General features: G+C 52.5%; 1 protein-coding gene across 1 annotated transcript; it reads right to left on the reverse strand.

The window, feature by feature from the left end:
• Positions 1–1842: 1842 nt before the first annotated feature.
• Positions 1843–23354, reverse strand: FOXO6 (forkhead box O6). The gene is made up of 2 exons (XM_032417305.1): positions 22592–23354; positions 1843–4007 (listed from the first exon to the last, which is right to left on the reverse strand). Exons 1-2 carry the CDS (start codon positions 23003–23005, stop codon positions 2742–2744), a joined length of 1680 nt encoding a protein of 559 aa, XP_032273196.1. The 5' UTR covers positions 23006–23354; the 3' UTR covers positions 1843–2741.
• Positions 23355–70993: the final 47639 nt, after the last annotated feature.

The raw sequence follows: 70993 nt of genomic DNA on the forward strand, positions 1-70993 counted from the left end.
CCTGCTCTTCCCACTCAGCACCATCCCCTGAGCCACTCCTGACACCTCCATGACAACCTCTGTGCTCCTGATTCTTTTTTTTTTTTTTTTTAAAGATTTTATTTATTTATTTGAGAGAGAGAGAATGAGACAGAGAGAGCACATGAGAGGGGGGAGGGTCAGAGGGAGAAGCAGACTCCCTGCCGAGCAGGGAGCCCGATGCGGGACTCGATCCCGGGACTCCAGGATCATGACCTGAGCCGAAGGCAGTCGCTTAACCAACTGAGCCACCCAGGCGCCCTGTGCTCCTGATTCTTTAACTTCCCTCTCCAGGGTGTCTGACTCCATGATCCAGCTGGACATCTCTAGGCCACCATGTTGCCCAGTGCCAGGGACTGCCATTCACACAGTAGACATACTGCTGAACATCCTTCCAAAATCCCAAGGGTTCCGTGGAGCCTAACTGAAAGGAGCCTGTCTGAGGCTGAGTGTACCATCTTCCCCAGGGCTCCCCCCACCTCGATGCTCTCCTCAGGGAATGGCCCTGCCCGTCCAGGTGCCCAACCAGAAACCAGGCATCACTTGATTCTTCCCTGTCCTTCACCCCCTGTGTCCAATCCAAAACCAGTCCCAGTGATTCTATATCCAAAATATATGGGAATTCATCCTTTCCCCTCCTGCCCCACTGCCCTCCCCAACCCCTCCTGTTTTGAGTCACCACTGACACCTCTGGCCTGGCCACTGACGGGAGAGGTCCCCCTTCTGGCCCATTTGCCTCCCCATCATCAGTAATCTCTCCATCTCTTTGCTTTGGCCACACTAAACTGCTTTTGGTTCTGGAACCCACATGATCTCGACTCCGGACCTCTCAATATGCCATTCCCTCCCTGTCTGAATCCCTCCCCTTCCCAGTGCCAACTCACCCTTCAAGGTTCAGCTGAGACAGCACCCCCTCTGGATGCCTTCCCTGACTCCTCGAGCCTGGGATGGGTGCGGCATGTCATTCATTCCCACAGCAGCCTGTCTCCTCCGTTCATTACAGCTCTGATCGATAATCACCTGTTTACTCACCTGTGTCCCCCTTGAGCCTCTAAGTTCCTTGAGGGCGGAGATTGTGCCTCTGATGCTCTCTCTGGCAGCCCCAATGCTTGGTACAAGACCTTGGCACTTAAAGGTGCTCACTAAATCTTCCATGGATGAATTAATGAATGAGTGCAGGGCTGAGCATTTTACACACCTTTTCTCATTTACTCCTCAGCAGAAATCCAGGCAATGGGTGCTACTATCCTACGGTCTAGACCAGGAAAGTAATACGTTGAAAATTTGCCCATGGGCACAGAACTAGCAAAAGGCAAGGAATGAATTCAAAGAGAAGTCTGTGTACCTTCAAAGGCCTCCCTTCCTTTATCCCACCCTGCCTTCCCAAGCCATTTTCCCTTTCTGACCCTGTTTTCTCATCTGCACAATGGGAACAAAAATCATACCTAATGCAGGACCTGACGCTAACAGGTTCTCAGTGAATATCTGTGCCTTCTCTCCCAACCTCTGAGGCTTATGTATTCAGGAGAGAATTCCCCCCAAACCAGAAACTTCCTGCCTGCATATGTTCACAGAAACAGGTGCAGAGTTCCACACCAGGACATCGCCAGCGTCCAGAACTCAGTAGGCGCTTAACCAACGTGTGTTGAGCAGACAGGCATCAGGGAATGCTGACATATACTCAGACACAAAGCCACAAGAGGGGTTCAGGCACAGGGACCCCCCACCATCCCTGCTGATATTCCTCCTTTGCCACCACCACCCCTGCTAGCCCAAGGCGCGGGAAATATTTAAAACAATTTTATTCATGAAAATATGCTGTACAATGCACTCTACACGGCCTCGACACGGCACACACGCACACGCACACGCTGACGGCACGGCCACGGTACACTGCCTACGATATGCGCCGGGGACGCCGCGCCCACAGCCCGCCCCGACCGGACACTTATAAATACGGGAGAGGAGGCAGGACTGGAATGGAGAAAGGGGTGTCGGTTTGGGGGTGGATCCGGAGCTGAGGCCTGCTGGAGAGGCTGAGACCATTACTGGAGAGTGGGGGTGGGAAGGGGGATTGACTCCAACCTGAGAGGAGAGGAGAGAGGAGAAGGTAGGGCCTGCAAGGATAGGAGGGAGGGGCTGAACCATGGGAATGGGGGCTCTAAGCAGGGGGTTAGGGCTGAAGGAAAACAGCTCAGGGTGAACAGCCAACAGGTAGGTGTGAGTGCTTCCGGGAGGGGTTCCTGGCTTGGGGTGGGTGAGGCTAAGACCAGTGGGAAGGTGTCAGTTGGGAATCAGATCCGGAGTTTGGGGTGCGTGATCCGTCGCGGCGAGGGCCCCTGCAAATGAAACTTGAAGATTCGGAGACGCCCCCAGCCCTGTGCCACACCTCCTGGTTGGTATCCCCGACCAGCGCAGCCCACCTGGCTCGTCCCCACTCCCACCCAGCCTGAAATTCCGCTCCGCCCAGGCCTCCTGCCCCGGGGGGAGGGAGGAGGAGCGGGTCGCAGGAGTTTGGGCAGGAATGGCAGGTGCCCCAGCCCCTCCCTACCACTTCCCTCAGCGGTCAGCTTCTGAGGGACGTCTCTAGCAGGCCTGGGGCTGCCTCCCGGATCCTCCCGTGGAGCTGGAATCGGGGATGGGGCCCAGGGTATCAGGACGGGAAGACAGAAGCCCCTTGGGGGCGGGGCGGGGCGGGGCACCCGGGGCGCGGGAGGCGGCCCTCAGCCCGGCACCCAGCTCTGGTTGGGGGGCGGGGCCCCGGCCAGGCCGGGCGGCGGCGGAGGCAGGGCCGAGTCGAAGTTGAAGTCCATTTCGTCGCTGTCCATGAAGTCGTTGAGGATGATGGACTCGACGTCGCACTCGAGGCTCCCGCTGAACATGTCGAGGTCCAGGTCGGCCGGGAAGCGGTCGGGCGCGGTCCCCAGCGGCCCGGCGGCGGCCGCCGCGTACGGCCCCGGCAGCGCGTCCAGCAGGAGGCCACCGGGCGGGGCCCCGAAGGCGGCCGCGTGGCTCGGCGGCGCCAGGCCCGCGGCGCCCGCCTCTCCGGGCAGCGTCATAAGGCTGATGGGGTGGGCTAAGGCACTGCGCGAGGGCACCGGCGGCGCGTACGGGGCCGCGCCCTTGCCGGGGTAGGCGGCGGCCGCGCCCGCCAGCGCCAGCTCCCCGGGCGCGCCCAGCACCGGGCCGGGCCTGGGCGCGGGCGGCGGCGGCAGCAGCGCGGGCAGCGCCCCCGGGCGGAAGGGCGCGGCGGCGGGCGCGAAGCTGGCCTGCTTGTTCTCCTGGATGGTCTGCATGGGCAGGCGGCGCAGCGCGCCCAGCGCCGGCGGCCCGAAGCCCCCGCCCCCGCCCCCGCCGTAGGCGCCGCTCTTGCAGCCGCCAAAGTAGGCGGGCGTCCCGGCCCGGGCCCGCGGCCCGTACGCGTCCTGCGCGCCGTCCAGCAGGGCCTCGGGCAGCCCCGCGCCGCCGCCGTGCAGGCCCAGCGGGCCCCCCAGCTCGGCCAGGCGGGGCAGCTCCCCCGGGCAGCGCGCTCCTAGCGCGGGCGACAGCGCGCTCGCCGGGCTCGGGTACATGAGCGGCGACGACGGTGCCAGGGCCTCCAGGGCCTCGTCGTCCTCCAATTCGGCTGCCTCCCCGAGCAGGGGTCTCCCGCCGCCGCGGAAGTCGGCCCACGCCTCGTAGTCGTCGCTGGCGTGCGAGGCCGGGCTGGTGGCCCACTTGGCTGCGGCAGGCACAGGCCCCGGGGCTGGCGCGCCCGGGGGACTGTCATCGGGGCTTCGCTCAGGTGCCTGCAGCTGCTTCTTCTTGCTCGCCTTGCCCTTGATGCGCAGGAACTTGGCCCCGTTGTCCATGGACACGGCCCGCCGCCGAGGGGTCTTGCCTGTCTTTCCGCCCTCGGGGTTCAGCATCCACCAGGAGCTCTTGCCAGTGCCCTCGTTCTGCACGCGGATGAAACGGGTGTGCAGCGACAGGTTGTGCCGGATGGAGTTCTGTGGCCAGACACAAGGACATGGGTGGGGGAGCGGGAAGCGAGGAGGCCATGAAAAAAGAGGAAGAAGTGATGGAAAGAGGAGGGGGAGAAAACAGAGAAAAAAGTGAGAGAAGAGGAATGAGAAGGGCCAGAAGGGGCAATGGGAGGAAACAGAAATGAAGAAGGGTGAATGGGGTAAAGAGGGGGAGAACAGGTGTAAGTACCAGGTTGGACAGGAATGCCCACCTTATACCCCAGAACCGCACCACTCTTCCCTCTCCCCGGCACCCCCTCCCCCGACAACGCACACCTCCCAGAGGGTGGGGTTAGAGCTTTGGGCCTGGCCTCTCCCCAGGAGGCAAGGCAGAAGCCTGAGGGCTACTCTTAAGGAACTGCAGCAGGGCCCTCTCTCTCCAGCTCAGCCAAGCCCCGCCTGGGGCTAGCCAGGCTGCCAGGGCCCCCCAGCAGATTATGTAAGGGCTCATGCCGCCGCGGCTCATTTGTCTGCCCCCTCCCTCCCCAGCCTGGCATGGCGCCAGGAGCCCGAAAACCCAGGGCTCCAGAAATCAATCTCGCGGTGACTGATTAAGCCCTGTTTAGAACTAATTGCTCTTTCGTGTGTGGGGAGAATAAATTACCTGCTTTAATTTCGTGTCTTTAAAATGCAACTGCAGGTAGAGAAGACTGTTAACCCTTTGCTGGGAGGGCCTGGCCAGGGAAAGCAGAAAAGGCTGGGGGTCCCTAAGGTGGGTAGAGACCTGAAACTCCTCTGAAATTTCCCCCAACTCTTGTGAGCTCCTGTGAACTATAGAAGCCTAGATTCCCAGCAAGGCCCTCAAAGCACATCCATCAGCCATGGGGACCTCAGACCCCACCTCTGCTCAGCGCCCACCTTCAGGCCAGCCCAGCTCTCCAGCCTGCCCTCCCTTCCTGACCACCTAAAGCAGAGGAGCTCTGCCCCCCAAAGCCCCATTCTGGTAGAAGCTTCACAAAGTCCCCACAAATCGGGGGGTGGGGGACTAAATGTAATCCCCATTTACAACAAGAAGACCAAGGCTCAGAGAGGTCAAGTGGCTTGCCCAGGGCTACACAGCCCCTTCTGCTGTCGCTCGGTACCTCCCTGGGCCCCGCCTCTGCCACCCCTGCACACACTCTCTTCGAAATTTCTGCTGTGCCAGTCTCTAGCGCTCCCCATGTCACAGCCCACTTTTGCCAAGAAGGCGGGGGCGGGGGGAGCGCCACGGCTCCAGCAGCCTGGTTCCCCACAGGCACCTGCAGGAGGGAGACTTACGCTGCCCTGCCCCACCTCTGGGGCCCGCCACCTGGTGGCCTTGACCTCCCGCCTCACGCACTGCTGTGGAAAGAGCATGGGCTTGGCTATCAGAAGGGCTAGGCAGGATGGGCAGGATGCCTGGCTCTCTGGCTCTTTTCAGCCACCCAGCTATGTGACTATGGCTCTTGACTCGATCTCCGGTGAGCCTCAGTTGCCTCAGTGAACGACCTGGACCAAAATGGGCACCATTCAGTAACCACCTCAGAAAGCTGTTAGATCACTACCTGAGGTAATGTGTGTGGGTACGTGTTTGGTGAATGCACCGGGTGCTCATAAACACTGGTTAAAGGCCTCACTCTGGCCAGAAGACCACACTTTGAGATCATCCAACAGACCTGCTCTGTCTCTACCTCCTTAATATCCTGTCCTGAGTATAAGTGTGCTAGGCACCAACAAGTCTGGGAAGCTGGCATTGCCCGGTCTCACTGACGAGGGAACAGAGGCCCAGAGGCATGATGTAATTTGCCCAGGGTCCCACAATGCCAGATAGCACTCCAGATCTAACCCAGTTCATGGACCTACTCCTAATCTATTTGTCCGCCCAGCCCCATAACCACTGACCAGTGAGGGCCCTCCCTCCTGCCTCCTTCCCACCGGTCTCCAGGAGGAGGGCTCCTTCCTGCTGCCCCACTCCCACTCCCACTCCCAGCTCCAGGTACTGCCCTGACTCTCCGGGCACCCCGCCCCCTCCCTATCGCTGGCACTTTCTGGTCTTGGGAGGTGACAGCTCCAAGACCCCTCCCAGCGTTGCCCTGCCTGGGCTTCTCCTGGGATCCTGTGAAGAGGGGAGCTAGAGCCCCAGGGAGTGGTGCTCCCTCCAGTAGATACCCCCTTCCCACCCCTGCCCTTGCACCTGGCTCCCTAGCCCCTCCAGCACACCTGTATTCGGAGGTCTCGGGGGCCCCGTTCTCCCCAGGAGACTGTCTGGCTTCACAGAGGCTCCGCCTCCCAGCGTCTCCCCAGCTGGAGGTCGGTCAGGCAACACCTCTTTATCAGTGTCACTATGTGCCAGCCTGAGTCTGAGTGCTGGGGGGAGGGGGGAGGAGGAAGGACATCGTCAAGTGCCAGCACCCACTCAGTACCTGCTTGTTCAGCCCCAGGTGTTATAAGTACTTGATCTCACGTAGTCTATCAAACTCCATACAACTCGGGGATTGTGATCCCTAGCTCCAGATGAGGAGAGTGAGGCTCAGAGAGGTTCAGTAAGCTGCCAGTCCCACAGTGCAGATGGTAGAGCCAGGTATTGATTTCAGGTTACTCACGCCCTGAGTCTAAAGGACATCACATTCCACCACGCCGGAGAGAAACGAGTCAGGGAATTTCCAAAGAATCTCAGGAAGCCAGGACTCTAGTGCTTCTCAAACTTTCCATGTAAACTATCCCTAGAAGCAGGCAGCATGGGAAGACTGGGGGCATGTCACAAGGTCAAAATTTCCTATTAAGTCTCGTGCTTCATTTTTAGCATTCAGGGGGATTTTTGCATTATACTTCATAATGCATCTAAGTTTTCTGAATATAAAAATAATGTTCTCGATTACCAAGAGCACCTGCTCTGGGCCTATGAAGGTTTGCACTCTTCCCCCACTCTGTTCCCTGTCTGGCCAGGTACCCCAGGGAGCCGGAGCTCCAGCCTGAAACCACTGCTGATCCGACCCAGAGAGAAGAAAGGACTTGCCCAAGGGCACCCAGGACCTGGTAGCAGAGCAGGGGTTCGAGCGCAGGCCTCCTGACCCCTGGCTCGGTGCTCTTCTCACCCCACCAAGCCTCACCTGGGGCAGCCTGTCCGTCTCTCTCCGGGCCCGTTTCCCCGCCTGGGTACTGATGAGATGTGCCAACCGTACTCTGTGACCTTTTCAGTTTGACACTGCAAGTTCTTGAACTCATCCAGTCCACAGGTTTTCAAACTTTTTTAAAAAAGATTTTTATTTATTTATTTGAGAGAGAGACAGACAGAGGGAGAGAGCACGAGCAGGGGGGAGGGGCAGAGGGAGAGGGAAGAGCAGGGAGCCGGATGATGCGGGGCTTGATCCCAGCACCCTGGGATCATGACCTGAGCCAAAGGCAGACGCTTCACTGACTGAGCCACCCAGGTGTCCCAAACTTTTTTTTTTTTTTTTTTTAAGTAGTGGAACTCTGTTCGCAAATGGAACCTAACGCAAAATGGAGTGTTACACACTCAAGCCATCAGGTAGCGGGGGCGGGGTGCCTGGAGCTGGGCTGGCTCAGCACCCCTGGTACTCTCGTAGAAAACCTGGCCCCAGTGGAGGGATGGTGCAGGCCAGACGGATGGGCCCGTGGAGGTCCAGAGGGCTGCCATACCTTGCCCAGGGTCACCCGGGGAGGGAGCCCAGAGCTGCCTAAGGACAACCTAGGCCTCTGCCTGTGGAGCCAGGCTGGGCACCAGGCGTGCACCGGGGCTGTGGCCCCTGAGGGAAGTCCAGGCCCTGAAGCCCAGTCTGGCTCCTCGGGGCCCAGCCACCTGGTACCAATCAGAGCTCCCAGCCAAGATCCAGTGGCAAGCGCAGATCACAACTCCCCCACAAGGCCTCCTGGGAGGCCAGAGGCCACAGAGGAGGTGAGGGAGGCCGAGGAGGGAGCCGCCTCTGCCAGGCAGCAGTAACCAGGGTTCCCTCTTAGAGTCACCTAGCAACCCGCCACCACAGCCACGGCCCCGGCATGCCCAGGCTCCCCAGTGCCCAGAGCTGGGCCCGGCTTCGGGGGCCTCACGCCTCCCACACCTCCACACCGGCCTGGGGCAGGTTATCAGGGGGGGTCGGACCGCCCTGATTCGGGAGGCAGGCCATCCCAGCGCAGGGGGAAGGCACAGTGAGCTACATCCACGCCCATCCCCCTCTCCCTTGGAACCCGGGCTAGGGAGGCTGAGCAACCCCGCCCCCCGCCCCTCGGGGCCTCACCCACCTGGGAGAGGAGGCTGGTGCAGTTGAAAGCGCATGGGCTCTGGTGTTGGATCTGGATTCCAGTTTTGGATCCAATACCCCATGAGCAGTGCAGCTCTGGGGCAAGATGCTTTGAACCTCTATTTCCTCAAACAGCTACCTGCTCCCACCCTTGCCTCCCTACAGCCTTCTACCACCCAGCAGTCAGAGTGGCCCTTTAAGTAGCTTGGATCACATCCAGTCCTGCCCAGAACCCTGAGATGCCCCCCATCTAAGAGTAAAAAACAAAGGCCTTGCCATAACCCACGAGCCCCTCCATGACCTCTCAGACTCCTCTCCTAACACAATCCTGCTCGATTCCTCTCTCCTGTTCCTTGAACCTGCTAGGTACGGTCCTGCCCTGGGGCCTCAGTCTCAGGGGAAAACTGTTCACCCAGACACCCCCATCAATCTCTCATCTCTTTCGAGTCCGCATGCAGATAGAATCTTTTGCCAAAATGAGGCCCATCCTGACCATTCTAACCCTTTGCTCCTCCTCCCTGCCATTTCTTGGCCCCCTTACCTGCTCTCAGCTTTTCTAAAGCAAGGATCACTTTCTTAATTAATAGTTTGTATACATACATTAATAAATTAATATGTAAGTTATATATAAATATATAATTCATTTATATTCTGTATTTATTATTTATTGTCTGGTTTCCCTCACATTAGAATATAAGTTTCATGAGGGATTTTTGTCCATTTTTGACTTTACCCCATGTGTTTGATGCATACCAGGCATTTAATAAATGTTCATTGAACGAATGAATGAGAGAGAGAGAGTAAGGGGGGGGTAATACTGTGTTGCAGGGAGAATTAAAGGAAACGGGGCAGAGTAGCTGGCACATGAGAGGGGCTTCCCCAAACTGGGCTGAGAGAAGGAAACATAGGCAGAATGAGAGACAAGCATGGGAACAAGTCGGGAACAGCCTGATCCACAGAGGGAAGCGCAGAGGAGGGTCAGGGTTTCCGTGAGAAGTGGGGGAAGGCCTCAGGGGGTGACCGTGCACCTGCCCACCCCAGGCCCCCTCCCCACTCCCTCCCGCTGCCCAGACTTGAGTCATCCGGGGATCGCTGGGGCCGACCGAGGTCTCCGAGAGCCTGTCCCACCTGGGCCAGAAGACACGCCGGGAGCCCCAGTGGGAAGAGAACCCCCTCATCCCTGCTGCCGGTGCCTCCCGCACAGACAGGGTCTGATCCATTTGGTGGTGGCAGCTCATCTATCCAGCAGGACGCCCTCATTTATTCCCAGGACACCCTTCGCCCACGAGCAGTAATGCATTCATCTGACAGCACAACCCCATTTATCCAGCACCCCAGTCCCATTTATCCAGCAAGTACAACCTCATTTGCTAACAGCGCTCCATTCACCTGACGGGCCCCCTCATCTATCCAGCAGGACACCCTCATTTATCCTCCAAGTCCGAGTCTCTCCTTCTGCCTGTGGTGGGCTGTGTTCTCTGCCGGTACAACCCGACCGGTCCTGCAGGATGTCACCTCTCCTACAAGTACTCTTCAGCCCCTGACAGGACAACCTCATCTATCTCATAATGCAGCCTCACCTTGCCTCCAAGTACCACCTCATTCCCTGACAGTACAACCTCGTTTATCTTCCACTACAACCTCATTTCTCCTTCTCGCACAGCTCCATTCTCTGATAGCTCGCCCTTCTCGGAGCCCGAGCCCGCCAGAGCGCCCCGGGCGGGGGCGGGGGGGGGGGTGGAGAACGTGGAGACAAGAGTGGTCTCACCATTCCCATCCCCTGCCTACAGAGGGCTGCCTGGCGCTATGACTCTGTCCAATCTCCGCCCACACCAAAAGGGCCCAGGGACTCAGAGTTCTAGGTTGCTCGGCCCAGCCAGTGCCCCGCCATTACCGCACTTCCCATTCTGTCCCCTCCAGCATTCAAAAGGGCCCATAGGATTGATTTCCTCCAGCTCCCCAGTAGGGAAAAGATCCCACCTGATTTGATTTGTAGCTTTTGCTGATTTCTGCGGCCAGTTGTAAGCTGCCAGCATGACATCACTGAGTACGGAACTGGGCAGACGTGTGCAGGACTGGCTCTTCTGAGCCAAGGCAAGCCAGCTCCAGCACACCACTGGCACGTGCTTCAAATACCAAGGCAGGAGAAGGGCACCACCAACCACACGCCAGACCCAGGCTCAGTTCTTCAGATGCAATCCTGATAGCCATCCTGCAAACAGGTGCCGCTATTTTCCAAAGAGGGGAAAGTGGGCTCAGTAAGGCCACAAAGCTGCGCAGTCATGGAGCTGCTGGGTTCCAAAGCCAGGGCTCTTCTCACCCCCTCCCCCAATGTGGCAGGGGACACCGTCCCGCCCACCTCAATGCTCATCCCTGCCTTGGTTCTCAAGCCCAAGCTTCCTGGCTTTCATCGGCCAAATCTTGTGTCCCCACCCACCTCAAGTCCTCTGCTACCTCCTGACCTTCCTGACATCTGGGGAATTCCAGGACCCTCCCCGTTCAGTCCTAGGACCTGTGCCCATCCGCCCAAGCCCAAAGCCAGGTACAAACACCCCTCCAGGTTCCATCACTGTCTGAGGATCTCATCCTCTCCCTGACTCAGAGCCCCTGGAGCTGCCCCTTTACCCGACACCCACTCTGGAGCCCCAGGCTGGGGCCTGTCTCAGGGCCACAGTCTCTCTGAGGGTCCCTTGCTCTGCCACCTGGGCTCAAGCTGGGATGCTCAGTCCCGGCAGGCTTCCTGGCAGAAGGGGGTGACCTGGAGAGGCCTGAGGCCATGTGCAAATCCTCGATCCCAGGGTCTGCAGTGGAGGAGGGGTAGAAGGGCAGGTGGGGGCACCACGGCCACAGCTGTCAACAGGGGATCGGGCTTGGGGTCAGCCATGGAACAGAAGTGGGCAGCCAGGGGCCAGGAGGAACCAAACGTCCAAAGCAAGGCACGAGGTCAAAAGACAGGCCCTGGCATCCCCCTACCCCCACCCCAGAGAGAGCAGAGCCCACACACCTAGCCTGGTCCAAGCAAACCAGCAGTAGAAGTCAAAGCTCACCTCTACTCCAGAGCCCATGGCTCCCCATCACCTGTGGGCTTGGGTCCAACTCCAGACCGACATACAAGAACCGTCTCCTAACCGCCATTCCCTTCGGCCCACTGGGGCTCCATCCACCCTGGATGTCGTACACTGCCAGGCCTTTGCACACTCCGCTCCCTCGGCCCCTCCTTCCCTCCTGCTTGACCAGGCCCTGCCGCTCCAGCAAGGCGAGCTCTGTGACATTTTTCTACTTCCCCCTGCAAGTCCCAAAGGTGTTGCTCCCACCTCAGTGTTGTTGCAGAAACAGAACCGCAAACCAGAGGATAACTGTGCGTGAGCTGGCTCCCCACTTGAACTCCGCGGGGCAACCCGCGGCTCACAGTAAAGTCAACACACGCGATGAGCTCTCGGCAGCCGTAAGCCACTCAGGCCCTCCCGTTCTCTGCCGTTTCTGTTCAGCAAAACCTCAGGCCAGAGCTCCAGGCCTTGCCTCCTCCCTCCTGCTCCCCCCACCCCCCACCCCCCCAGTTCCTGCTGTCTCTGCCACCTCCCTGCTTTTCCTCAGCACTTCCAGGCTCCTCCGGAGAATTCAGTCAAGTAAGAAAAGGAACTACCAGGGGCGCCTGGGTGGCTCAGTCGTTGAACGTCTGCCTTCAGCTCAGGTCATAGTCCCAGGGTCCTGGGATCGAGCCCCGCACCGGGCTCCCTGCTCAGCGGGGAGCCTGCTTCTCCCTCTCCCACTCCCTCTGCTTGTGTTCCTGCTCTCGCTATCTCTCTCTCTGTCAAATAAATAAATAAAATCTTTAAAAAAAAAAAAAGAGGGCGCCTGGGTGGCTCAGTTGGTTAAGCGACTGCCTTCGGCTCAGGTCATGATCCTGGAGTCCCTGGATCGAGTCCCACATCGGGCTCCCTGCTCGGCAGGGAGTCTGCTTCTCCCTCTGACCCTCCCCCCTCTCATGTGCTCTCTCTCTCTCATTCTCTCTGTCTCAAATAAATAAATAAAATCTTTAAAAAAAAAAAAAAAAGAAAAAAAGAAAAGGAACTACCGTTTACTGAACATTCATTATGTGCTATGCACTGTGCCGGCACAACGCTTAAAATCTTACTGTCTTCTTAACGATCCTCTGAGCTGGTTTAGTGTGCCTATTTTACTGATGAGAAACTGAGGCTCCAAGAGACAAATGGAGCTGCCCAAGGTCACATGGTGTATGTGGTGGTGCGGGAAGGAATTCACACCCAGGGCCCTTGCTCTGCCTCTCACCCTGAGATGCCTCTAAGGAGGCGCCCAGGCCAGACAGAAGCTCCAGGGTGGGCCTGGGGTAGGAGCTGGGGTGGGGCTGTCCATACTGGCTCATTGAGTCCTCCAAAGACTCTTTCCTCCCTCATCCAAGATTAACGGGGATCCCTAAATGCAAAGCCCTCCAGGCCTCTCCCTATCTCTCCTCAATCTGAGCCCTGTCCTTCCCTCTGCATGCAGCACCTCCCTACACCCCTGCCCCAGGCCCTGGGAGCAGCTGCGGTGACCTCACCCAGCCCTGCCCTGGGCCCAGCTCTGGGGAGGGCCCAGCAGCTGTGCCCCAGCCCTGTAGGCTGGCTCCTGGGGGAAAAAGAGGAAGAGTGGGCACAGCGCCAAGAGAACCATCTGCTCTCCCAGGGGCATGGCCACCCGCACAGATACTGGCCTCACCCCCAGGGACTGCCCTTGGCCCTCTGTCCCTATGCCAAGGGGCTCCAGGAGCCCAAGGCAGCCCACCCAGACCGGGGCACCAGCCCTCATCTGCCATCTGTCTTCTGGATTCTGAGAGGTCCTCGCAGGACATGTTGGAGCATGAATGTCCCCTGAAAAATGAACAAGTGCTCGGGGTAAGCTCTGGGTGTAGAGGCCAGAGGCCAGGGCTGGGTGTGCTGAGCACTGCATGCCCCAGCCCCAGCCCCAGCCTAGCTGCGCTAAGAGCCTAAGATCCCCTGGGGGGAGGGGGGCCTTCATCCCCTCACATCTGCTCAGCTGGCAGGTGCCTCTGGCAGAGGGGCAAGCCCCCTCCCCCACAGCCCCGGCTCAGGTTACAGAGAAGGCAAGGCCAGCAGAGGACAGGGGGAGGGGACAGACGGGGTGGAGGAGGCCAAGCAGCTTCCCAGAGTGTTGGGGGAGGGGAATTCGGGTCTCTAGATGGGACTCAGAGCCAGAGAGGGGAGGGCCATATCCAAGGTCACACAGCCTCCCAGTGGGCAAAGAGAAGCCCACGTCCGGGGGCAGGCAGCCCTGGGTTCAAGGGTGACCTTGAGCAAACCACTGCCTTCATCTGTGAAAATACTGAGCCTAAAACCTGCCTGCTGGCCTCCCAAGGCCACGAGGAAGGCTCTGTAGGCAAGAAAACAGTGGGTCAAGGTCGGGGCAGGTGGAAGCCTGGACATCCTGAAGAGCTGACACCTCAGGGACAGAAAGGGGGGCATTAGAGGAAGGACCACTCTCCCCCAACACACACACACACACACACACACACGCATGCACACTCACGCACTCACACAAGCCAGTGTCTCTCACGGATCAGGGCCCAGATCCCCACCCTACACAGCAGTGGAGAAGGGATTCCTTTCCTTTCCCAGAGCGATGTACAACAGTAAGGGTGTTTGCTAGGATTTCATGGGGACTTTATATGTATCTCTCCTGTAATTCTCACCACACAGCTTGGGCATAAGTCCTATTATCATCCCATTTTGTAGAGGAGAAAACAGGCTCAGTTGCCTAAGGCCACACAGACGGTGAGGGGCAGAGCTAGGTTCTGGTCCTCCCTGCTGCCCCCAAGACTCCTAACCACACCACAGTCTCACCTCTAAGACCCCCCCGGGTACCGAAGGGTGCTGCATGGCACCTCAGGCCTGCTCTTAGACCCTTTGGGCCTCTACCCCGTCAGACTCATCTTCTCCCCTGGACCCCAGTGCCAGGCCCACACTGGGTGCCCAAGCCAGTCTTTCCCCTGTCCACGCCACCCCTGAATGATCATTCTGCCTAGATTATTCCCCAGCTTGGAGTGCCAGGTCCCTGGCCAGATATTCAAGACCATTCCCTTCAGTCCCTGGCTTGCTTCCCCAGCCTCAAGTCCTGCTGTGCTCTGACCAACAGAACCAGACGCCAAGGTCTGACCTCCTTTGTCTGGTTCCCCTCCCCCACCTCCGAATACCCACAGCTCATTATTTGGCCTTCCCTCATGACCCTGAGCAATCTTTACCCCTGAATCAAACGCAGGAGTCCTCATCTTATCTCCCCAACTCAACCTGTCGGTCACTCAAGGTCAGGGGGCCAGGTTGGTTCCTCTCAGCCGCACTAACAGGTGTAAGCCTGGGTTCAAGTGCATGGAGGAAGCTGTCCTCAGCCTTGGGCCTGCAGACGAGGGGACGAAGGGGGGGTAGCGAACACCACAGCACACGCTGGTCTGGCCTTGCCCTCGGGGAGCTCTGTCTGAGAGAGGGAGCCAGGTGCCCCTGGAGCCATCCCCCCCAGACTGGAAGCCTCAGGGCCAAACTCTAAGACAGAGCAGAGAGACAATGATGGGGCTGGGGGGGGGGTGCAAGGCGTGGCAGGGGGGCGAGGGGTGTGTGTGTGTGTGTGTGTGTGTGTGCGCGTCTGTCAGCTTGGATTGGCCTAGCCTGAACAGTGGGCTAGGGAGAGTTAGCCCCGGGAGTTTTATTTCTGTCACTTACAGCAGGATACAGTAAAAGCCACTTTCCTTCTCCAGCCTTAGTTTCCTCCTAAAACGGGGAAAATCACAGCAGCGGCTTCACAGGGCAGACGGTGGGGGACAAGAGTTAGAAGAAAGCATGTATATAATGGCACCTGGCGGCTGAACCCTGGGCTAGCATAGTTCAGTGGCTGATTCGAGGGTCGGAAGAGCAGAGTGATGTGGCTGGAGAGACTGATTGGGACCAGGGGGCCAAGGCCTTGAGCGTCCTGCTAAGTGAGGCCCCTGGCCGGGACCCTGTAGGAACAGCACCGCACTGGACACATAGGGAGTGATCAGAGAAGAGGGGCTGTGGCTTTTAGGTCCTTACTGGGCCAGTTCCAGACGCTTGCTGAGTCTTTACGCCACCACGCACCTTCCTGCAGCCAAAGGCCCTCAGTGGCTGAGGGCATCGGCCCCAGCTGCTGGCTCCATCCTCTCCAGCTGTGTTCTATACAACACGACACCTAAGACAGGAGGGTGAAGGTGTTGGGGCTGGGGCATCTGGTGTTGGAGCTGACTTCCTGGCTTTTAATTCTCTGGGAGGCCCAAAAAGAGTGAGGAGGAGGGGAGGGGGCTCCACCTGGGTAGCCTGCTGAGAGAAGAAGCTGGTCTACACTGGGAGCAGAGGGAGGGACAAACAGGAGTCCAGGACGCCACCATCGAAGACACTGGCTCAGAATCTGGTCCATCAGTAGACAGACCTGTTACAATCAGACCCTCTGAGGGTCTGATATAGAGGATCTGAGATGGGAACGGGAAACCTGTGTCATTTAAAAGCCTCTAGGTGACTCTGATCATCAACCAGGATGGCCAACAAGGAAGGCTTTAAGGCAGGAATTCTGGGTTCCAGAATCACCTGGGAGGTGGGCCTGTATTCAGTCCACCCAAGCACCCAGCCTATTTTCTGAGGGGTGGCCCAAGGGATCAGTCCAAGAGTCAGGAGCCGCCTTGATGAGCATCTGACAATAGCAGGGGTATGAGGTGTAAAGGTGGCAAAGCAAGGGGATCCTGAGAACACAGGCAGCAGGAAAAGCAGGAGGGAGGGCAGGGCCTGGCCAAGGCCAGCTGAGGGCCCAGGAGTCCATACAGAGCAGTTCAAGCTTGGCTGGCTCCGAGGGGGGACTGAGGAGCCCCAGAGGGTTCTGGAGCATGAGGGAGCCTTGGGGCAGGAGGGCTGGGGTGCGTGGGGTTGAGACTGCACAGCGCTGGGAGAAACATGGGAGAGATAGGTCTGTGTCTAAATCCAGGCTCAGCCTCGTCCCAGCTATGCTGCCCTGGCCAAGTGACTTCACCTTTCTTGGCCTCCATTTCCTCAACTGCAAAATGGGGCTGTTAACACATATTTGGCAGGGTCCAGGGAGGATGTAAAAAGACAACGTATGTGAAGTGCCCAAAGGCCTAGCACCCAGACATTAATTTTCTTAATTCTGGTTCCCCTTCCCACAAGAGGCACCCCCCTTAGAGACCAGAAAGGTTTCTCTGCAAAGAGGGAGGCCCCAGGGGGAGGGTGTGGGAGGCCCCTCCCCCACACGCCACCTGGCCCCCCTCCCACCTCCACATATGGGTTGGGGGGTGGGGAGAGGCAGCAAACAGCCAAACCCTCCCAAACAGGAGTTGGTTTCTATGGTAACCAGGGTGCCAGGAGGAAGGGGGGGTGCTCCAGATCCAGCTGTCCCCCTGAGCACCCTACCCAGGCCCCAGAGCCTTAGTTAGTGCCCACCCAACACCCTGCACCCCCCATCTGTCTGCTCTGGGGGCCCACTGAGACTGCCATGAGCACTCCCTTCATTGTGTCCAAAGTACATTTGCCACCTGGGTACTGCCAGGGTCAGAGTAGGCATCCCCAAGCAGGAGTCCCAAGTTCAAGTCCATCCACACCTGTAATCACATGTTTGCACCCCTGAGAAGTCCTATCAGTACATTGTGCCCTGGGTCCCAACTAACCCCTCATGGCTCCTAGAACCACAGTGTTGGTCAGTCACAGGCCTGAAAGAACCAGGGATCCAGTTAAGGCCCTGTGGACACGGATGAGAACGTCAAGGATCAGAATGGGAAAGAGCTTTGCTCCAGCTCACACACACTGGATCAGGTTCCCTTACGGGGGCTCTGTGGGTGCTCTGTCCACCCCTCAACCGCTCTGGACTCCGCAACTCCAGCTGACCCAAACAGCTGAACTAATACACCAGGAGAGGAGCGATGCTCCAGAGGGTTGGACCACTGCCAGGGAGAAGGAAGGAAGTGCTAACAACTTTAAGACCTGTCTAGCAATAGAATGGGCAGCTCCAGAGGCCAGAGCCCTCAGTCACTAGGGGTGTGTGAGAAGGAGACTGAGCCCGGGGAAGGAGGCGTGGAAGGTGATATTGGGTTCCATGACTCCCCACCTCCCCTAGAGACGTGAAGTCTGATTCCGAGGTGGAAGGAGTGGGCCCCAATGCGTGACCTGTTTCCCAGGTACCCACCCCCAAGTTAGGAGGCAGGCTCATAGGCTGCAAATAGGGAGGGGCTGCTGGTGAGCCTCCCACAAGGTAAGGGAGACAGTGAGGGGAGGAGGCAGCTCCCCTGGCTAAAGCCAGTACACCCAGATCCCAGAAGCCTATGGCCACACCCAGTTCATGACCACCACCCCCTCACCCCTCACAAGACCCAGACAGAGGGGCTTCCACAGCCCCCAAGACCCTGTATGGGGGCCACCACCAGCTGCCACTTGAAGACAAGACCCTGGATTGCAAGGAACAAGCCCGCGCCCTTTCAAAACCCAAACACAAGCCCTCTCCTCCAGCCCCAATGGCACAGAAAAAGTTTGAGTTTTGGGGTCAAAAAGGGGTCCAATTTCCCGGCCAGACACTTTCTAAGGATGTGACCCCAGAGCAAGTCACTTCTCCACCCTGGAAACTGGGATGTTAATACACCCCCTGGAAACATGGTGGCCAGGATGCAAACGGATCTGCACTGGGCTAGGGGGAGCCTCTTTCCAGGCCCTCTCAGCCCTCCTGGTCCCTGGCACAGACCCCCACCTCCAGTCAGTCCTGAAGCTGGAGTCCTCTGGGTGTGCAGAGAGGGGGGCCCCAACCCACAGAAAGTGGGGGTTGGGGGGGCGCTGAACTTTCGAACCCGCAAACCCCCCGCGCCGTTCATTACCTTAACACGAGTTAAAAATAACCGTCTCATCTCTTTAAATTAGTCTGTCTGCAATTACCGCCTGGCACGGCGCTGCCCGCCATCGTCCCGCTGGAGCGGCGCCAGGTGGCAGGCGGGGCCCTCACCCTGTCTGTCCGTCTGTCTGTCTGCCTGCCTCCCCATCCCTCCTTCTCCCCGCAGCCACCCCAGGGGCCTCCCAGGAGCACCCAGATTCGGGAGCTCCCCAAGTTGCGCAGGGAGGGGGCCGGGCCTGGGGCTGGCTGGCGGGAGCGAGGGGGCCTGCGTGTGTGGGGGGCGGGGGGGGGCTCCGGAGCAGGGCGGCGGGGGAGGGGCGCCGGGAGGCCCGGGAAGCCGGAAGGGCCCGCAGCGCGCCAGCGCTCGTGGGTGGGTGTGAGCAGGTGGCCGTGGGAGTCTGCCGGGCGTGCCAGCAACTGTGCCAGGAGCGGCTGGCGCGGGCTCGTGCCCAGGAGGCGGGCAGCTGCCAGCCCCCCGCTCGTGCACGGCGGGGGGTGAGGACACCCCCCAACCGGGGCTCACACCGCCTCCTCCCGCACCCCCACCAGCCCTTGGGGCTGGGGATCCCCGGAGGACAAAGGAGGAGGAGGGAGCCCTGCTGGAGCAAGCTGGAGGGGGGAGAGAAGGGGGAGCCCTCTGCACTCACAGCCACTGCTCAGCCTGGCTGTAACAGGACCCTCCTCTTGGCCTCTGGATCAGTCCCTCCTTCCACCCCACCTAAGACCTACTGGCCAGCATGGGCCAGATGGGGGTAGCACCACCCCTCCTGATCCCATCCCCCAACCGCAGGGCTGCTCCAGGCCCTGAGGGAGAAGGGAAGTCCCCATCCACTGTGCTCCTCCCCCATCAAGCCTGGGGACAGGAATGGGAGGTGCCCAGGCCTGGCCTGGGAGCTCCCAGGGGAGCTGGCAGCCAGGAAACACAAAAGCAGGCTGAACAACTCCAGGGGCGCTGAGTGGAAGGAGCACCCAGGACCCAGAGCAGTCTGGAAGGCTTCCTGGAGGAGTCCTGTGCTAGGGAAGGTGGGGCTGGAGCATCTGGGAGGAAGTGGGAGGCTCTACCTGGCTGTCTGACATCCACACTTTTAAGACACTGAAGAGGGAGGGGAACCTCCTGTCCAAGCCCTCATCCAGGGCCTGGAGACCCTCTGTCCTGAGAGAAACACTACCAGCCTCTTTGGTGGAGTTTCCAGCACCAAGGCCAGCCTGTCTGCAGGCTTCAGCCTGTTGGGGGTCCTGCACCTGCTGCTGATCTGGCCTCCTGTTCCCATCCGCAGCACCTTTGACTACCTCCCCACATCACAGGTGGGACCACAGGGCAAAAGCCAAGCACATGGGCCCTTCCTGATCTGGCCCACTCTGCCTTTCCCATGCCACCTCCCTGCCATCCCTAGCAGCCGCTGGTTCCAGCCTGGCCCGCCCAACCCTCTCCTCTCCTACAGTTCTACCTCCTTGCCTTTGCATCTGCAGTCAACATCCCTTGAGAGACTTTCTTCCAAATTCTACCCCCCAATGAAGACAGCCCAGATCAAGTGCCACCTTCTCTGTGTGGGTTTGCCTGGGCTCCCAGGGGATCTAACCTGCCTTCCCTGCACCCCTGCCCCCGACCTCCGGCCCTTCCTGCCTGGGTGTGGAGGCCTGATGCCTTCCCCTTTGGTCCCCCACCCTCCATCTAACACAGGGTTTGGTGTACCCCCGGGATTCAGGTGCAACACTTATGGGGGGGGCACGGGGGGGAGAGGAACAATGGGCCCAGCCCTGGCACCTGAGGTGTCCCACAGCCTCTGCTAACACACAGGCTGGCTGGGAGTTGGGGATGGTCCCTCCACCCGCTCCCTGGAGGGACTGAATGGGAATGGGGGCAGGGGCAGGAATGAGAGGAGGAAAAGGATGGGGGGTGGGGTAGAATGAGGACAGCCACTGACCGAATAAGATGGGAAAGGCCAGAGGCCCCTCTGAACAGCCCTCCTCCAGTGCCTGGGTGGTCTTTGCCAGGGCCTGGGTCAGGAGCCCAAGCCTCAGGCTCCCTCTCCCATGCCCCAGCCCAGGGCCAGCCTGCCAGCGCACCTTCCTCCCTGAGCCAGGTGCAGGGAGAACCAGTGTGTCCCCGGCAGCGTGGTGCCGTGGACACCACTTCCAGTGGGCGGGCAGGAGACCTGGGTCACCGTCCAGCACCTGCCACTCACCAACAACCTGAGGAGTTCCAGCCCCTTCCAGGGCCTCAGGCTCACCGTCCAAGAAATGAAGTCCAGGGACTAAATTATCTCCAAGCACATTCCCAGTCACATTCTAGGATTTAGACCTGCCCCTGTTCAAAAGCTGCCTGTGTCCGCCTCCCACACCCAGTGCCAGCAGGACACTATTCCGGAGGCTAGGGAGGGGGGAGGGGGCCTTGGCGGGAGACACACCTGGATTGGAGTCCAGTTCTCCCATCTACCGACTGCGTGACCTTGGGCAGTTCACGCCTCCACTCTGCGCCTCAGTGCCCAGCTCTGTAAACGGTGACAGTGAAACCTACCTCAGGGACTGCTGAGAGCGTTAAGGAGACACCTGGCACAGATGCCTGAAGGTGGCTGACACCTAGCACCTAGCAGCCCCTGGACGCCTTGGCTTGGCCCTGAGACCCTCAGGAACTGCAGGTCTCCCTCGGCTTCCGGTCTCACGTCTCCCCTTGCCATCTGCCCCCACCATTCCTGATCCCTCAAGCTCAGGTGGGGCTCCACCTCCTGCAGGAAGCCCTCCTGGCTTACTCTGGCCCACAGTACCCTCCCCAGCCTCAGCATCCTCTGCACCAGCCACCCGTTCCTTCACACTCTCACCAGACATGCGCCAGTGGCTCCTCAGTGCCAGGCTCTATGCTGGGCGCCGTGGGCACCGAGATCGCTCTGCCACTGCCGCTGTCTTCTAATGGGTGGGTGGGGAGGGGAAACGAAAGAGGACACAAAAGACTGAGCCCTATGACAGTCAGGGAGAGGGCCAGGGAAGAGGAGCCCTTAGCTAGCTAAAAAGGGTCAGGGAAGGCTTCCTGGAAGAGGCATCTGAACTCTGTGCTCTTGAGGACAAGAAGTATATCTACAGGGAGAAGTGAAAGGTGGGACAGTGCATGGGGCCAGGGAGGGAGGTGGGAGCAAATCCCAAGGGCAGTACCCACTTCGGAGGAGTAAGTGTTCTCGTGGGGGCTGAGCCCAAGGAGACTGGAGACTCATGGGTGCTCCTCCAACCTGTGCCTCCACCACATAGTGGCCAGAGAGAGACAGACATGACGCCAGCATGAAGCCTGAGAGCCAAGGGCCCCAGGTCAGAGCACCGCGGCCCCTACAATGCAGCCACTGGGCAACCAGAGCTGCTCCTGTCCACCAGCCTCCCCTCCTCTCTGGCACACCTCCTTCCTCTGACCCTGTCTGCAGCCACTACCAGGCATGGCTCCCTCCCTCCATCTAGGCATACCTCCCTTGCAGAGACCCCTCACCCATAGGAAGCCTAACAGCTCACAGGCCCTAGGCACAGCCCCCACCCCCCAACCTCCTCCTCCTGCAAAGGCATCGACTATCCCCATTCCCCAACAAGATGGCCAGAGGAGGGTCTGGAGGCCACACTCCAGTCAAGCCCTTGTCCTCTCCCAAGATGGCTCCCCCCTTTCCACTGGATGGCACTGAGGCCTCCCAAGGGTGCCCCTGCCCCTCCCTTCACCCCCAAATGCATCTGGGCTCCGAAAGCCAGGGAAGTGGAAGCCAGACAGCCTGGGGTGGGAAGGGACAGATTCCCCAGCCCTCAATACCCTGCCCTCACACCAGCAGAGGTCATCACCAGCCCACCATGCTGATCCAGGCAAGGGGGGACAGCAGCTGCCCCATGGAGAACTCAGATTCCAGGTCACCTGACCAGTTCCCCACCCCAGGCTGGCTGGTGCCCTAGGGTGAACTCTTGGCACCATAGGAAGAACTGTGAGCTCAGGGTCGCACTCCTTACCCTGGGGCCAGCTCCGGGGAGGGTAGTGGGAAAGATCTGGGGAGAAAGCAGGCATTGGCCCCAGGCCATTATTTCAGCTCTTTAAGGAGGGTGCCCGGTGGAGAAGGTAAAACAAGAGTAACACACAAAGCAAACTCGCGGGGGCTAAGAGGGGGCCCCTTAATATCTGAGGCCTGGGAGTGGGTTCCTCTGCTATGCCGCCATGGACGGGGTGGGGGTGTCCCTCGGGGGTGCCTCAAAGTGGCAGTCCCTTGTCACCTCACCAGACCTCCCACCCTGCATCCAGAGCACGCACACAGCTGCTCCCAGCACGCCCCCGCCTGTCTGCCGGCCGGCCCCACTCCCCGGGCACACACTCCGTGACCCCTAGGGGTGCCCCAGGGCCTCCCTCCCGACGGCTCCCCGGGAACCCGGACGCACCTAGCAGCCCCTGGAAGCCCTAGCCGGCGACCCCAGCTCCCCTCCCCAGCAGGGCGCTCCCACCTTCCAGCCGGCCGAGCTGTTGCTGTCGCCTTTATCCTTGAAGTAGGGCACGTAACGGACCATCCAGTCGTAGATCTGCGAGAGCGTGAGTCGCTTGTCCGGGGCGCTCTCGATGGCTTTGGTGATGAGGTCGGCGTAGGACAGGTTGCCCCACGCGTTCCGCCGGGAGCTCTTCGCTTTCCGCAGCGGTCCGACCTCCGCGCCCAGCGGCGGCGCTGGGGCCATCGCCGGGGCCGTTGCCCGGCGCTCCGGCCCGCAGTCCTCGGCGCCCTCTGCCACCCCTGAACCCAGCGCTCCGTCCTCGTCGCCGGCCAAGTCGGGCTGCGGCAGGGGCCAGGTACACGAGCGCGGCCGGCTCTGCGGCGCGAAGTCCGGGTCCACGTCCACCTGATGCGCTCGCAGCTTCGCAGCCATGGTCCCGCCCGGCTCGGGCGAGGAGGGGAGGGAGACTCCGCGGAGGGTGGGCGGGCGGCTCCGGGATCTGCGCGCCCCGGGGAGGCCCGCGGGAGGGGTCCCTGGCGGCGCCGGCTCAACCGCGGGGCGCCATGGGCCGGGACGCGGAGACAGGGGGCTGAACGCGCTGGGAATCCCGAAGGGAGGGAAAGATGGGGGCAGCGAGGGAGCGGCGGCCCCGGAGCCCAGCGGGCACACACCTCGCCCAGCTCCGCTTCTAGCACCTGCCGCCTGCTTGCGCCTGCAGCCACCACCGCCACCGTCGCTGCCGCCGCTCCCCCGGCGCCGGCCCCGCGCGCGGGCCCCGCTCTCCCGGGAGGAGGCCGGATTGCACCATGCCGGAGCCCGTGCCGGAGCCCGCGCCGCCGCCGCCGCCGCCGCCCCGTGAATGCCGCCGCCGCCGCCGCTCCGGCTCCAGCGCCAGCTCCCGCGCCTGCCGCGCTCAGCGCCGGCTGCACCTCGGGATGGGCGGGGGAAGGGGAGGGGGCGGGCCCGGCGCGGGAGAGGGCGGGGCGTGCCCGCCCGCGGCCACGGAATCCTCCTCCTGCCCGGGTGCCCCGCCCGCGGGCTGGGGGTTGGGGCGCGGAGCTCCTGGCTTGGGGCGACCCCACTGCAGCCCCCGCACGCAACAGCGCCGCCTACGGAGCGGGGGAGGAGAGGCGGGAGCGACCCCGCCCCCTGCTCGGCGCTGGGGGAGGGGGAGCAGGGGCGGGGCCCGAGCTTTCTCATTGGTCCGCAGCCGAGCTGTCCCGCCCACGAGCTCCGCAGGATCCCTCCCAGAAGCGCGTCAGCGGGTTATTGTTACAACCCGGGGTTTCCCGGGGCAACGGGGAAGGGGCGGGGCTCAGGGCACTTGGCCCCGCCTTCTGCTCCCGGGAGGGGGGAGTGCCCCGCCCCCTGATTCTAGACCCCGGGTTTCCAATCTTCCAAACCTGATAGGGCGGATGATGGAGCTCTCTTTTGTGCCCTGGACTGGGCTGGGGAAAGGGAAGGGATCAAGAATATCTGAGTTTGGGGCCACACTTGGCCACTGTTGTAGCTTCTCCATCTGCAAATGGGTTCTTCATGGGCTCTTAGGGGACCTGTGGACATAGTTTTAGAGCCTCGGTTCTCAAAGTTTAACGTGTAATAGAATCAACCTGGAGAGCTTATTCAAACGTTGCTGGGCCCCAGCCCAGTAAGTCTGGGTTGGGGCTCAAGACTTTGCATTTCTAACAAGTTCCCAGGTGATGCATCTGGACCACACTTGGCAAACCACTGTTTTATAGCCTCTGGGAGGCTCTTGCAGGGGCTGTTGAACAAGCTCTTGCCCTAAAGTTCATCCCATTTGGGGAGAAGCTTCTCATTTATTTAACAGATATTTATTGAGCACCTTGAATGCATGAGGCACCGTCCGGGCCACTCCAACAAGAGTGGCAGACGACAGAGACAGATGAGGTCCCTGCTGCACAGGCTAGTAGAGGAGTCAGATGTTGATCCGATCACCATATGGCCTCAGAAAGGAGAGGCTGCCTGAGAAGCTGGGCTGTCCATGACCTCATCCCACAGAGTCCTGGGCTAGGTCTCCAGCCCCCACTCCACCTGCCAACCTTTGCACCTCTGCCTGGAACACCATTTTCCCTCCTCAGGGCCCTCACCAGAGATTCTCCCATTCCTCAAAGCTCAGCGCAATGTCAGTTCGTCCTGACACCTTCTCTAGCCCCAGCTCCCACCACTATCTCTGTTACTTGCTTGCCCCTGGCACTTGCTGTTCTGTCAGCCACACCTTGGGTCTCTTTAGTATATTATTTCTCTTTTGCCAGTCAGGACACAGAAGCCTGGAGTGGGGAGGTAACTGGCCAGGACCAGAACCCCAAGCTCTCCAGCCCGGGTGGTACTGCATCTGGAGAGGTTGGAGACCAGGCTGGAGACTGCAGCTTTCCTCTTTCTCTGGGTAGTCGGGGGCCAGACCCCACCACAGGGGACAGCCAGCTCTCAAAAATTCCTTCCTTCCAGCTTAGGTCCTGAGGAGTAGGTCCAAGGGTGACGGTGGGGGCAGGGCTGGAGGGGCCCCTCCTCACCCGCCCCCCAGGGTGGAAGGAGGCCCAGCTTGCAAATGCCTGGCATGGCATCTGCCTGAGTCACATCCCGAAGGCAGGGGTGGGCATGGGAACCATTGGCTGCCCCCGTTCTGCATACATACACACACCCTCCAGGTGGTTCTGTTTAGAGTCACAAGGGGCCTGAAATCACTGCTGGACCCCCTCCCACACTTCTCATATGCCCTGCCTGCCTGGGGAGCCCACACTGTGGGCAGCCCCCCAGGTACCCTGGAGGCCACGCAGGCTTCTTGCCAGTCTCCAGCCTTGGCCCAGCCTGCTGTGTGAGCCAGGGGCCTGCTGGGGGCCATACCAGAGCTGGGAGGATCCCTTAGCTGGGGGCCCTGGCGCAGGCTGCCACTGCGGGGCTGGGAAGTCAGATTGGCAGAGAAGCCATGGAGGCTGACTCAGGCTCTGCTCGGGCCCCTGCCCCGCCCAGTGTCCACAGCTGCTGCCGGCACTCTCCTCTGGGACCCACGTCTGGCACACTCAGCCTCCCACACACACACACTCAAACTCACACTTACCACAAATACAGACACTCATTCTTTACTCACAACTTGGCCCCTGCTCACACATTCATTATGAGGCAGTATCACATAGTGGTTAAGAGTAGGGGCAAGTTACTTAACTGCTCAAAGCCACTATTTCCTGATCTATAAATGAGTATCATCACAGCACGGACTTCGTGGGGTATGCAAAGAATTCAATAAGATCATAAATGTCAGCATCGGGCTCAGAGTAAGTGCTCAATAAATGCTAGCTGTTTTTGTGACCATTGCTGGTGCTCCTACACATCTTCCCTTCCTACTTGTCCCAGTTCACACTGCCCCCCTGCTCTCAGCACGCACACACTCGCATCCGCTGGTGCACACTGGCTCACTCACACACACACCTGCGTACGTCCCTTCACTTGTGTCCCCAAACCCTCCTGAGGATTCCCTTGGCCCCAGGCCTCTCACACTCTGCTCCCTTCACCCACGCTTGCTCTCCCATATACCCTTCTTACCACTCCCACATTTGTTCCTGCTCACAAACAAGCCCCCACTTGCTTACCCTTGCGCTCTTCCCCCTTCCACACCCGGGATCGTTTGCTTCTGCTCACACCTTCCCATGCACTTGAACATGCTCACATTCCAATGCATGCACACTCGCTTGCTCTTACACTTCCAGATGCATGTTTTACCCATTCAACTTGTACTTGGATCCCAAAACTTGTGCACAGACACGGAAGCAACCCCGGTGCGTGCCTCATGACCTCAGTGCTCCCTCCCCTCCCAGTGACCAGTGCACATTACACAGTCCTCCCTACTGTGAACATGGACACGGCCGCAGGGACACTCCCCTCACCCTCAGAGGACTGTCTTCTCCTGAGCTGCTCCCCTCCTCCAGGCTCCGCTCCCCAGCCCTTCCCAGCTCTCAGAATAGCCTCTGCCACAGCGGCCACTGCCACTGCTGAGCTGTCAGGGCCCGCCAGAGCCCGCTTCCCCGGTGCTTGGTGCCGGCTGTCCCGGCTCACTCGGGGCAAGTGAGGACAGGAGGACGGGCTTCTCTGAGGTCTGATGGGCGTAGCTACTCTGCACCCCCCAGAACCTCTTCCAGAGCTCACCTAGAAGGAAGGTGGCTCTCGGGGGAAGTCCACTGCCACTGGCCCAGCATTCTCCGAGCCCCCAAAGGGTATTGCCTGTGTCCCCTCATTCTCATACCACCAGGGGAAGGCAAAGAAGGCTGCCTCCCCTTCATGGCTCAGACAATCCAAGGTCTGAGGAGGAAGAGGTTTGCTCGAAGCGGCACAGTGATCTGGGAGCAGAGCCAGCCCAGGGCCAGCCATTCCTAGCCCCTCGCGGGGGGCTGAGGAGGACCCTCCCCTAAACCACACAGTTATTATCAAGAACCAGCCCCCTGCCCCCACCTTCTGGTGCCGAGCAGAGCCTGGTTGACATCTGATGCCACAGTTGTCAGGAAAAGAGAATAGCACAGGAGTGATGTCTGGGGACGCCTCTGGAGGGGAGGGGCTGGTGCCCAGACGAGGCCTCCAGGGGTGGAAATGGGGAGCGTCTGCAGAAGCCAGAGGGGACATCAGGACAGCTGGGAGAGCCTCCAGAGCAGGCTCAGGCCTGGCCCAGGGACAGTGTCAGGGAGTGGGTGGGGCTGAGCTGAGGCTGTGTGGCGGAGGGGGACAGTGCAGCGGGGGAGGGCCCTTCTGACGAGACCTGAGCCTCCTTGAGCTGCCTCCACAGTCCCTGCCTGGGGCAGAGGGTTCTGCTGGCTTTGGGCAGGCAGCTTAGACCAGTGACTGCCGGGTGCCCAAGGACCTGGTGTTCTCCTGAGCCAGGGGGCGGTGCCACACTGACAGGGCAGACAATTAGTGCTGATGCGTGCTGCTCTTCCAGGCCAAGCCCGTTCTGCACACCATCCCATTCAATCCTGGGTCTTTATCCCCGTAAGTTGTATGGAGCACTTACTGTCAGCCTTTGCAGAGCACCTGACAAGCATTATCCAGAAGAATCTGGCCCCTTGGGAGCAAGACCTTGGCCCATCTTGTTCACTGCGGTGTCCCTAGAAACTAGAGTAGGGGCTGGCACAGAGATTGTCAACACATGTTTGTTGAATGACAGAATGAGCCCATTTCATTCTCCCAACCACCTGAGAGGCAGTGACCATGTTTCCCATTCTCTAGATGAGGAAAGAGGTTCAGAGAAGGGAAGTGAGTGGCCTCCCTCCCTAGGATTCAAACTGGAGTCTAAGTTTGCTCCTTGCATCGCACCTGGAGGCACCTAGAGTCTGATGGGCAAATCCTTTCCCTTCTCTGATGCCTCATGGGGCATCTGGGAAATGGCTGTAGTCACCCACGGAGGGTGATCAGGATCACACGTGTAAGGTGCGGCCCGGAGCAAATGTCAGACAAATGTATGTTCCCTCCGTCCTTCTCCACCATGCGTTTGCCCTGATACTCTAAGTCGCAACACAACCACGCCTGGGATCCATGAGCCCTGTACGTCACCCCTCTCTCCGCACGACAGGAAGGAGGCATATTCGTTTGCTAGGGTTGCTGTAACAAGGCCCCAAAGTGGCTTAAAACAACCGGAATATTGTCTTAGGGTTCTGGAGGCTGGCAGTCTGAAATCAAGGTGCTGGCAGGGCCGTGCTCTCTGAAGGCTCTAGGGGAAAACCCTTCCTCCCTCTTCTGGTCTCTGGTCATCACCAGCAAGCCTGGTGTTCCTGGTCTTGTAGACACCTCTCTCTAGTCTCTGCCTTCTTCTCCACGCTGTCCTCCCCTGTGTCTTCTCCGGGTCTCCAACGGCATTCTCTCTGTGCCTCTCCTCTTCTAAATCCAGCCACACTGCATTTAGGGCCCACCCTACTCCACTATGACCTCATCTTAACCAACTACATCTGCAACGCCTTTGTTTCTAAATAAGGTCGCATACTGAGGTTCTAGAAAGAGCATGACTTTTTTGGGGTAGGGGGTGGACACGATTCCACCTAGTACAGAGGTGTCATAGAAAAGCTGTCGGATTTGGAGACAGACCACACCAGGTTTGAATTCTGCCTCCTGCGCGAAGAAGCTGTTTGACTTGGGACTTCTCTGTGTCTTGTTTCTTAGCCTGTAAAGTGAGGACAACAACCCTGACCTCCCAGGGTTGTGGAAAGGAAATGACAAAGTGAGGACTTGACAGCAGAGCTTGGCGGAAGAATACCTAGCGTCTCATTGTGGCCTCACGCCCTGCCCGCCCGGCCCTGCCCAGTCCTGTCCTGCCCTGTCCAGCCCATGTGACCTCTTCTCTGGAATGTCCTGACCCCGGCCTGTCATCTCCCTGATCCAGTGACGCTCTCAGAACGCTGGGCTGAATGGTTATGCCACCGGCCCTGCTCTCAGCTAAGTCACTTCTCCATTCCTCAGGGGCTCCATCTTCTGATTAGTCAAATGGATGGGAGGCTTGGAGCAGATGATCTTGAAGGTTCAATCTGAGGCTGACGTTCACAGAGCCCTGAGACCTCCTTGCAAAATACTAAAGTCATTTGGAATTCCAGAGCCATGACTGTTAGGGGAAGGAGTCCTGGAAAAGGGAGTGAGGTTTCTAAGAGAAGGCTGCCTCTTCCAGCTGCCCCCCTCTCCAGCGCCACCCTCCCACCCGGTCCACCAGGCCCCGGAGGCAGCAGACAATGCCAAGCCACTGAGCCCAAGTCTGTGAGGAGTCCCCAGATGTCCACCCACCCATTGCGCCCTGGGGTCGCTACTTCTCCCCTCTCCAGTACTGGGGAAAGAGGCTGCAAGTCCCAGCCCCATCAAGGACTCGATGTGTGACCCGGAACTAGTCACCAACTTCGGTTTCCCCATGTGCAAAATGGAGGTCACAGCACCTACCCCCAGATAAGGAAAGGAGAGAACATGGGGGGAGAAGGAGCTTCGCAACCTCCAAAGAATTTCTCAGGGTGTGCTTTCTCTGCGGCCCACAGCTTGGCCTGGCCCTGTGTCCACTGGATGCGTGGCACACACCACCACCTCCTCGGCCTGACTCTTGGTCTCAGGACCCCTACAGCATGAGGGCCTCGGGTAAGAGAGGCAGTGGGCTCCTGGCCAATGAGGACAGTTGGAGCATCGGGCCCCGCTGAGGCAGCTGTGGAGGGGTGAGGAGGCCCGTGGTGATCAGGGGGCCTCCCATGCACCAGCTGTCCATTACACCCCTCGTTCCATCCACAGATGCACCCTCGGAGCCTCAGGACGAGTCCCATTTTGCAGATGAGGAAACTGAGGCAGGATCTGCTGTGGAAACCTCACAGGGCTATCGTGAGAACGATGACAATAATAAATACAATAGTAATATTCATCGAGTGTTTCCTAAGTGCAGCCATTACGCTCAATGATTCCATGGTCATGATCACATTCCGTGATCCTTAATTGACGCTGAGCGGTTGGCGTTACTTTAGAAGGGGCAGCAGAGCCTCAGAGAAGTAAATGACTTCCCCAGGTCGGTGAGCCAGGATCTAAGCCAGAGTCGTCCAACCCCAAAGCCGGTGCCTTCACCGCTGCAACTGCTTTATCACGCCTGGTGGCTGCCTGCGCGGGCAGGTGAGGCCAAATAAGGGCAGGGGTGGGGTGGGGTGGGGAAGACACAGAGTGCCCCAGCCAAGTGTGGCTGACAGCTTTGTGAAACCTGCTCAGCCCACACCCTTAAATTCTACTTTTCAATCAGTATAGTTTAAGAGTTGGGTCAGACTAAGTGAGGTCAAGCCAAAAATGCCATCACGCAGATGACACCATCCCACGTCTCCTAAGCTCTCAGCACCCAAGCGCCAAGAGATGGCCCCTTTTGAGGTGGCCTGGCCCTGTCAAGTGCCCTGGGACCCGGGCCCAGCCTGCTTCGCAGCCGCTTTTCTACTGTTCCTCTGGGGACTGTGCGTGGCCCACGGGGACTGCAGCTCTAGCCGCCGGGCCCAGGGCAGCCGCCTGTGGCCCAGCTCCCTCTGCAGCTGCCCTCTGGAGGCCCCCTCACCCAAGAGGGACTCGACACCATCAAGCACACTCACCCAAGCCTGGCTGCCCTCTGCGTGTTTGCCCTGGGCCCTCATTTGACCTCCTGGGCTCATCTCTCAGTGTGGAGACAGCACAGAAATTGAGCCCAACAGGCTTCCTGCTTCAACTTGGGTACTTCCTTTCCCGGAGCCTCAGTATCTTAGCCATAAGACAGCACTGGCAGTCCCTACCTCACGGGACCATTGTGAGGAGGATAATCTTAATGACAAACATAATAACGAGAATATTCATCGAGGGCTAGCTCCACGCTAGGTGCTTCCATGGCTCTCACTGGATTTTTAATCCACCCAGGAGGTTGCCAGTATTGGATTATCATCCCATTTCCCAGATGCCGATGAGGTCTGGACAAGGTAGCAAAAGTTCCTGGCACGTAGTAGGCACTTGACAAGTGCTGGTTCATTCTTTTGGCTTTTGGTTTTTCAACAGTCTAAATTCATAAAGGAAACCAGCTAAGCTCACGCCAAGCCAAGGTGCACCGCAGTCATTCCCACCCAGACACCTGCAGATGTCCAGCTCGCTCTGTGGCTCCAGCTTGGCAAACTGGACGCCCAGGCTGCTTCCTTGTCCGGAGGTTTCTCATCTGTAGCTCCTTCCTGGCCGAACGTATAAAGAGGCTGGGCTGCAGTCAGGAGATGGGGGTCCAGGGACAGCCCTGCCCACCTTTCCCCTAACTCCTCCAAGCCTCGGTTTCTTCTCTGTCTGTGTCTCGGAGTGAAGCGGTTATAAAGGAGTGGCCCACAGAGGGTGCTCCAGAGCACCTACTATGTGCCACAGCTCAGTCATGTGACCGGGTCAGAATTACTGATCCCTTCAAAATAGCAGCCCAGTACACAAGGGAGCCATAAGCCCAGCGAATAAATCAGGGGTCAAGTGTGGAGAGGAGGGGACATGACTCCACCAGTGGGCCTGGATGGGCCTTTGGGAGCTGGGACCTCCTGGCCTCTGGGAGTGGAGGTCAGCTTTATGTTCCACTGCAGGAACTACCCTCAGTGGAGGGGGATGGTCGTTCTCTTCCCCCATTTTATTATAAAACTCTTACTCCTTTTCTTCACTCAGTGGTCCTATTGTTATTATGTACGTAATTTTATAAAAATCAGCATCCACCCCAATCCTTTTCTCAGGAGTAGATGGGGCATGAGTGGTGATAAGAGCGAGAAGCACAGATGCAGGAAGCCAGTCCCATGGAAGGTAGACAGACCGGCATGGCCCTGCACACCTGCCCCACTCCTCGCATCCTTCCGAGGCTCAGCCGTCCCCTCCCCTGAGAGCGCCCCGCCCCCGCCCCAAACCTGCAGGAACACCCGTCCTTCCTCCTCTGTTCTCCTCCTCACTCGGCTGTGATGACCTGCTCCCACATCTGGTTGCTAGTCTGTGAGGTCCTCTGGCACAGTGTCTCAGTCTTGCTCATTTCTTGGGTCCAGCGCAGGACCTTATGGATTGGGAGGGGTGGGCAAGGGAGAAGGCTAGCCCCTTGAGCTCGGTCTTCCGGTAGTTTCCTGAGCACCTGGTAGATGCCAGGGGAGGTATTCATAAAAGTGTATACATAATGGGCCTCCTGCTGTGACAGGCACATGCTAGGCACTCTAGAAGGGTCAGCCGCAGTTGTAGTCATAGTCATAGAGTTTGGAAAACACTGGGGGCCATCTGGAGGACATTATGTTAGGGCACAACCACACAGAGGACAATCAAGCAGCTCTTTAAAAATAAATGGACCTCCAGCGCCTGGCGGGCTCAGTCGGAAGAGCGTTCTACTTTTGATCTTGGGGTCATGGGTTTGAGCCCTATGTTGGGTGTAGGGATTATTTAAAAAAAAAAAATTAAAAAAAAAATAAATGATAAAAAATAAATAAATAAACCTCATGTGCTAACACAGGAAAATAGCCATAATGTAACGTTAAGTGAAAGAAGAAGTGACAGAAAAGTAGTAGGTGTCTACTCCATGCCAGGCTCAGTGTCATGTGGCTCAGTCATTAAGCATCTGCCTTCGGCCCAGGTCATGATCCCAGGGTCCTGGGATCAAGCCCTGCATCAGGCTCCCTGCTCGGTGGGAAACCTGCTTCTCCCTCTCCCACTCCCCCTGCTTGTGTTCCCTCTCTCGCTATGTCTCTCTCTGTCAAATAAATAAATAAAATCTTAAAATTAAAAAAAAATTCCATGTACACACATGAAGGATTGCCCCACACTATTAAGACTAGTTAGTTCCAATCAAGAGTGATTTTGGAGGTTAGAGAGAGCCTTCCCTCTTCCTTTATATAGTTTTGTATTGTTGGATATTTTTTTCAACAGATTAAGAATAATGAAAGAAGAAAGAAGAGAGTTGCTAGAATACCTGTCCTCGGGTTAATACTTTAATGAATCAGTACCCCAAAAAGAGTCCAGCTGAAAAGCCCAGTGACTTGGTTCAGTGGGTCCAGCAGCCTGATCACTTTGCCTCCATTGCCCTGGGACAGGCTTGATGAGCAAAGAGGGTGGAAAGACACAGAGTCTGATGGGGAGGGCCTTGGGGTAGGTTCCAGGAACCCAGAGAAACCAGTTAGGTGAATTGGCCTCCACTGAGGAGGGCTGTGACTGGTAACCCCTCTGGAGACACAGAGGTGGCCCCTGCTGCCTGAGTATCAGCCTCAAGATCAGGAGGCTGGTCCCCTGCCAGAGCTCGGCCCTGTTCTCCCTGTGGAACTTGAGACAGAGTCATGAGGACAGGACCCCATGCTCTCAGATCAAGAAGGAGACTTAGAAATCATCAAGCCCATTGCCTGAATGGGAACTGAATCCCTTGGATGGTCTGAGGCACCCAGGTAGGGGTAGAACTGGCCAGAATTCAGGCATCACAATTCCAAGTGGGAGACTTTTCAAGTTCCCCTAAGACCTCCCAGGAGGGAGGGGTGCAGTGAATAGAAAGGACATGGGTCTTAGAGACAGACAGACCTGGTTTTAGACCTTGATGCCCACCCTGTGGCACCCTGGAGCCTCGAATCCTCTGCGAAATGGGGACCACACTGCCCACCCTGAGGGCAATTGTGAGATTGGTGACAAAGTAGAGAAATGGCTAAAGACGTCCCCAAGTGAGAATGGGACTTGACCCATGGTGTTAGATGGGGTGGTGATGTCTTTACGAAGAGGAGGGAGTTAATGGATGGGGACAAGGGTAGCTGGAGATTTAGACTCTGGCCCTCAGGGCTCGTGACCTGACACATGTCAAAGAGGGAAGTCTCCACCCAGTGCAAGCAAGAAACTCAGTCAGGTCTGGAGTCAGTCCCTGCTGCAAATTCCAGTTTCCAGCTTCCTCACTTCTAATCCTGTGACGTCTTTGGGCCTCAGAGTCTTCATCATTAAAATGGGGATAATCATGGCTCCTACCTGTCAGGCTTGTTATGAGGATTAAATAGAGTAATGCATATAAAGTGCCTAGTACAATGCCTGGCACAATTTGGGGTAATAAGGCAGAAGGGCTTAAGTCCTTCCTACCTTAGGGAAAAGGATCTAGAGTTCCTAATGGACCTTAGGCTATGGTTAGAAGAAGAGGGTCTCCGGAGGAGGAGGTGTGTGGCTTTGGCAACCACTCTGTGGAGTGGTGCAGCATCAGACAGATGTGGGCAGGATGCCAGCATCCTCACTTCCTAGCTGTGTAACTCGAAACAAAGTTCTGCGCTTCTCTAGCCTCAGTTTCCCTGTCCAGAAAAATGGATTGTTGTGCCTGGTGACCCAAGCTTCTCTCTCTTCGCCTGCTTCTTCCCTAGCACTTGTTCCTGCCCATAGTCTCATGGGGAATGGGGCACTGGGCTTGGAGTCTCAGAGGCTTGTCTTTCGATCCCAGAGCATCACCTGTCACCGGGGTGACTTTGAGCAAAGTACTGCTTTTGATGGAATCCTTGTTTCCGTGTCTGGGATCGGGGAGAACCCCCCCTTCCTCTCAAGGTTGGGGGGAGCCACAGTGAGACAATATATGTGAAGGTGCCTCACCCAGGATGTGGAGTAAATATTCACTGTGACCGAATCTTCAGTCTTTTTCTGGGGAGATACCTACGTTTTACAAGTCATTTTAAGGAGAACTTAATCTTACTCTCCTGAAGCAAACGATCACCTTGAAACTACACATCAAAAGAACACATGCACGGAGCCTGGCTCTAGCTGTGTGGACGTGGGCAAATCGCTTCACCTGCCTGAGCCCCAGCTGCCTTAGCCCCATGGACTGACAGTACCTGCTTCACGGGCTGTCTTGGGGATGATAATGACGATAAGAATCGTGATTGTAACTATAACAAGGACAACCAACATGGGGAGGGGCAGTACCCCGCCTCACAACTGCCCATCACGGTGGGATGGCCAGGCAGAAGGAGGAAACCCCTCACAGACCACCACCCGCAGACACGCCTGGAAACGCTGCCGTCCCCTGTCCTGTGGCTATTACCCGGGGTGCGGGAGGGGGCAGCCTGGGGGCCGCACAACTGAGGGGGACTTCCTGGGTAACTAACTCCGCACAGCAACTGCCTCTTGAGGCAAGGTCAAGTTCAGCAGGAGAGACACCTCCGGACAAGGAAGCAGCCTGGGCGTCCAGTTTGCCAAGCTGGAGTCACAGAGCGAGCTGGACATCTGCGGGTGTCTAGGTGGGAATGACTGCGGTGCACCTTGGCTTGGCGTGAGCTTAGCTGGTTTCCTTTATGAATTTAGACTGTTGAAAAACCAAAAGCCAAAAGAATGAACCAGCACTTGTCAAGTGCCTACTACGTGCCGGGAACTTTTGCTACCTTGTCCAGACCTCATCGGCATCTGGGAAATGGGATGATAATCCAATACTGGCAACCTTCTGGGTGGATTAAGGATCCAGTGAGAGCCATGGAAGCACCTAGCATGAGTCTGTACTCTATATGCCTGTGAGAAATAGTAGCCTGTTTTATCATAAAGCTGGGAGAGTCGGGAAGGGGTTACTGAGCCAGAGATCACAAGAGGGGGTGGGAGCTTCAGAGGAGAAGGATGGACTCCACTCCATTTGGGGTGCTGAGTTGGAGGTGCCTGTGGGACAGCCGAGGAAGACATACATCCATACACAGCCTGGAGCTCTGGGAAGAGGGCTGCACAGGACATGTGAATCTGGGAGTCCGTGGTGCAGAGACCGTGAAGCCATGGCCTTGGCCACAGCTAAGACCCTGGGGGTGACGTGGAGCAAGATGTGGACAAAGCAGAGCACCAGAGGGGGTGCTGAAGGATGCCAGCACATTAAGGAGAGCAGAGCAAGGTCAGACTGCAAAGGAATCTGGGGAAAACAGCCAGAGAGCTAAGAAAGAAAGGGGGCTCATGAAAGCCAAGAGAAGAGAGTGTGAAAGAAGGAGGAACTGGGAAACAGTGCCGGTGGCACAGGCAGGTCAAGGAAAGGCTTCCAAGCGTGTGCTGCAGTATCGCCTTTCTCAGCCGGTGGGACCGAGTCCCTCTGCAGGGAGGCCCTGCCCAGTCTCTCTACAGCTCTGGGCCTCAGCTTCCTCCCCCGTGAGAAGGGGATGGTATCCAAGCTCTACATCGGGGTCATGTAAGAACTGGATGCCATCTGCAAGGCATCCGTGCACAGAGAATGCTCAATGAGAGTGAGTGCTCTTAGTCCTATTTTAATATAAAAACATCCTTCTGTGATGATGATCCTGAATCAAGAAAAAGATAAATTCACATCAATTATCCTCGTTTGGGGGACACAGGGAAGTGTGCAATATACTTCAGAAAGATTCACAATAGAAGTCACATCTAGGGGCGCCTGGGTGGCTCAGATGATTAAGTGTCTGCCTTCGGCTCAGGTCATGATCCCAGGGTCCTGGGATCGAGCCCCGCATCGGGCTCCCTGCTCCGCGGGAAGCCTGCTTCTCCCTCTCCCACTCCCCCTGCTTGTGTTCCCTCTCTCGCGCTCTCTCTCTCTCAAATAAATAAATAAAATCTTAAAAAAAAAAAAGTCACATCTATCTTGGGGCATGTGGGTGGCTTAGTTGGTTAAGTGTCTGACTCTTGTATCTTGGCTCAGGTCTTGATCTCACAGTTGTGAGTTCAAGCCCCGCATTGGGCTCCATGCTGGGCATCTTACTTAAAAAAAAAAAAAGTCACATCTGTCTTATTTTTGAAGATGGTTGGTCTTGGTGATGAGATGCTCCCGGCATGGCCGTCAAGACCCCTCCAGCCCCATCATCCCGTGTTCTCACCAGAGAGAGTGGTCATCTGTGGATGATCACTCTACTTAGAGGACAGTGGGGAGCCTGCCTGCCAGGCTAAGAAGGCTGACTGGCTAGAAAAATGGAACAAAGCCATGCAGAGCATTGTAGAGTAGACCAGGCAAGGTCCAGTTTGGAAGAGTTAAGCTAAGTCGTTCTTAAAATGACCAGTCAATATTCAGTCACAATTAACATTTACATAAAGTACCCGGCGAGGCCCATTCACATACATTGACTCAGTCATCACTCTCATCAATGTTGTGAGGAAGGGGAGAGTCTCCCCTATCTCAGACATGGAAGTGAAGCTTCTGTCAAATAAAGTGATTTGGTTAAAGTCATACAGGTGACAGAAGATGGCTCTGGAATTGGAAGACAAGTCTGTAGTCAGGAAGGAGAAGTCAGCTGGACTCAAGGATTTGGGGAGGAAGCAGATGGAGGGAAGGAGCCTTGAGTGAGATGATGTCTGGGTTTTACCCTGATACATCCTGGTGGAGCAAAAACAAACACAGGGAGGGGCCAGGACCTGACCTCAGGCCCCCGCTGTGATGGGACAGCTATGGAGAGATAGGGCACATACCTAAGCAGATGGAGGCATTTTCCTCCAGCAGACCTTCCCGTGCATACACTGCATACACCTGCATATGTCGCCATCACCGCCCTCCGTCTGTTACGTCGGGAAGGAATAACAATAAGGAAGGGGACAGGATTGAGGGCTGCCTGCCTGAAACAGCCCCACTGGGATCCATGGTGGCCAGCAAGGCAGGAGCCACCAGCTGGGTGAATCCACAAGCCCCTAACGTGAGGAAGAGGTCAGATCTCTGAGCCTCCGTTTCCCCACTTGGGAAACAGAGATAAGAAAACCTACATCGTGGGGCTTTCCTAAGAAATGCATAAGAGAACATATAAAGAGCACCCCAGAGACTTCCTCATATTTGTCAGATGAGGAATCTGGGGCCTGGAGAAGAGCGGTGACGTATCCACAGTCACCTACAGAGTGAGCGGGTAAGAGAACCCAGCCTGGGTCCCGGACCTCCCAACAGCCAGATGTCCTAACCCTCAGGCACCAGATTACTCTTTCCTCCTGAATCAGAATCATGTGTTAACCACAACACCCAGGCCAATTCCGACCCCACTAATAGAGCCAGAGGCTAGAAGCGCCTGGCCAACACTGTAGCCACCAGTCACATGTGGTTATCGAGTACTTGAAACGTGGCTCGTCCGAAAGAGGATGTGCCATATGTGTAAAAACACACCTGATATTGTATGAAAAAAAAAGTTTAGGATTTCTCATTAATGATTTTTGTATTGGTTATATGTTAAAATGATACTATTTCAGATATGTTGGGTTAAATACAATATAGTTTTAAGTTCATGTTGCCTATTTTTTAGTTTTTATGAATAGAAGGCTACTAGAAAATTTAAAAACACACACAGGGCTGGCATTATATTGCTGTCGGACGGGGCAGGTCTCAAATGTAGGGGGGAGGGCGGGGAGGAGCATATCCAGAGAAAGCGAGGACAGTGGGAAAGGGACTCAGAAGGAGCCCATAGCATTGCATGACTCCAGGGACATCAGAGCTGCATCCGGCGACCCCATGAGCTGTGTCACGGAAGGGACCCGCGAAGGACCTGGACTGGTTCCACCTGGAGAGAGGCATGGTCGCTGTCTCCAAAGCGCAGAGGACGGCCCCGGGGCCCAGGGAGCAGTCACCTTACGGGCAGCCTGAGGGAGAGCTCCAGGGAAGCCAGCTCCCACTCCAGGGCAGGCCCGCGCTGTCGGCTCCTCTTCTGGGGGGCGCGGAGGGTGGACGGGCCCCACAGATCTGCCTTAGGAGGGGTCGCAGGGAGGGAAGAAGTGTTGTCAGATGATCTGCGGTGGAACAGGTCCTCACACCAGAGTCTTGGGAGCTCCTTTGGTGGGGTGGCTGCCCCAGGGGGAGTCAGGACTGAGAGGTTTCCTCAGGTTCCAACCTAATGATAATAACACTACAAGACCCACTTACTGAGCATCTAGTACGTGCCAGGGGACTGGAGACATTTTATGACTCTTCCTCCCACCCACTATGATGAGGTCGCTACTACTTCCTCCATTGGCTGGGTGGGGAAACTGAGGCTCAAAGAGGAGGAGTGGACAAGGAGCCTTGTCCAAGGCTACCCGGCCAGGACGAGCTGGGATTTGAACCCAGCCTGGCTGAGACGAGCGCCCACCCGCGTGGGGTGGCCTCCTCGGGGAGCCCGAGGGGCAAGGGCCAGCTGGAGCCCTGGGGACTGGCTTGCTCTTCACGGGAAGCCAGGGCCCCACTGGGCTCTCCAATTAGCGGGAGCAGAGAAATCAGAGGCGGCAACAAGCTCTGCTAATGAGCTGCCACATTAAACAATGAGTCACACTTCCATACGGTGCCGCTCCAGCCCTAACCCGGAACAAACAAGCTGTGAGAAACAGTTTACAAAACAGCGAGGTGTGACTGTCTCCCTGCTGCCGCCCGCCGCTGCCACCGCCACCAGCGTGCCCACCGCCCACGGGCAGACACAGGCGCGGAGGCCGGCCGGCCCCGGGGGGCTCAGAGCCAGCCCTGGCTTCCAGCTCGGGAGAGCCACCTCCCCCGGGATGACCCCACGTTGCCGCCTCCACCAGCGTTCTAGCCAATCACCTGGGACTCGGGGGCTCTGTCGTCTGGTCACTCTGTGACCCAGGGCGAGTGGCTTAATCTCTCGGACTCTCAGTTCCCTTGTCTGTATCACAGGCATAATAAGACTATCTATCCTATTTTTCAGCAGTGATGACTCAATAGGATGGTCATGTACAGTGCCTGGCATGCAGTAGATCCTGGATCCCTTCCTCTGCGTCCTGCTGTAGAGGATCCAGCTCAGAGCCAGTCTTGGAGGAGCTCCTGCTAATAGTGACTGCTTTCCTTCTCCTGTCCTCTGTCATCCTCACTGGGGCCCCTGACCTACTGCTCTACCGCGGGGTAGGAACTGTCTTACTCATTTCCATACTTCCAGGCCCGGCACGGGGAGGCAACATGGTGAAGGGGGGACAGCAACAGATTTGGGGGGCAGAGCATGCCTCTGGCCATTATTAGCAGTGGGATCCTGGGCAGTAGGAACCATTTCTTGAACCCCAGCTAGACAGCGTGGCCAAGCGCTTCATATGCATGATCTCATTTCATCCGGTGAAGGATGTTATTATCCCATCTCACAGATGAGGAACTAGATTCTCAGAGCAGATAAATGGCGTGGTGTGACAGCTTTGTGATGCTGTCCCCTCAGCTCAGCTGAACTACATTTCCCAGAATTTCTTTTTCTGCACAGCTCTGGTCAGGATCTCCTCGTTGTTCTGCGTCTCTAACTGAACCCTGAATGATACACATGGCGAAGTTTCACAAGAAGTTAGTGATGGAGCTGGAATTCAAAATGAGTTTGCCTGCCACTCAGCTCTAGGTTTGTCAACTATTCTACCTTCATAATAATAACTGATACTTACATAGTAACTATATGCCAGTTACATATTAACTCATTTAATTCTCATTAACAACCCCATCAGGTAGTTTTTATTATTATCATTCCACTCGTACAGGTGAGGAAACGGAGGCACAGAGAAGTTAAAGAATTTGTCCAAGGTCACACAACTAATAAATGGGGAATCTGAGAATCAAATCCAGAGGTTTGGCTACACAATCCATCTTTTTTTTTTTTTCTTTTAAGATTTTAGTTATTTATTTGACAGAGAGAGACACAGCGAGAGAGGGAACACAAGCAGGGGGAGCGGGAGAGGGAGAAGCTTTATTTGACAGAGAGAGACACAGCGAGAGAGGGAACACAAGCAGGGGGAGCGGGAGAGGGAGAAGCAGGCTTCCCGCCGAGCAGGGAGCCTGATGCAGGGCTCAATCCCAGGACCCTGGGATCATGACCTGAGCCAAAGGCAGATGCTTAACGACTGAGCCACCCAAGTGCCCCCACAATCCATCTTTTTATCTGTTAGATTATTCTGCCTCCCAACACTACTGTAACTCATTCTTTAAGCCTCAGTTTTCCTCATCTATAAAATGGGGATAATCATTCCTAATATATAAGATTATAGTAATAGTTAAATATAAAAATGCAGTTATAGGGCTTCTGGGAAGAGGAAAATACAGGGAGTCAATGTACCCTCTGTTCTGAGCAACTGAAAACCCACATAAAATACACAAAACAACAGTTTTCAGACACTGAATATCAGGCAGCACAAAATAGCAACCCCTGAGAGAGAAGAAACTAATGAGGTGAGCCCTCTGATTGCTAGCTTCTGCCTGGAGAGTTTCCAGGCTGCAGCACAGGGAGCAGGGTCCCAGCTGCCTCTCTGCATAGAGAAGATGGAACAGGGAGTCTGGGGAGGCCAAAGCAACTAGAGTTGACAGGGCAGAGAACTGCAGAGAAGAGAGCCTTACAGAGAGACAGCTTCAAAGACCTACAGAGAGTTCCCCTCAAGCCTTCAACTGAATATTGAGCAGCACTTGTATGTGAGGAAACTATCTGAGTTTGAGGGAAGAACATCCCAAAGGAGCAGAGGAAACAATTTGCAAAGTACACACAAGACCTAGAATCTGAGTGAAAAACCTCATAAGTCATGGGGCATCAAATTGATGCCTTAGAAGGATACTGCTTCAGTAGTGGGGAAAAAAGGTAAGGGTCCTGCCTAATAAAGTTGAAAAGCAAGTCTCAACAGAATCAAACTCTTTTTCGTAACTTGACTGTGTCCTAGAACAAAGCTCAAGAATAGTTATAAGAATATTAAAACAGTAAAATTCACAATGTCTGGAATCCAACCAAAAACTAACATGCATGAAAAACAGAAAAATACAACCCTTAATAAGGAGAAAAGTTAATCAATAGAAACAGACCCAAAATAACACAGAAGATAGAATTAGTATATAAGGCTATTAAAACAATGTAACTATATTCCACATGCTCAAGAAGCTAAAGTAAAGATTGATCATGTTAAGTGGATAATGTTGGTGGGGGGGGGAAGCCAAATTTAACTTCTAGAGATGAAAAATACAGTGTCTGAGATGAAAAATACACTGAATGGGATTAACAACGGATTTAATGACACAGAAGAAAGGATTAGTAAATTTGAAGACATAGCAATAAAAAGATCCGCAATGAAACAGAGAGAAAAAAAATTTTTTTTTAACATGGACAGATAATCAGTGAGCTGTGGGACAACTCTAACAGGCCTAATATATATGTAATTAGAGTCCCCAAAAGAGGAGGGGAGCAGAAATATTTGAAGAAATAGTAGTCAAAAATTTCCAAATTTGACAAACTAAACCAGGGGTTCAAAAATCTCAAAGAACATCAAGCACAAGAAACACAAATAAAACTTCACCAAGGCAAGTTTATTATTATAACTTTATAATAATAAAATTGCTTAAAACTGGTGATAAAGAGAAAATCAGAAAAACAGCCGGAGAAAAAGAGACACATGACACACAAAGAAATAAAGTAAGAATCACAGCAGGCTTCTCATCAGAAACAATTCAAGCCAGAAGACAGTGGTACACCTTTAAAGTATAGAATATAAAAAATAAAACAAAACCTCCCATCTATCTAGAATTCTATACCCACTGAAAATATATTTCAAAACAAAAGTGAAATAAAGACTTCTTCCATGATTTAAAAAAAAAAAAGCTGAAATAATTAATCACTACCAAAACTGCACTATAAGAGAGGCACCTGTGTGAGTCAGTTGGTTAAGCATCTGCCTTTGGCTCAGGTCATGATCCCGGGATCTGGGGATCAAGCCCCATGTTGGGCTCCCTGTTCAGCAGGGAGCCTGCTCGTCCCTCTCCCTCTGCCTCTCCCCCTGCTTGTGCTCTCTCTCCCTCTTTCACTCTCTCTCCATCAAATAAATAAGTAAAATCTTAAAAAAAAAAAAAAAACCCTGCACTATAAGAAATGCTACAGGAAATCCTTGAATCAGAAGGAAAAATTATACCAAACAGAAATCTGATCTACACAAAAGAATGAAGACCTCCGGAAATGATAACTATGTGGAAAAATATCAAATATATTTTTTTTCTTATTTAAAAATATATTTAAAAGAGAACTTATTGGTTAAAGCAAATAAAAATATAACAAGTATTCTGGGTTCATAACACATATAGAAGTAAAATGTGTGACAACAATAACATAAAGGCTGGGAGGGGAGAAATGAAAGCATATACTATTGTAAGATTCTCATTCCATACATGAAGTGGTTTAATGTTACTTGAAGATAGATGGGGATAAATTAAAGATGTGTACTATAAACCCCAAAGTAACTGCTAAATATATATATATAGCTAATTAAAACAATAAAGGAGATAAAATGAAATTTTAAAAAAACCCAATCAGAAAAATAGGGAAAAGGGAACAACAAACACATGGAACAAAATAAAAACAAATAGCAAGAAGGTAGATTTAAACCCATTCATATTAATAATCACATTAACTGTAAATGGTCTAAAACCACACTTACAAGGCCAAGATTGTCAGATTGTTTATCCAAAGCAAGATCCAACTACATATTGCTTGCCTACAAGAAACCCACTTTATTTTTTTAAAGATTTTATTTATTTATTTAATTGGCAGAGAGAGAGAGAGAGAGACAGCGTGAGAGGGAACACAAGCAGGGGGAGTGGGAGAGGGAGAAGCAGGCTTCCCGCCGAGCAGGGAGCCCGACGCGGGGCTCAATCCCACGACCCCGGGATCATGACCTGAGCCGAAGGCAGTCGCTTAACCAACTGAGCCACCCAGGTGCCCCAAGAAACCCACTTTAAATATAAATTTAAATACTACCAAAAACTGATAGAATTGCAAAGATAAATGAGAAAATCCACAATTATAGTTGGCAATATTTCAATATCCCTTTCTTAATAGTCAATAGGACAAGCAGGCAGAAAATCAGCAAGAATATAGTAGACTTAAACACTATCAACCAACTTGGCCTAACCTTGACATTTATAAAACACTTCACTCAATAACAGTGGAGTACACATTATTAATATCCACATAAAACATTTACCAAGACCATAAAACAAGTTTTAATAAATTTAGTATTAAAGCATGTTCTCTGACAATAATGGAATTAAATTAGAAAATCCCTTAAATATTTGGGAACTCATTAAGATACTTCTAAATATCCCATTGGTTAAAGAAGAAATCATAAAGAACATTAGAAAGTATTCTGAACTGAATGAAAATGAAAATACAATATATCGGAATTTGAGGAGTGACACTAAAAACGTACTTAGGAAAAAAATTTATAGAACTAACCACATAAATTAGAAAAGAAGAAAGATCTCAAATCAGTGTCATCAGCTTCTACCTTAAGAACTAGAAAAAGAAGAGTAAATTAAGCCGAAGTCAGCAGAAAAGAAGAAATAACAAAGATCAAAGCATAAATCAATGACATAGAAAACAGAAAAATAATAGAGAAAATCAATGCAATCAAAAGTTCTTGTTGCTGTTTTTAGAGGATCAAATGTCTATTGGAAAAACACCAAATGAATAGGATGCAGCAAAAGCACAAGCTTTGGAGCCTGACAGTCCTGATTTCAGTTACATCTTGGGTATTATCTGTTGTGTGATACTGGACTATCCATGCCTGAGTTTCTGTATAAAATAGAGACAATAGTACCTGCCTTGCACTTTCATATACCACTAGTGGGAGTGAAAAATGTTAAGAAGCCAAATGTGTCAATATTTATCAAATTTTAAATGCATTTACCCTTTTGCCCAACAGTTGCAGTCCTAGAACCCTATTATGTCAACAGTTCTTTTGAGACATAATTCTGATACCCCACAATTCACCTGTAAAATTTAACCTGTAAAATACAGTGACTCCAGTTCATTCACAGAGTGGTACAATCTATTTTAAAAGATTTCCATCTCCCCCAAAAGAAATTCCATAGCTATGAGCAGTCTCTCTCCTTTCCTACCAATTCCCTCAATGAATCTAATTTCTCTCTCCATAGATTTGCCTATTCTGGAAATTTCATATAAATGGAATTCATACAATATGTGACCCTTTGTGACTGGCTTCCTTCATTTAGCACAATGCTTTCAAGTTTCATCTATATTGTAGCATGGATCAATAATTCATTGCTTTTATTGCTTAATAATATTCCATTATATGGACATACCACATATTTACCTATTCATCAGTTGATGGACATGTGGATTGTTTCTATTTTTAGCTATTATGAATAATGCTACTATGAACACGCATGTACAAGTTTTTGTGTGGACATATGTTTTCATTTCTCTTGGGTATGTACCTAGGAATAGAATTTCTGGATCAAATGATAACCCCATGTTTAACATTTTGAGTAACTTCCAAACTGTTTTCCAAAGTGGTTGCACCATTTTGCATTCCCATGGACAATGTATTAGAGTTCCAATTTCTCCACATACTCACCAACTATTATGGACTGAATGTTCTTGTGCCTCCCAAATTCATATGTTGAAGTCCTCACTCCCAGTGTGACTATATTTGGAGATGGGGCCTGTGAGGAGGTGAAAGGTTAAATGAAGTCATAAGGGTGGGGCTCGAATCTGATCACTGCCCTCATAAGAAGAGACAGCAGAGCTCTCTCTCCTCTCTCTGCAGGTGCATGAAGAAGAGTCCATTGAGTAAACAGTGACATGGCAGCCATCTACAAGCCAGAAGTCTCACAAGTAACCAAACTAGCCAGGCGCCTGGGTGGCTCAGTCAGTTAGGCGTCTGCCTTCGGCTCAGGTGATGATCTCGGGGTCCTGGGATTGAGTCCCACATCGGGCTCCCTGCTCAGCGAGGAGTCTGCTTCTCCTTCTGCCCCTCCCCCCTGCTCATAATCTCTCTCTCTCAAATAAATAAATAAAATGCTAAAAAAAAAAAGAAGAAACCAAATGGGCCAACACGTTGATCTTAGACTTTTCAGCCTTCAGAACTATGAGAAATAAATTTCTGTTGTTTAAACCAACCAGTCTGTGGTATTTTTGTTATAGTAACCTGAGGAGACTAAGACACTGACACTCAGGATTGTCTGTCTTTTTGATTATAGCCATCCTGGTGAGTGTGAAGTGGTATCTCATTGTGGTTTGGATTTGCGTTTCCCTAATGGCTAATGATGGTGAGTATCTTTTCATGTGTTTATCAACCATTTGTATATCTTCTTTTTTTTTAATTTTTTTTTATTTTTTCAAAGATTTTATTTATTTACTTGACAGAGAGAGAGCACAAGTAGGCAGAGCGGCAGGCAGAGGGAGAGGGAGAAGCAGGCTTCCCACTGAGCTGGGAGCCAGACGTGGGGCTCGATCCCAGGACCCCGGGATCATGACCCAAGCCGAAGGCAGCTGCTTAACTGACTGAGCCACCCAGGCGCCCCCATTTGTATATCTTCTTTAGAGGAATGTTTATTCAAATACTTTGCCCAGTTTTTTCAATTGGGTTATCATTTTATTATTAAGCCTGCATATACTCATACTCATGTAAAATGATACATGCAAAGCCTATTTGTTGCAACAGATTGGAAATAATCCCAGTGTACGTCATTAGGAACTGTGCAGTTCATTCCCACGTTGAAATATCATGCAGCTGTAAAAAAGAAAGAGAAGGATCACAGAGTACTTTATGGAAAGTATACCAGAATATATTGTTAAAGGAAAATAGACGAGGTGTAGAACATCGAGTTCCACAACGGGCAGGAGCTTGCTGCTTAAGATTCTCTCTCTTTCTCCCCCTCTGCCCCTCCCCCTTCTCTAAAATAGATAGATAGATAGATAGATAGATAGATAGATAGATAGATGATAGATAGATAGATAGATAGATAGATAGATAGATAGATAGATAGATAATAGAGTGATTATCCATGTGCAGGGAGGTGGGTAATGGGCTTGACAGAAGCAGGTATAAAACAGCCTTCTTATTGTATAACTTCCTAACTGTGTTACCTATCCAAAAGACTAGAAATTGAAATATAAAAATTTAAGATTTCGGTAAAGAATCTGTCCCATAGTAGGTGTTCCCTCTGGGCCTGAGCTTCACTCTGCCCCCTGCAGAATGAAGGCCCTTCATAGCGGGATTAAGAGGGGGGCATGACTACACCAAGTTCCAGGCTTACATCATTCTGGATCCCCGAGGAAATGGAAGTATCTTCTCATCCAGCATTCATAGATGAAAAGCTCAAGGAAGCACTCTAGTGGGAATCATATGTTCATCCTGGGGGCAAGAAGCAGGAACCATGATTTAATGCCCCATCTTTCATTTCCACCAACAAGATATGAAAGTCCCAATTCCTCCACGTTCTCATTAACTGTTATGGACTGAATGCTTGTATCCTCCCTCACCCCCATTCATATCTTGAAGCCCTAAACCCCAGTGTGACTGTATTTGGAGATGGGCCTGTGAGGAGGTGAAAGGTTAAAGAGGCCGTAAAGAAGGGGATGGAGAGTGGGAGTGTCTTTTCTTCCTTGTGAGGAAGATGTTACTATAAGAAGGACAAGGGATGCTGCACAGATCAAAACAAGAGGCATCTACCTGAGCAGGGATGAGTATGAGAAAACAAGTCTTAGGGGCACCGGGTGGCACAGTCAAACGCCCGACTCTTGATTTTGGCTCAGGTCATGATCTCAGGGTCGTTAGATCGAGCCCTGCATTGGGCTCTATACTTAGCGGGAAGTCTGCTTGAGATTGTCTCTCTCCCTTTCTCTCTGCCCCCACCCACTCGCTCTCTAAATCAATCAATCAATCAATCAATCAAAATTTTAAAAAAGAAAAGACAATTCTTAGAGTGTGGTGCATGACATGATATAGGTAGGCGTGGTGTGCTGTGGGAAGCCTAGCCAGGAAGACTTCTTGGAGGTGGTGATGCTCTGGCTTAGTTTTAGATGATGAGTAGGAGGTCTTCAGGAGTAGGGGAGGAGAGAATGTGGACAGTGTCCCAGGCAGAGAAAAAGGCAACATGAGCAAATACCCAGAGAAGGAAGATAGTATTATGTGGTGAATTGTGTCCCCCATAAAATTTGTGTGTCAGAACACTAAACCCCAATCCCTCAGAAAGTGGCTGTATTTGGAGATAGGGCCTTTAAAGAGGTAATTAAGGTTGAATGATGTCATCTGGGTCGGCCCTCAGCCGACCCGACTGGTTTCCTTGTAAGAAGAAGGAATTTGGACACACAAAGAGACAGGGATGGGTGCACACACAGAGGAAAGACCATGTATCTACAGGCCAAGGAGAGAGCCCTCAGAGTAACCAAATCTGCCAACACTTCTTATTGATCTTGGTCTTCCAGCCTCCAGAACTTCGAGAAAATAAATTTCCATTGTTTAAACCTCCAGCCTGAGCGGACCAACCGACCGGTGCAGATAGCATGATGTGTTCTGGGATTTCTGGCCAGTCTGCCTTGCTCATCTGCGAGGTAGAAAGCAGGAGTGATGGGTTCTTGTGCAGGGCAGTTATCAACACTGCGTGTAGTTTAGTGGAAATAAAAATAGCTCGTGTTTCCCAAGTATCTCTTCTGCCAGCCATTGTGCTCAGTTCTTTACGGGCATTCACTGGTTAAAATCTCACCACAGTCCTCTCAGTGCCATTACTATTCCCTCAGTCAAGAAAACTGAGGCACAGAGAGGTTAAGTGCCTTCCCCCAATATCACACAGCTGACAAGTGATGGAGCAGGATTGGAACCCAGGTCTGTCTGATTTCCATCCTGGGGAGGAAGTATACTCAGAATCTGGTGGCTGCCGGAAGTGGTGCTCCTGGAGGGGGGTCCGATGAGGTTTTGAGCCTGAGTGCCGGGCACGTGGTGGTGCCACACTTCAGAGAGCCAGCAGGGGTGGGCTTTGGCTTGGGCAGCAGCATGACAGGAGTCAGTCAGCACATGAGGCTTGAAGCCAAAACCCTGGGTTCAAATCCCAGCGCTGCTTCTACATGAGGCCTTGGGCAAGTACCTTTGCCTTTTTGAACCTGGATTTCCTCATGCAGGAATAATATTGTATTTCTCTGATAATACTCAATAAATGATAACTAATATTAGCATTTTTGTGAAAATTACAATTGTTACAATCACGGGGAGAGGGTAGGAGGTGATTGTTTTTTTGGGATGTGCATTTGACCTCCAAACATACCTGCTGGCCCTTCCTGGAGCTCTTCCCTCCAGGCCCCTCCTTGTGGCAATCCTTCTGTGCTTCAGGGCCCACCTGCTTCCTCCTGGAAGCCCTCCCTACTGCTGTTGCTCAGGGTCCTCTGATACTTCTATAACTCATCTCTAAGTAACTGTTCTGCCCCCATGGGGTGGTTGATGCAGGGGGTAGGAGAGACTCCATTTACCTCCATGGTTTTCTTCCCTCCCTTCCCCTTCCCTCCCTCCCTTCCTCCTCCTTCCTTCCCTCTTTCCTTGTCACTTTTCCTCTAGAAATCTATGGCATTCTTGCCATCAGTCCCCCGCTGCGTTACCACCTGGGTGACAAGAGACCGCAGTCCTCATTTCCAAGCGCCTTCACTTACCTAAAACCCAGCACCAAACTGGAATGAGATAAAGCAATGAGCATCAGAAGTGGGCCCTGAGGCCTCAGGTGGGGCGCAGGAGCCTCACGCCCTCACATCTAGCAGCCCCATTAGCCATTGGGCCTCAGCTCAGACAGCTTCAGCCATTGCTCCCTTCGTTTCTGGGGCCTGGCTTCTGACCCATGGGGGTTCTCCTTTCCCCCATGTGACATTTACATTACAAAGTAAAGACCAGGCTGAACCAATGTACAGATGTTTCTAGGGTCTGCCTCACTCTCTGCTAAAGAACAGGGGCTGGTTAAGCCCCTGCTGAGTGTTGGGCCCTGTGCTAAGCACAGTGGGAGAAAAGACGAGAAAGAGGCGGCCCTCTGTCCCCCGAGGGAGTCAGCCCATCCCTGGGGGCCTAGGGCGGGAGGGGAAGCCGGGCTCAACGGCAGGGAATCGGCCCTTCCCTCCTGCTGCCAGTCTCCACATGGTGAGGGGCGGCGAGGTGGCTCCCCAGCCCGAGGCCTGGTTCAGACACACCTGGGGTGGCCCTGCTGGGGTGCGGTGAGGGAGTGCTCCCGGCCACCCGCCCGCTCCGCCCTCTCTCACCCTCTCACACGCTGTCACACTTATTAAATGAGATAATCTGAGCAAAGCACTTAGCGTCCTGCCTGGCTAACAGTGGGCGCTTGATAAATGTGAGCGTGTCCTCGCACCCCCTCCTCCGTGCACTTTCACACGCTGTCTGTCTTGCACACACCTCGCCCCTTGGCGCCGCCAACGGCTCTCTGAAGTGGGCGTGCCATTGCTCTCAGATACACCTGTCATCCTTGACCTTACACGACACACGGACACGCGCTCACGGGGTGCCCTCACCCCCAGACACACCCTCCCACCCTACCCCACTTTTTCTCTGGGCCAAACTCCCCCTGGCAGCCTCCTGCACGTGGGCCAAGAGGCCAAGGGGCAAGGGCAAGTCACCGCGGGGGGAAGCTCCCCGTGACCCAGCGCCACCACAGAGGCCTGACTCTGGAGAAGCCCGGAGGAGGGGGGCCTGAGGGGGGACAGGAGGCAGGTGAGGAGGAGGGCGGGTCTGCTCACAGGCACGGGGAGCAGTTTGGAGCCCAAGAGCAGCCCCGGAGGGAGACACTGAGGAGGGGGGGACGGAGGAGGTTGCAGAGAGGCCAACATCTACGGGACAGAACCAGGCTGGGAGCGGGGCTTTGGAAGCCGCCCCCCACAATCCACAAGGCCTCTCCCACCCCAGCACTCTAGCCTGAGTGGCCTCAAGGCTGACAAGGGCCCAGGAGGGCGAGAGGGCACGGGATCAAGAATTTGCCCTCCCCCAGCTCCACCTTCAAGTGTCACATGCAAGAAATAGGCACACACGATGTAGGGTACAAATGTACAAGCACACAGACACATGTGATCTCAGGGACACGCACACACACACACCCACTTGTGCCCAGACACGCAGACTCTGCTATCCCCACTCGGATAGTCCTGGGGTTCTCCTTCCTTTTCTCTCCGCTGCCCTTCTTGGCTTCCCTTTCCATCCTGTGTGTCTCTTCAAGACTGATTAGGCCAGGACCCTTCAGTCCTCAATGCTCCCTTCTTCCTGGCCTCCTTTCTTCACCAAGGATTCCTGCATGCATGCATACCCACACATACACCCTCGCGGGGTCACGGGGGAGCTCTGGGGAGCAATCTCAGGCCAGAGTGACTTCCCCTGTCAGTTTGGGCACCTGAAAGTCTGAGGGTGGGCATTTCAGTAGGGTGACCACCCCACCCGCAGGACTTGGCCCCCTGGTTCCTTGCTCAGACCCCCTAGAAACCCTGCTCCCCATGTGTTCCTGCTACTCTTGCTACTTGTTTGCAGTTCCAGAGCACACTGTGCTTTTCCCTGTACCTTTGTGCTTGCCCATGCAGCTCCCTCTGCCAAGAATGCCCTCTGCACTCCAGCTGTCAGAGGTTCTCAGATTTTGGAATTTCATCAACCAGTTAAAAACTTCAAAAGTTTGGAGAATGACGAAAGGTTGCCAAGTTTTCATTTCATTAGGAAGGATATCTAAAATATAACTATCATCCTCTATCCACGACGGTTTCGTAAAAAGAATGCTTTAATGCCAACCAAGTAGGAAGGACAGAATCTCAGGATAAAGAGTAATCCTTTACATTGAACGCATCTAGCTTCCGTAAATCCCACTGCATCGTCCTTTTCCTCATTTCACCCATGAGCCACTGGAAACTTCATCACAGTGTTTGGAATCACTGAGTCCTCAGCTCACATTGCATCTCCTCCAGGAAGCCTGCCCCAGCCCCTCCCAGCTTCCCCCAGCAGTGGTCTCAGTGCCCATAGGACTCCACAGTCAACGTTGGGTACCGAGGGCCTACTCAGTCAAGCAAGACCAGGTGCTTAACACAGATGATCTCATTTTATCCTCATAACCCTGAAAGGTGAACATTCTACTGATGAGAAACTGTTAAGTGCCTTCCCCCAGTCCTACACCTCCTGCTGGAGGCACTGGCAGAAGGTAGCAGCATGGGGTTGGTGGAAAGAACTGCCAAGCTGGGTCTGGCTGAAAACCGGGCTCTCCGCTTCCCGGTTATATGACTGGGACAAGTCACTTCAATCTGAGTCTCCCGAACAATGATACCTGCTTCACAAAGTTGTCCTGAGACAGCGCCTGGCATGTGGAAGACACCAGACAATGTAAGTTACTCCCTTCCTATGTCTCACGTCCTCCCTCTCCAATCCCCATGACTTTCCCTGTACCTCATTCTCCTGATTGGCCTCCTACCTTTCTTTCCAGGCTCCTGTGTTAAGCCCTACTGCTTTTCTTCCCTCTAAAGGTGAGAGTGCTCCAGGGAATCATCTTTGGCCCTCCCTCTTCTTCGTTCTACTTCCCCTGACTAGATGATCTCATCCAGTCCTATGGCTTTATGTACCATCTCTGCACTGACTCCAAAATGTATATTTCAAGTCCTTGATCTCTCCCCAGAATCCAAACCTACATATTTAACAGCCTGTTTGACACATCCCCATATAGGCCTCCTGGGTCTCTTAGACTTAATACATATGGAACAGACACTTGACCCTTCTCCTCTTAATCCATTTCTCCACCAATTTTCCCATCTCATTAAGTCACGGCAGTAGTACTCAGTTGCTCAAGTCAAAATCACATTTGATTCTTCCCTGTCTGTCATCCCTCACCTACAATCATCTACAAATCTCACTGCCTCGATCTCTAAAAGATAGCCCAAACCTTTCATCTCTCTCTATCTCCTTGATTGGTCCCCAGACTAGAGTCTGAGTTCCCATCTTTTCTCATCTGGTCCATACTAATAACCAAAAGTGGATGCAGAGAGACCACACCATCTGGTCTTTTTGCTCCTTTAAAAGACTATGCTTAAAGTATTTCTGTAGATCAGGTAGGGTGAGTCCTTAAACTTGGTTCTTTTTCAAAACTATCTTGGCTATTTAATTCCTTTGAATATTCCCATAAATTTTAGAATGATCTTGTTATTTTAACAGCAACAAAAAACTTTACTGGGCTTTGCTTGAAATTGCTTTGAATCTGAAGATCAATTTAGGCACAACAGACATCTTAACAATATTGAGTTTTCCAATCCATAAACATAGTCTATCAGTCTATTTACTTAGGTCTTCTTCAACACTGATTTATAGTACTCAGTACAGAGATTTTTGCTTTTTTTTCTAAATATTTTTCCAAGTATTTTGTGCTTTTTATGTTATTATAAATAAGTTTTTAAAATTTCCATTTTCCAATTGCTTACTGTTAATATACAGAAATATGATTAATTTTTGTATATCAGCTTTGTATCCTGCAAATATGTCAAAATCTCTCATTAGTTTGGGGGTTGTTTTAAGGATCCCTTAGGATCTATAAATAAAAGCAGTTTTACTTCTTCCTTTCCAGTCCTTATACCTTTTATTTCCTTTTCTTGCCTTATTGCAGTGGCTAGGATTTCCTGTACAATGTTGAATAGAAGAGATGAAAGCAAGTATCTTTGCCTTGTTCCTGAAGTGGAGAAAAGCATTCATTTTTTTCACTAGTAAGTTTGGTATTAACTGTAGGTTCATCACAGATGTCCTTTACCCCTCTATTCCTAGTTTGCTAAGAGGTTTTTGTTGTTTTTTTTTAAATCACAAATGGGTATTGGATTTTGTCAAATATACCTTTACTGTATCTATTGAGATGATGTTATGCTTTTTCTTCTTTATTCTGTTAATGTAATGAATTAAATTGATTGCCTTTTTAATGTTAAACTTTGCATTTCTAGGATAAACCACACTTAGTAATAATGTTTTCTCTTTTTTATATGTTGTTGAACTTGATTTGATAATATTTTGTTAAGGAGTTTTACATCTTTGTTTATGAGTTATACTGAACTATAATTTCCTTCTCTTGTAATGTCTTTGTCAGGTTTTGGCATCAGACATGTGTTAGATTAAAGACGGCCACAAATTCTTTGCTACTTTCCATTGAGAGGTGGAGTCTCAGTCTCTTCTTCTTGAATTTGTGCTGCTTCAATGACTTGCTTGGCCAACAGATGTGTCCTTCCAAAGCTAGGTCATAAGAAGCTTTGCAGCTTCTTCCCAGGTCTCTTGGAATGCTCACACTTAGAGCCCCAATCTGCCATGCAGGAAATGAGGCCCCCCTGCTGTGAGGAAACCTACACTAACCAAGAGGCCATGTCGAGAGGGAGAGAAAGATTGCTCAGCTGGCTTCCAATTGTTATAGCCCCCAGACATTTGAGTTACCCCAGCCCTGCTGAGGCCCCAGATATTATAGAGCACAGATAAGCCAATCCCACTGTGGCCTGTCTAAACCGTGAGATATAATAGTAATAGATTATTGTCTTAAGCCACTACTTTTAGGGATAGTTGTACAAAAATAAAGAACCAGTAGAAGAATTGGGGTATGTTCCTTTTTCTTCTAGTTTCTGAAAGAGTTTGTGTATAATTAGTATTATTTATTCCTTAAATATTTGATAGAATTTACCAGTGAAGCCATCTGGGTGGGAAATTTTTATATTATAAATTCAATTTCTATAGTAGATATAGAGCTATCCAGATTTTCTATTTTTTCTTATAGAGCAATCTATTAAAATGTCAATAAATCATATCACTCCCCTTATGAAAACATCCAATGGCTGCTCCTTGCACTAAGAATAAAATCCAAAGTCCCCTCTATAATCTATAAGGCTTCTTCTGATCTGGCTCCTGCCTACTTTTCAGATCTTACCTGGAACCACATTCCTGATATTTATAAGGATGATTTCTTTCTTTATTTCAGATTTTATTTATTTATTTTAAGTAATCTCTGCACCCAGCATGGGGCTCACACTCACAACCCTGAGATCAAGAGTTACACATTCTACGGACTGAGCCAGCCCGGTGCCCCACAGGGATGATTTCTTAATGTCATTTAGATTTTAGCCCAAGTACCACCTCCTTACAAGGTCTTTTTGACTAACAAGTCAAAATAATCTCCTCAATCACTCAATGTCATATTATCTGCTAAAAAATTTTATAGCATTTATCACTATCTGACAGTATCTTTATTATCAGTTGACTCATTATTTCTAGGTGGTTGCCACACTTTTCTAGAATTCCAGGTCTTTGTGACAGTGACCTTGTTGACCTTATCCATAGTATCCCTAGAGCCTATTTAATGCCTTATGATAGAAGGTGGTAGATACGTATTTACTAAACTGGTGACTTCTTGTCTTGGAGCCCCCAGTCCTGACCTACGTGTGTATGTTGAGAAAATGCTGGGAAGGAGGGCTTGAAGATTCTTGGCCTCTGCTCTGATTGGTCCCTGAAAACGGCCAGAATCAAGTATAAGAATAGGTAGTTTCCAGTGGCCACACCTGACCTAAGTTTTGTTTCTCCTACAAGGATCTGACTCCAGCCTGGCGCTCTCTTCCATCACCAGCAGCCAGAAGGTAGCTTACAGTCCATTTAGGAGCAAGGATCCAAATATAGCACCTGGGAGCAAAGACGTGGCTACACTGCATAGTTTTGATTTACAAGTCCCTCAGTCTATGTGTGTCTTTGAAAAAAAATCACTTCCTCCCTCTGGCTCTCACCTGACACACTGTAGATGCTCAGTCATTCTTGAATGAAGGTCCATTCCACGCCTACATTTCTACGATTCTCTCATACCCCCATACCATTGTTACAGATGAGGAAACTGAGACACAGAGAGGCTAAGTGACCACCAGTGCTACAGAGTAAGTTACTGGTGGCGCTGGAGCTCATAGATTTTCCCCTCGATTTATGATCCTACCAACAAGGGCATCAATTTCAGAGATTAACAGCTGCAAATGATGGCTTCAAATCGGCTGCCCCAGCAGCTCTCCAAAGTGCATCTCCAATTCAGGTTTATCTTCATTAAGCAAGTAATTCATTACCGGGCGGTAAGCATTCACATCAGAGCAAGAATATTAAAAAAGTAATTATATTTTTCACAGTGCAGCTTTCTGGGTAAATTATATGCAAATTGCTGTCTAAATCAGACTGGCAAATCCCATGCAGGTCTTAGCACTCTTCGGTGGGGTTATTTTGGAGGCTGGACTGTCCCCCTCCCTTCATTTCAGTGGGTGGCCTGCACAGAGTTTTGCTTTCAGTCAAGGAAGACTCAAAAATAGGAGCAATTATTATCTCTTAACTCCCTCGAGCCTCAGTTTTCTCATCTGTAAAATGGTCTCCTATTAGGACTGAATAAGGGAATGGAGAGAACAATCTTTAGCACAATACCTGCCTGGCATGGACATGGGACACATGTGACTTTGGGAAGTGGCAAGACAGCTTCAGGGAGGCCTGTGGGGTTATATCAATAAGTCCCTGACACCCACAGGCCCAGAGAGAGGGTGGGAGCAGCTCTACGATAGAGTGGGCACTGGTGAGGGGTCAGGATCTTCCTTCTCATCCTAATACTGCCACCAACTCACTGTATGACCTCAAGTTCACCACTGTCTCCTCTGGTCTATGCTTAATACTCAGCCATAATTAAGCCCTGAATAAGGATCACCCAACAGGTGCACACAATCCCCAGGTCCTACTGACCTCCAGCCTCTAGGACTGAGAAGGTTCATGCTGGAACAGGGCACTTAAAAAGAGAACACATCAATTCTCTCAGTTTACAGGTGAGAAAAAAGGCTCAGAGAAGGGTGCGAATGATCCAAGGTCATGTATCAGGTAAGTGATGGAGTCAGGACCAGAATTCCAGGCCAGAGCAGTTCCAATGCCTACTGTTAATACCCATCTGTCAAATGGGCACCTTAAGGCCTATGTTGGAGACTGTAAAATGTAGTTTGCACATTTGGTGTCATCAGCTTTATCTCAGGGTTGGAATATACTCCTGGGATTTGATCTGGGGCAGGTTACTTCCTGTCTGAACTTCTGTTTCTCCATTTGCCAAATGAGGCCGTTGGGGGAGATAGCTCTCTGAACCCCTCCCAAGAGACCTAGTAGGGAGGGTTTTAGGGACACCTTTGCCCTTCCCTCCATCTGAGAGAAGCCCCAGGAGTGCCCAGGGACCTAGAGGCAGAATCATCTGGGCCTGCCCAAGGGGCTCTTGGTGCCAGTTCCCGGCCTACCCTGCCCATGCATTGGAATCCAGCGGATGCTGATGGTTTAGGAAGAACCACAGTGTCCCTTGGGATAGAGCCCCAGCAGCTCAGAGCCCCAGGCCATAGGGCCAAGATTCCTTCAGAGACAGTCTCAAATAGGGCCATACAATTCCACGCAAATGTGGCTATGAGGGGGCCCAGAGCTGTGTTAGGGGCTGTGGCTTGGCCTGGAATGACATTCACTAAACACACAGCTGTCCCCATGGGATGCTCAGACAGGAACAGGTGTCCATACCAGCCCGGCCAGATACGGCTGCACCTGGTAACACCTTCACACAGGGACACCCAACAATACTTGGCCACACTAAGTCCTGGGGAGTGGTCACCTAGGAGGGCCCACCAAGGCATATGGTGGGAGCACAGCCATACTGGAATAGCAGTTACATCCAGACAGGCCCTTCTGGGAGAACACGTGCCTCCTCTCTCAGCCAGCTCTGGTTCCCAGCCCTCGCCTGTGCAAACCTGTGATTCCACACTCGTGGGGCTACTGCAGAGTCTTCCCACTAGCCCCGGACAGCAGGCTCTGGGCAGCGCCCGTGAGCACCTGCCTCTGTCCGCCCGGGAGCACCCGCCTCTGTCCGTGCCCAGACACACACACCGCTGCTGCACTCACATGCGTGAGGTCCTGCTGTTCTCACGGCTTCCTCGAGCATCATTGTAGAGCAGCCAGGGCAGCTGGGGTTTTAGGGAACAGCCAAGCCATGGCTCCTGCTTTTTCCCCACCTTGACCTCTCTGAGACACGGCCCAACCAACCTCAGACTGAGCCAGTCAGGCCTTCTCCTGGGATTGGTGGGTTTAGGGCTGGGCATAGACTTCCAGAGCTTTCTCCGGGCTGCAAAAATCCTCCCAGGCTTTGGGAATCTCCTCTCTGGCCAGCTTTTCTTCAACTCATCTGTCTGGAAGAAGCTCAAGGCTCCCCCGGAAGCCTTTCATGACCGGGCCAGGCAGTGCGGCCGCCCAGTGCAGACATGGTCAAGCCTTGACCCAGGAGCCCACGTTCATAATCTTGACTCCTTTGCTAACACACACAGTGACCCTGGGCCTGTCTCTTCTCTCTAGGCCTCGGTTTCTCCTTCTGAACCATGAGGGGATGGGGTGGGGGTAGGATGGGGAGGATAGTATTGAACTGAGCTTGAAAGTCCCCTCCAGTCCCATATTTCTCCATCTTTGCTTTCCCCAAACCAGGGCTGGTGACTGAGGCATTCTGGACCAGCCTCCAGTCTCCTGACACCCGCTCTAGCGTTCCTCCCCACTCTGGGCTGCCGTCCCTGGGCCCCCAGCCAGGGCAGAGCGAAGCAGTGGCCATCTGAAGGAGAGAGCAGTGTGGGCAGACATTGTGCTTCTGGAGGGCAGAGATTCCAATTTGGATCTGCAGCTTTTTCTCCAGAGTCTGCCATGCAGGTCAATGCGATCCTCTCCTTCCTCCTTCCTAGCCTTGGGCAGCCAACTTCATGTCTCTGAGCTTCTCTGTCGTCCCCTGTAAGGCGGGGATAACCAGTCCCGGTCACAGGTGGTCATGAGGACTCTGCAAGGTGCTCCACGTGGAGCGCCTGGCCCAGCCCCTGACCCAGGTGGCCCCCGCCAATGCACCCCACCCCTCCCCTGCCAGCCTCCCGTCTCACTGAGGAGTGGGACTGCCCAGCTAGGGGACGAAAGGGCCAGCCACAGGAGCAGGATGGGGAGAGCGGTCAGAGGAGGGGCCGCGCACACGAGCATCCTGACCAAGAGCGCCGGGCTGCGGGGAGCAGCTTGCTTCTTGGTCTTGCCCCATGGAGGGCACTGCAAAGCGCTGAGCCCACAGCCGGGCGGGAGGAGGGGGTTGGGGAAACAAGGAGAGAAACACACTCAGTGGTTCCCCCACAGATACAGGGAATCCTAGCCCCGGAGGCCATTAGTTATAAAGTGGCCACCAGGGAAAGGAAGGCCCTTCACTGCAGCCCTGGCAGCCTTGGCCAGGGACATGTCACTCGCTGCCTCCCAGGGCCGCCCGGGCCACGGCCCCAGCACATGCTTAGCTAAGCCTGCCTCCCTGGAGGTTCCCTCCGAGGGTCTCAGCTCTGGCCGCCAAGGCCGCGCAAGTGCATCTGCTCCTTCTGCTTCCTGACAGCTCCAGGACCTTCGGACCAACCCGGTGCCCCACCCCCACCCTTCGCCTTCTAGACCTTCTTCGCAGGCCGGACAGCAGTTCAGCTGTGGCTTCTCCAACATGGATCCGAACCTTCTCACCTGTTCAGACACATCCCTGTGTATGGAGGCACATGCTCACGTATGCACACACGCACATGCACTCACACCGGGCACCCTCCCAGGATCCTGTCCATCCCCGAAGGGCACATCAGCCCTCCCCTACCCGGAAGCTGCTCCCCTCCTCTCCCATTGCTGCTGGAGCTGGCCTGGAAGCTGAGGAGCAGGGAAAGGTGGAGGGACCTGAGAGGACTCCTCTCCCACTGGGAGCCCTTCCTCTTCCCCCACCCCCCTGCCTTCTGCCACTTTCCTATGTCAGGGCCATGCTGATGACACCAGAGAATCCATCAAACGCCACCCCCGTGTCAGGTCATGTCACAACATAATTAAAGCATTAGATCTTCGTGATGAAGCCGTTGCCATCAATTCTGAGAGTGACTGATCCAATCTACAGAAAGGGGAAATTTCCTCCGCCCGCCACAGCTGCCCTGCCCTCCCCTCCCCAGCAGGGAGCCAGCGGGGCTTGTGCGACCTGGGTCTCCGGACTTGAGGCTGAGCCGTAGGGGAGGAGGACCTGGCCGTGGGGTGTGTGCCCCTCCTGCCTCTGCGTGGGCTGTGGACTCCTCCAGGCTCAGTCACTGCACCTGCGATCTTGGGAGAGGTACCTCCAGGCTCTGCATTTCAGGGCCCCCCTTCTGTGAATGGGATATGGGGGCTCGGTGAGAGGGAAGGGAGGAAGGGGACTGATCTCTGAGGACCCCAAGGGTGGAAGAAGCAGGAGCACTGGAGTCAGAAGACTTAGAGGTTCGAATCTTGACTAGTGGTACAGCTGTGGTCCAGTGAGTTCTCTCTTCTGCCCCTCCCCCAGAGGAAAGGAAAGTATTCCTGCCTCCCGGGGTTACAGTGAGGATTAAAGGAGAAGGGGAACATGAGCGCCTCCCAAAGATCTTCCCACCTCTCAGGGCCCCCATCTCTATGCTCTTACGTCCAAGATATCGGTCAAGGGACTGGATTGAGGCCCGGTCTTCTTTGCTTGGGACTGCGAAGCATGGGCACAAAGAATATGGGGCCTGAGGTGATACAGGGCTGACGGAAAAGATAGAGCAGGGACACAGGCGCAGGCTCCATTGTTTCTCAGATGACGTCACCATCGGGAAGTTCGAATAGGAAGAACAGGAGCCAGGCTCTTGGGAACAAAGGGTCGGGATGACACAAGGGAGAGGGAGAGGTGTGTGCAGGGGTGGAGGCCATCACTCTGCGGTCGGCATGTCAGGAGAGGGGTAGGGAAGAACCAAGCAAGGGGCCAGAGCCTTGGGTAAGGGCAAGGGCAGAAGCAGGGAAACCAGCGTGAGGCCCCTGCAGTGATCCGGGCAAGAGATGAGGGTGGCTCATACCGAGTCTGAGCGGGAGTTGAGGGATGACTCCAAGGTCTTGGGACTGAGCAACTGGAAGAGTTACCATTTGTGGAGTTCCCATGTATCAAGTTTGAGTAGACTATGGGGGCAGAAGGTTGGAGGTGGTAATCGGGAGTTTGTCTGAAGTTTGAGAGGCCTAATAGACATCCAGGTGGAAATGTTGAGCAAGCGGGTGGATACACCTATCTGGAGTTCAGGGCAGAGATTTGGGCTAAAGAAACACACCTGGGGCTTGAGAATAGATACATGGTATCTAAAGCCTTGAGCTTGGAGTAGGTCCCTCGGGAAGTGAGGTTGGGCAAAAGGGAGGGGTATAAGGATGGAACCTGGAGCTCTGCAGCATGAAGAAGTTGGGGAGATGGGGGAAACCAACAATGGAGACGGAGCAGGGGAGGTCAGGAAGGGAAGAGAAAAGCCAAGCCAGGGCGGTGCCCCAGAAGGTGAATGAAGGAGGAGTCTCAGAAGGAGGATGCGATTGTTGGTGTTAGAGTAATGTCAGCTCCAAGGAGATGAAGACTGAGAACTGGCCAACGGCGATGTGGAGCGAATGTTTGTTGGATGAATAAATGGGGAATAAGCTGAAATTCCATCAACAGAACTGTGATGTGGGATGGCTTCTGGAATAGGACCTGGCCTCGTGAAATGCAAGTGAGATGCCAGGTAGGCACAGGCAACGCAACTGGGGGCCAAGCATCCAAAGGCCAGGGCAGGCAGGATCGGTCCTGGGAACCAGAAGGAGACCCACTGCAGATAAGTTAGGTGATGGCAGCTATGTGGGCCTGAAGGTCAAGTCCAGACCACAGATTCAGAGACAGAATTCAAATGCCACAAAAAGCGTACTGAGAATGTGTTATGTGCCAGGCACTATGCAAAGCCAGAGGGGAGAACCCAAAGGCATAAAATGTGTTCTTCCCTGGAGAGACTCCCCATCTAATGGGAGAGAGACACAAGTGGATGGATGCCCAGGTGCATGATAGACAGAGGTAAGTGCCAACCTTTTGTGGTTCCTTTAAGTGCCCAAACAAGCTCCTGGAACCCAGATCCTATCAGGGCCCATAAAAAGAAGATCACCTTACTTCTGAAGGGCTCCTCTGGGCCATTTGGGATTTGAGTTTCTGGTTTCTGGCCTCACTTCTTCATTCTCTTGTTGTGGGTATCACCTTATAGATATGACCCTTGGGATCTGCTTAAACTCTGACTCTTCAAGGCAGCCGTCCATACGGGCTCCTAAAGGTGGGCTGCAGACCCCAGTAGAGCTCCTGGACAGAATCCCAGACACCTCCAGCTTGTTATTCCTTTGTACAAGGTTACTCTGGGCCACATAGCAAACCCCTCTACTTTAAGCAACTTTACCCAACAGACCCCAGTGTAGCCAGCCCCTTCAGACTTAGTCTCCAGACCCCAAATCACACCCTAGTCGAATCTGAGAGTCATTTTCCCAACTATGCCCTTGGCTCTACTCTGTGAGGAGCTAGTTCCTAGCTACTAGGCCTGTCCACTCAGTTCTGGGGCCCTCCTGCCCCCACCGCCTGGAGCAGCATGAGCACTCTGCCTAGCCCCGCCCCTCGAGCAGAAGACAGATGGTACTCGTTCTAGCAGGGGAAAACAATGACTGTGGGAGGAAGAATGGAGGAAGGATTGATTCTAGCCCAGGGCTTCTGAGGCTGCATGGTGCAGGCAGGTTGGGTGGATGGGTTTTGGACAAATGCGGGTATCACTGGGGAGAAGGGGAAGGCATCCCAGACGGAGGGGTTAGCATGGGCAAAAGCACAAGGTCTGAGGGAATGGCCCACTTGGGGGGAAAGATAGAGGGAGATGCCCCCCAGGGTGGAGATGGGTGCCCAGGGAGAGGAGGCTGGAAGAGCGGTAGGTTACAGCCACCAGCTGCAGCCTGGTGGAAGTCCTCAGATGTTTCCAAAGCCTGCCATGGGACTGATCAGCTGCCTAGTGAAGATCCTTCTAGCTGCCCATGTCTGGTGATCTAGCACCTTCCATCCAGGAAACACCCAGGTCAGTCTCCAAAGGCCCTGCCAGGTCTCTTGGAATCAGATGGAAATTGAATCTCTGAATAAGTGCTGGCTTACTACACCAGCATCTGCCCCTGAGCCTAGAGTTAGGGTCTCAGAGGTTTAGGGAAAGGGACTGAAAGCATCAGCTTAAAGACGATCTTGGAAAAGAAATCATGTAGAGGGAGAATTGAAAGGTCAGGACTCCTGGCTTCTCCTGTCTGAAGAGTGGAGTGAGGAAGGGGGTCATTAATGGGGCAGGGGTTAGGGGAAGATGACCCAAAGGATCGTGGGGCACAGAATTGGGATTGGGATGGACCTTCTGGGCATCTAGTTCACCCCTGTGCAAGGCAGGAGTCCCTCCTCATCACCATTGCCAAATGGCTGTCCAGCCTCCGTGTGCACACCTTCACTGATGGAGAGCTCACTCCTTCCTAAAGTAGCCATTCCTCCTTGCACAGCTCTGAGTTTTCCTAAGTCTAAATCTTCAAGGTCAAGGTCTATACTCTGAGACTCCACAGAAACAGTTCCATTTCCCCCTTCGTGAGACAGCATTGCAGCGACTGGAAAATGGAGTGCCCGATACCTGCCCCCTGAGGACTTTCTTTCTCGAGAGGTCTCCAGACCAGCTCAGGGGTCATCCCTTGGGCTTGCAGTGGAGTCTTGTCTCTCGGGTCAGTCTCTGGAGGGGTGTGCAGAGCCACACCCGTGGCTGGGTGTGGCTGTGCCCACACGTTCTTGTGAATTGTACTGCACGCACACTGGTGGCTGGGGGTTTGCAGGGATGCGGACTAACTCTGTGTCCGTGTGTAAGGAAAAGCATCGCGTCCTACATGGCTGGGCCGCGGTCATGGGTAAGCACGTGACCAGGTGTGCATGTGTCCGGCTGTGGCTGTGTGGGGGTAGGAGTGCGCCTGACGGTCTGCCAACCAAGGGCCGTGTGTCTGTGACTGTGATCACAAGAGTGAATCTGCACGTGAAGGGCTTGCTTTAGGGCTTTACGTGGACATGACCTGCCAGGCATGTGTGGGTCCTGTGACTCTGGTTAGGCTGTCTCTGAGTGTCTGGTTGTGACTGCAGAACGTGTGTGTGATGGGCTGCAATCTCATGCGTAAGCGAGACTGCATTTGTGACAGATCGTAATTTAGTGTTTGTGTAAGAGACTGGCCGAGGCTGTGAGTGTGTGAGCGGTGGTTCCACGTGTGCCTGTGAACCTGGGCACGAGGATGTAGCTGTGTTTGCACGCTTGGATGCATCAGTGTGGCTGTGTGTCCGCGCTGATGGCTCTGTGTGTGATGCAATGTGTGTTGTGATTCTATTCTGTGTGTGTGTGTGTGTGTGTGTGTGACTGGCTGTGGCTAAGTATAAATGAAGGTGCCTGTGTGTGGAGGTGGAAAGGGTGGGGACAATGCAGGATAAAAAGGGGACTGGCTCGAAAAGGTCTCCCCAACCCCATTTTAATCAGAAACGGAACAGCTGTTAGTCTGAATAGACACTGCACAACGGCAGACGTCTTAATCTCTTCTGCATTGTGATTCACTCGGCGAAGCCCTATTACTCAGCTTTTGATAGGAGCTTACTTGTCTCAAGTGTTTTCATTATTGCCCTAATACTATCTATTAACATACTGGAGGGAGCTCGCTGCTGTCTGGAGCTGGCATCACTGGGCTTTTAAAGATTATGGGCCTTGCAAATACATAACATTTTACTGCCTTGCAGACGTAATTCATTGGGAAAAAAAAGGCTCACGTAAATAGATAGGTAAATAGATAACTGAGTAGGGGAGAGAGGGCGCTGGAGGGAGAAGGAGAATCTATGATCCAAACACGGCTGTCATCTCCAGCTCAAATAATTGTCTTTGGGGAGGAAGGGCCAGACAGACATCTGTCTCACTGGGGGCAACTGGAGCCTCAAATCCTTCATCTCTGGTATCCTGCGGTGGGGGTACTGCCTGGGCCCATGGCAGACAGTAAGACCCTGGGCTTCAGGGAGGGATGCTCCGAGGTGCAGATTGGAGCGAGATGCAGGGAAGCGTGTGGTGGAAAGATCGCAGGATGAGGTGTCAGGAGGCACAGGGTCGAACTCCAGTTGTGCTGCTGATTTGCAGGGTGACCTTTGTTCCCGTCTCTGTGCCTTGTTTCCGAAACTGCAAAACGAGAAGTCAGAACTAGATCACCCAAACAGCCAGTTTCAAAGGTCTCCATCCTAGACTCAGCTGGGGCTTGAACAGAAATGGTCAGCATGAACTCATCAACCTGGATTCCTGAGGAAGAATAGCGCCAGCACAATTTCAGAAATGGCAAACAGCAAAACTGTCATCTGGTTCAACCACCACTTCTATTCCACGTTCCTGTCGCGTGAGTACTCACCTCCAGGGATAGGAATCCACTACTCGCCTTTTCTTCTTACTAAATGAATATACTTTAAACTCTGGCTTTTTTGTGTGGTTCAAAATGATGTTTGAAACACATACGAATCCTTCCCTTCATCAAATTTCACTGAAATCATAGAAAGACACATAAAAAGGATACATTCCTATCTGCCCAAGAAAATGAGAAATTATGGCTCGAGTAGAACAGAAAAATTTGAAGAGTTTCTAGAAGACAAAAAGCAGATAGAATCCAATTTATGGAGAAAACCAGAGTGTTTAAATCAGCACAGAAGAAATTGGCTGAAGAGATGTAAGCTGTTCTCTCCAACAGAACCTTGGGGAGACTCCCAGTATAGGGAGTGGGGGGCCGGCCATGGTGCAAACATCGGATAAAGAACTGTTGAATAAACAAACAGCCAGCAGCAGCTCCTTTCTCTCCCAACGTGTACAGAATGATTGGTTGTGGCTTTGGCCCAGATCTGGAAGCCTGGTGGACTGCCTCCTAAACAAAATGAAAAATCTACCTTAGAAGGTATGATAAACTGACCCATTGGTGTCAGTGAACTAGCCCTCTTGGTATTCACATCCTTGTGGATTTCCCTACACATTGGCTTTGGACTTGCCAGTGCAACCTGCTTTGGCCAATGGGACATTAGAAAACCCACTGCAATTATTGAGGCTTGTCTGCTTAGAACACTCCCCCCTTGGAATGGGACCACCATTCTGTAAGGAAGTCCACCCTATTCTGGAGAAAGAGGTTCTAGGGGGATAAAAATCCATGTGGAGAAAGAGCCCACCTGGTGGAGAAACTAGGCATTTTAGCAGACCGCCAGCACCAAGGCCTCAGACATGAACGTGAAGCCTTCCTGGGCCTTCCAACACAGCCCAGCTCCCACCTGAATGCAGCAACATGAGGGGGTCTAGCCATTGCCATGTGGAGTAAAAGAATGAGCTCGGGAAACCCATACAATCACAAGAAATAGCAAACTGTTGTTTTAAGACATTAAGTTGTGGGGCGTTTTGTTAGGGGGCACTAGGTTACTGATACAGGAGGAAATGACTATGTGGGTATTGAGGCCAATGAAGCAGAACAGAACTAAATGTTTGCAATGGGCATGGTAAGGGGAAAAGAAAGAAAAGACAATGCGGCAGTCCTGCTCAGCAAAGAAATATATAAGTACTTCACACACAGAATAGTCTTTCTCACTTCAGCAATCAGGACAGTCCCCAGCCTGCCTATGTGTGGTCCCTTCATTCTTTCTAACAGGACTCCTACAGTGAGCAGCCCCTCCTGCTCTCTCATTGACACAGAGCTGCAGACAGCCTCCTTTCCGGGAGAAGGTCCATCCTGAAAGCACGCCTACACAGCCAAGAAGGAAACTCATACTAGTCTCCTGAATATATTAGTCAACCTAATTTTAAATTTATAAATCTGAAATGGTCATCATGGATCACCTTTGAGGCAAACCAAGAATATAAGAACGAGATGAAAACCCAAAATAATTCATCCTATAGGAAATAGAGATAATGTAGGAACAGAGAGGAACTTTAAAAGAATTCTAGATTGCATCCTCAGAGAGAGCCAAAAGAAATTTGTTCTTAGGGGCACCTGGGTGGCTCAGTCATTAAGCGTCTGCCTTTGGCTCAGGTCATGATCCCAGCATCCTGGGATCGAGCCCCACATCGGGCTCCTTGCTCAGAGGGTAACCTGCTTCTTTCTCCCTCTCCTGCTCCCCCTGCTTGTGTTCCCTCTCTCATTGTCTCTCTCTCTGTCAAATAAATAAATAAAATCTTAAAAAAAAAAGAAATTTGTTTTTATAAAATAAGACTAGGGGCACCTGGGTGGGTCAGTCAGTTAAGCGTCTACTTTTGGCTCAGGTCATGATCCCAGGATCCTGGGATCAAGGCCCGCACTGGGCTCCCTGCTCAGCTCCCTCTCCCCCTCCCTCTCCCCTCCCTCTCCCCCTCCCTCTCCCCCTCCTCCCCCTCCACTCCTGCTCTGTCTCTTGTTTCCTTTCTCTTTCAAATAAATAAATAAATAAAATCTTAAAAAATATATCCAATAAGAGTAGATTTCTGTGGAAAGAAGCAATAAAAGAAGACATTATCCTTGAAAATTAAAAACATGAAGATAAAATCAAAGAAATCCCCTAGGAAATGGAGTGAAACATGAAGAGATACAAAATATGAGAAAATGCATGACCTAATACTTATAAACATTCTAGACTGAGATAACAGAGATTAGAGGTGATGAAATAATTAAAGATATAATTTAAAAGTATTTTCTAGAGCTACAGAAAGAGCTGAGTCCTCAAACTATAAAAAAACCCACCGAATAGTAAATAGAAAACACCAAAAAGATACACATCCTGGTGGCATTTCTAAATTAAAAAATGAAAACAAAATTCTCAGTATTTCTGGATTATTTTGAGCCTAAAATTCCATACCAGCCAAACTATCAAGCATGAAAACAAATCCAAGATATTTTCTGATAATAAAGAACAAAGAAAATTTACTATTCATTTACTCCTTCTGAAGAAATAATTATGTACTACGGAAAGACAAAAAAAGGAATTCAAAAAGGAGAATGTCATGGATTTTTAAATGTTTTAAAGAAAAGAAACCAGTAAATGTCTAAGAGTCTAAATAATAAATGAAAATGAATCTATAAGACTTCAATTTTAAAGAAATCATTTATTGTAAAAGTATAGAAATAAAGTAAAATAATAACAGTTGGAACTAAAGTTTCAATAAAATATGAAAGATAGGAAGAAGTCTAAGATACTTGAAAGAAAAAGTGCTTAAATAAGTTTATTAAAAATTTAGAGCACTAGAAAAATAGAAATAGTACATATAACTCGCCCCAAAATAGAAGAAGTAAAGAAAACTTGATCAATCAAACAGAAAGTGGGGAGACATCAAAACATACCAAAATCACAATAATTGTGAATGGGTTAAACTCTTTTATTATAAATAACAGAGACTTTCAGAATGGGTGAAAGAAATCTCAAAAACATACGCACATAAATGTGTACACACACATATCCACACATAATGCAATTATTTTAAAGAGTTGCATTTAAAACAATATAATACAAAAAAGATTAAAAATAGAAGAATGGAAAATGAATATAAGCTAACAAAACAAAATGAAGGCATAAAATATTAGTATCAGATTTAATAGAATTCAAAATAAAAGCACCTATAAAAGGTACAACATACCAAGAAGATATGACAATCAAATAAATTTTGTACTAAACAACTGAGTATCAAAATATGGAAAGAAATAAACTACAAAGAGAAATTGTCAAACTTGTAATGATATTTGATTTTTACATGCCTCTTCAAAAGCTGATAGATCTGGTGAACAAAAAGAAGTAAAGCTATAGGACAATATGAGTAATATAATTTAAAAGTTTGATTTGAGATTTATATAAGAAAATTTACCTAACTGATAATACACATTTACATGTTCTTTTTTAATATCTGGGGTACAAACAAAAATTGACCATCCATTAAAGTTGGCTAGAAGAAAAATCTTAATTCCAAAAAATGGAAAGCATATAGGCTACATTTTCTGACTACAATGTTAAAAAAAAACTAGAATCAAAGACAAAACAGTAGCAAAACAATGTAACAAAAACTCAGCAACTTGGAAACTTTAAAACATGATTCTGTATAACAGCATCAGGCCCAGGGTGGATTTAACAATGAGTTATAGCAAACCTTCAAGAACAAGTAACTTGTGCTATTTAAATAGTTATAAAGCTGAAAACAAAGATGGAAAACTTCCCAATCCATTCTGTTGGGCTAGCTCTGGAGTAGGCATCTGCTGTTTTTGCTCCGTAGTGTTAATTCATCCTTCTAGTAACCACACCCTGATTATCCTCAGAGGGAGCCCTCTCCACGCTCCTCTGTGTCTGTGTACTTCCAGGGAAGGTGACACCATCCCCGGTTCCAGGGCTGGGCCTACAAACCTCGGTCAGCTTTGCTGTCTCCCAGCCACTGTGAATGGCTGGGGGATGGGCATGTGATCGGGTCAAGAAGGCTGAAACGGAGGAGACCCGTTTCAGTGACTTCTGGGCTCTAGATCCTGGAGCAGCTGTTTGCCTGCGGTGTGGAGCCTGAGATGAAAGCAGACACAAGGGAAAAGCAGAACCAGGAGATGGAGAGAAAATGAGCATCGATTACGGTATTTGAGCCCCGAATGCCACCATGCCTCCAGGTACGCCCTCCCCACCCTACCCTTCAGCTCTCTGAACCACTGTTTAAATCAGCGAAGGTTGAATTTGCTGTCATTTTCAACTGAAGCCACTAACCCCAGCCTACCAAAGCTGAACGAAGACAACATATACAGGAAAGTGGCCCAATTGCAATTACATAGATGCAAAACTCATAAATAAAATGGTAGCAAATTTAATCTAGCTATATATTATAAGACCAATCAATCATGAGCAAATAGGTTTTATCCCAAGAATCAAGCCTAGATTCTATCATTACAAACTAATCTTTATTTTTAAATTCACTATTGTGATACATTAAAGAAAGAAAACCAAATGACCATCTTTAATAAGATGATAAGAATTTGTGATACACTTCCGTAACCGATAAAGGGTCCTGCAGTGGCCAGTTTTATGCGTCTACTTGGTGAGGCTATAGTCCCCAGTTAAGCAGTCAAACACTAATCTAGTTGTTGCTGTGACCGTACTTTGTAGTATGATTAAAGTCCATAATCAGGTGACCTTAGTTAAGGGAGATTATCGTAGATAATCTGGGTGTGCCCTGATTCAATGAGATGAAAGGCTTTAAGGGCGGAACTGAGATTTTGCAGAAGAAATTCCACCTGTGGGCCACAGCTTCGGCTCCTGTCTGAGAGTTAAAGCCTTCCTGACAGCCTGCCCTGTGAATTTGGGACCTGCCTAGCCAGGCCCCACAGTTGCAAAAAAAACCTGTTCATATCTATTTCCTAGCCGTTCTGTTTCTCTGGTAGAGCCCTGACTGATAACAGGTTTCTAACTGCAGCAAACATCACGCATACCTGTGGATCATAGGAAGCATTTCCTCTCAGGCAAGGACAAGATGCCCACTGTTGCAACATTTTAAAAGGATGACAGGGGAGGGTCTTACCAGGAAGGTGCAGTAGACAGAAGAATGCTCCTTCCCCCTAAAGATACCCACACCCTAATCCCAGAACCTGTGAACGTGTTAGGTTACAGGGCAAAAGGGACTTAGCTGGAATGATGAAGTTCACGGACTTGAGGGAGGAGATGTTTCTGCGTTATCCATGTGGCAGTGATGTAATCACAAGGGTCCTTTATTGGGGAAAAAAAAGAAGCAGGAGATTCAGAATCAGAGAAGGAGAGGTGAGTGATGCAGCCATGAGCCAGAAAACCTGGGTGGCCTCTGGAAACTGGAAAAGGCAAGAAAACGGATTCTCCCCTAGAACCTCCAGGAGGGATACAGCCCTGCCAACCCATTTTGGAATTCTGATCTGCAGAATAGTAGGATAATATACCTGTTGTTGTTTTAAGCCACTAAATTTGTGGTCATTTGTTACAGTCACAATAGGAAACACATACAGAAGGTAATATTCGAACAGTAACCTGAGCTTGGAAGAGAGGGTGTAAAACAAACATGTACCTGGGAAAATTGAGTTTTAGATAGAGGGAAAAGCCAGAGCAAAGGCCCTGCGGTAGGAAAGCTACAGTAAGAGTAAAAAGCCAGGGTGTGTTGAGCAGTAGGACACAGAGGGAAGGGACCAGAAGATGGGGTCAGGGAGGAGTGATGGGGTACCAGAAGTGATTGTAAGGATTTGTTTTTTTAAGCCAAATAAGACATAAAGCCTTCTGAGCACCTAGAGCAGAGGGGTCCACAATTCAACTTATACTTTATAAGGGACCATTCCGTCTGCTGTGGGTGACCACCAGCTTTATCATAAAGAGCTCTGCACTTGCCTGGGCCCCTTCCAAAACTCCAGTAATGCATTCATGTGATCATACCCTTTATAAAACTTTGC

Source organism: Phoca vitulina, unplaced genomic scaffold (genome assembly GCF_004348235.1).
Source record: "Phoca vitulina isolate PV1807 unplaced genomic scaffold, GSC_HSeal_1.0 scaffold2, whole genome shotgun sequence".
NCBI classification, from domain to species: Eukaryota; Metazoa; Chordata; class Mammalia; order Carnivora; family Phocidae; genus Phoca; species Phoca vitulina.

What these genes read in the sequence shown, in the direction of transcription:
- FOXO6 (XM_032417305.1), bottom strand. Translation starts at nt 23,005, where the DNA reads ATGGCTGCGAAGCTGCGAGCGCATCAGGTGGACGTGGACCCGGACTTC. An exon ending in ACAGCTCGGCCGGCTGGAAG is followed by an intron (nt 4,008 to 22,591) that starts GTGGGAGCGCCC and finishes GTCTGGCCACAG; the next exon opens with AACTCCATCCGGCACAACCT.